Here is a 72,089-nt window from a genome sequence, read left to right on the forward strand (position 1 = left end):
GTTAGATTTCTTTTAGGTTCTTCTTGGCATAGATGTTGGATTTTACTATTAGTATTGTAATTGTGTTTGGGTCTTCAGACTATCTCTTCAGTGTAGTGGGAGTGGACCATTTAGGTTCCATGAGGTTAGGTGATAGTGCATTTTACTTTTATCTTTGAGATCTGACAGTTAGATGTCATGGTTGGAGTTCCATGTTTTGTATTTCCTTTCATTCTATTATTTTGTCTATGATGAATGGTTATACCTATTGTATTGTATTTTATTTGATGGATTTTAATGGATGATGTAATCAATATTATGATGTATATTCTTTTAGCCTTTCATAACCTATGACCTGTACAGTGCATGATTGTGCATTCTAATTATTTCCAAGTGGCATTTGAGATAATTATATATTATTTAAATGGATTAGTACTTGTATTTATTCTTTAATGTGGATGTTTTATATATTGGTTTTAGTATTAATTAAACTTAAATGTGACTCAACATCATGAGACCCTTAAGAAATGTAATTTATTTTATGATATGTGTTTATGTATATGTTATTGCTTCTGCTATATTATATATGTTGTTGTTAAGTTATTATCTTTCAAAAAAAAAAATTGGTAAACTTAGTGAAAAAATTAGGTTAATTCCTTTTGGGTTACCTAGTAGGGTGTTACATCTCGTATTAGAGCTTGATTTTCTACATTGGGAGCTCTAGGTATATTGGAACACCACTAGTTGATAACTAGTTAACTAAAACAAAATTTAAACTATGATATGTATATTCTCAAGCTTGAACACTTGAACTTCAAAACTAAAATATACTTAAACCTAAAATAGGAAAAAGTGAAATTGGAATCTTGTATTGTATTCAAAACATATTTCTTATGTCCATGCTTATGTTAGTATGTTCTTATGGTTATTATAGCATCTCGTTCTTCTTGGATATTATTGTAAGATGGTATCTAGGACAAGATCTTCAGTTAGAGATAATAGCTCAGGTTGTGGTAGAGGTTGTGGGTGAGGTAGGGATTTTAGTGTGCATGAGTCTGCCCATGAAGGTGATGTTCAAGAGGAGAATAGAGAAGAGAACCATAGTGAGCATCAGGCCGACTTAGAGGAGGTTGACCTAAAGGAGTTGATGAGGACCATTATTGAGCATCTACCTCTTCCTCAGGGTGCAGATCATGAGGGGTCACCCCATGCAAGGAATGAGGAGAGGCATAGGTCAAGGAGTCCTCAAAGAGACCATCACAATGACAAACATAGGTCAGTTTAGGATGCTCAGATGAAGAACCTTCATGTTAGAATCTGATAAGATTAATAACCTAGAAAACTAGTGAAAAGAGTAAATATCTAAACTATGAATGCAAATGATACAAAATCAAAATAGCATCATAGAGTTAGTCTCCAAGAGAGTAATGCAAATGCTGGAAGCAAAATAGCATTAAGAGGATGCAAAAACAAGAGATACAAATACAAGCCAGGTAGTATGATTATATAGGCTAGGAAGAGGGAGGAGGTGGCAACACCAACCAATGAGGAGCAACCATCTATCGGACTAAAGATAGCAAAGTATCTTCCCAAGATAGCTAATGGATGCTCACATGTAGGAAGGTGACACCTCACAACCATTCACCTAATAAGACATGCTTTATTAACCTAAGCGAGATTATTAAAAGTGTAGAAAAAAACTAGCAAAATAGGAAAAATAAAAAACTACACTAACACTTCAGAGGTCCAAAATCAAACCCTTCAATGGGTTGGGTTCATGATATGTGTCTGAGTAGTGGCTAATTGCTCTAGATAGGTATTTTTCAATTCAGGACTTTGACTTTAAAGTCAAAGTGAGGTTTTCCATCACCCACCTAGAACTCTTTGGGGCAACATGGTGGAACATCAAAGAGAAGAAGTTGGGAGTAGATATAATTACTATCACATGTGAATTATTTTTGGAGAACTTATATAATGCTTCCTACTAGAGGAATGACAGCAACAGAGAGCAGATGAATTTCACAACCTGAGACAATACACTATGATTGTAGCAAAGTACGAGTGGAAATTCTATGAGCTTATACCTTATGTAGGGATTAGTGATAGCTTGCCACTAATGGTACAACATTTTATTTGAGGCCTTAATAACTATCTCATTAGGGGTGTTAAGGTATTTCAACCAAAAACCCTCAAGGAAGCAGTACATCAGGCCATGTTGGTCGAGTAGAGTGTCACCTTAGGACATGGTGGATTTGTGGGAGCACCCATAACATTAGGGTCCAAAGTTAATCATGGAGTGGGTAGTAGCAAGAAGCCTCCTTGTTCTAAAGGTAATCAATAGTAGGGAGGATCTTGCCCTCTAGTTCAGCGTGGTGGCAGTGGATCACACTCTAGGGATTTTTAGTACTCTCAGCACAATAAGTGCAAATAGTATGACCAATCATCATAGAGTACTCAGTCTTTTACTAGTGGGGGCAGTGTTCAGCAGTTTGACACACCTAGAGTGTAGAGGAGTTTCATGGAAAGTGTTTCTCATGCAGACAATGTGGACACATGTCATCCCATTGTCCTCAATAGAAATCAAAGATCTCAAATCAGAGACCTATAGCTTTAGAACCTACATTTGGAGATATGGGTAGGTCGTAGAGGGTGTTCTTAGTGGAGTCTTATCCTTCTACAAGGGGAAAGGGTCCAATGGGACCCGCACAGTGAGTGCTTTAGTGTTATCTTTCTTGTAGGCTTCTAGGAGTAAGCCTAAGTCTAGGGGGAGTGGATGTAATGCCTAACCTTGGTTGATTTTTCTATTTTATTGCTGAATTCTTTTAGGTCAGCTTGATGGTTATGTTTTATGATTATCAATACTTGGTTTCTAGATTGGATTAAATTTTATTTCATACTCAGTTGATTCTATGATGAGATTACTTTGGTACTAGTTATTTCATGTATGCATAATTATTCTTTGATGATGAGGACTATATAAATTGATTTCAATTATTTCATGATGTTAGGTAGATGGATTATTTAAATGTATTTTTTATGGATACTTAACCCATACTTACATGTTTATGGTGTACATATATGTTTCACTTTATGTATGATGATTTTGATATGGTTGAGGGAGGGAGTCGCAGTCACTTGCTAGTTAGGATCTACATGGTGTACCACTTCCCACCATTGTCTATTTAGTTTAGATTATATGTGTATACATGTGTAGATTTTATGTAGATTGCAGGTACCGAGTATCAACTTCCTTGAATTGTCAGGATGGGTGTAGCCTATAATAGGATCTCAGTGGTAAAAGAGGGGAGATAAATTCTTGAGTCTTAATCCTAACCTAAGCCAATTTTCCTAGAAAGTAACACAAATATCTGATTTTTTTACCCATCTGAATACCTCAAGTGACATGAATTTGTGATTTTGACCCTCGAATGTGATTATGTTCTTTGTCTTCAATTGAGTTGTCATATCTGGTTTTGTGGGTCTATGATGATTTTCTATTATAATTAAATCAAATTAAAATAGTATTTAATGATTTAATTTAATAGAAATTTTATAAAGAAAATTTGATATTTTATTATATTTAATTGATTGAGAAATTAATTAAATAAACTAATTAAATTTAAAAGATTTGACTAAAGTTACAATTTTGGTGTATTTATATTTATTTAATTTAATAACTCATTTATTTAGGAGTTTTATTTTAATTAACAAACTCTAAATAATATTATTAGTTAAATTAACAAATATTTTATTTAAACGTCTCATAGTTTAATAAGAGAGAGAAAGCTTAAATTTAATAAATTTTATTTTAATTTAATTGCAAAAAGCTTGTCCATGAAAATTAAAATATAATAAAATAATAAAGGATAAAGGATTTTATTGTGACAAAAGTTTACACCCTTGTCCAAACTTTTTACCTAAGGACAACCTTGTGAAACATGGAAACAACCTCCAAGCTATAGGACTTGAACTATGAGGTTGAGTATCTAGAGAAAGTCGGCTTCCTTTGTCTTATTAGGGTGTACCTAACTACACTTGGAGAGGAAAAGGGAGAAGGAGATGCAAGAAATAAAATCTACATATTCTAACCTAAAGGGTGATCCATCAAAATAGAGTGTTCAAACCAATCTCTGCCCATACATGCACTTTTAAACCATCATGACACCAAAATATATACACATCCAAACTTGGTTTAATCCAACAATCACATGCAAATCAAACAACCAAAATGAATAACACAAGGAAAAGAGAGTTCACTTATATATCATTCATAGGTCAAAGGAGCTATAATCATGCAAATTGTAGATAGCCACAAAACACTAAAGAGAGGCAAATAGGTCTTGCGCTATCTTCAATGGTTAAAGGAGATAAGGCAGAAAACCATGAATAGCTTAGAGGAAAAGGGAATTTATACTGAGCTTGTAGATCAATATTAGAGAAAATAAATAAGAGTCAACCTTTACAAAATTTACAAAATTTACCTTTATAGCTTAGGCATAACTGAGATATTTTCTGCCCTAACCAAACTCAACTACTGCACTTAGCAATTACTAAAAATCTAAAAGAAATTTGATCATGGAACAATCCTAGATGCAGCATAATCATCATAACCCTAGTTGGTAGGACCTTGGAAGTGATAGAAACGATGCCATTCAATGCAAAAAAAAAAACCCAAAATGGGCAATCAAATAGTGGGAGAAGTTTTCATGTCATTTTTGGCCTCACATTCATTTGGAAGTAGTTAGGATCAATCAAGAAGATCAGGTTGTACAAGAAAACTTGATTCCCTTCATCTTTTGTTCATGAATCAACAAAGTTAGTAGGTCAAATAGGGTCCTGCAACCAGAATGAGCCACATGGATGAATAGCTTTATTTCCTTCCACCACCCTACAAAGTCTTCATGGTTTTGACCTTCTTATTACCTTATTGCCATCTTTAAAACCCTAACTATGACTGCCTTATGAAACTACCAACCGAACCGTCGTTGCGAATTGTAAAAGTAATGACTATTGTTATCATCCAGGCCTACAAGGACATGTATCCATTAGGCACTTCCTTGCATTGCTTAATTTCCTCACATATTCAAAATGTACAAAAGTGATGATCATTGATCTCCACAAGATCGACGATCATGAAATACCTTAGTATTACTGTGCTTGCCCTTCTAAACTTTCAAGAACACTTGACATCCACCTCAGCAAGCATGTCAACTTCTAGAATAATCAGTATAAATCAACTGGCACATATTCTACCTTAGTACCTACTTGGCACCCTTCAAAATAGCTAACCCACATGTCCATTTGTCAAAAAAATTCTTCCCCGTATTGTCAAAAACTCTAAAAAAATATAGAATGCGAGAAAGCAATGGCTAATCAAAATGCCAACAAACACCAACTCTGCCAACATGTCAATTAAAAGAAGGCCCACTAAAGAACCTTGGACCCACATATCACATGGTAGTGAGGCACTTGCCTACATTGCTTTAAAGACCTGCAATTTCATAATGCAGAAAAGCACCCATTGTTGATCCTCTTTGATCTGATGGTGAATGGAAAAATATGGCCCACTGACAACTTGTGTCAGTATTCTGATCAACCAAAAGCCTTTCGTTTGCCAATTCATCGGACAACTTTACTTTTTCTGTAGCCCACAAAGAGAAAATAGACCCACATACCACATGGTAGTGAGTAACTTTCCCGCATTGCTTAAAGTTTGAGCAATTCCATAATGCAGGAAAGCACTCACCGTGGATCTTAGAAGATTTGACGGTCTGGAATGTTATGAGGGCTGGGAAATAAACTTAGGAGAATATGGAAATACATAGGGTTTTAATTTCATTTATTTCATATTTCTATTGGCATTTGAATATTTAAATATGGAAAATGACTGTTGGGTTGGCTGAGGCATCTAATTCAATTTTTTGATGGGGGGGCATTTTTGGTTAATAGGTTTTCACGTGATTGCATGATCAAATCCCTAAATTGGGAAAAAACTTTATTAGAGATTTAGAGTTCATTTTTTATTACCTAGAATTGGAGGAGCAATTTTTGAGAAGAATGGTTTCAAAAGAAAAGGGAATACTTGCATACTCAATACGTTATTGTATTAGCATCAAATTTAGGTAGAATCTTGTGGGTTATTTGCATAGTAGTTTTTCATTCTTCAAATTCTTGTCTTCTTCTTGTCTAGATAAATATGTGTTTGAAATTTTTTAATTGGTTGAAACCCTTGTGTTGAATTTTATTGTTCTCTATTCTTGAATACATTTGTGAATGAATTAATTAAATTAAAACCCTTTTTGTAAATTTTAATTGTTCTTTGTTCTAAGATTATCTGTATATGAATATTTAGAATTGGAAACCCTCGTTCTATTAATTTATAGAATGGTATTTTAATCAAATAGGGTTTGGAAAAGAAATTGATTTATAAAAATGCCAAAAAAAAAAATTATTTAGGTTTTCCCTATCAGATCTAATCCGTAGTTTTATAGAAAAAAAAATTAAAATTAAAATATGTTACTAAAAATTACCATAGTAAAATATTTACTATAATAATTTTTATCACATATAATATATTCTTGAAAATTGTGAAATTGAAGTCTAAGGGGAGCAAATTTATTTGTTTGTTTAAATAAAAAATAAAAATGAAAAAAAATATAAATTGGAGGGAGGCGGGCCACCACATCCCACCTCCCCTCCCCATTTCTTCCTTACCCCTGATGGCAATCCCAACGCTGATGTGCAGTAATACTATTGGAACAACAAAAGGTACTGCATAGCAGTTCTCTACTGCTACAGCACCCCGTGGGCAGCTCGGTAGGCCTTTGAAAAATGCTTTGCCCTTTTTATTTTTGTTTATGTTGTTTTTAATAGTATTTTAAATTATTTTTAAAAAATTAATTTAAAAAATTTTAAATATAGTTTTTAAATGGTTAGTAAAATAATTCAGTTTTATTTAATTAAGTTAATAGGTTTAATATTATTAATTAGCTAATTTGGTTACTATGAATTCAAATTTTTATGTTAGTTTTAAATGAAGAGTTTTGGAAAGGGTTTCTATTTTTAAACCAATAAGATTATCTTTGAATTGTTTAATGTAAATCCAATGTTGATTTAAGTAAATAATTATTGTTTTGTAAAAATGGGAAAATTGTGAATCTAGTTGTGATTGAAACCCTGTTTGTATACTGAACTCTTATGCATGAAAACTTGAAAACTAATAGTGAAGATTAAACATTGGTATTTTCAAATCTATTGAGTTATGAAGGTGGCATTGTTATGTATTTTTTGAATGATGTGTGGTATTTTCATATTGGGTTTTGGGTCTTGTCTTAGTTCTTTGACTGAACCAAGATGTTTATCAAAGGCTTGGGGATTTTGTTATGCGATAATGTTATGTATATGATCTTTTATACCTAACCAAGATAATGTGTCACGTGTTGTCTATGATGATTTTTGATCATTGGTTTGTTACTGCTTTCCAGTTTTCTTATGTAGAATTGAGGTGAATAGTGTGATTTTTCTAGTGTAACCTTTGAGTCTTCGATCAGTTATCTTTTGGATGTTTTCCAATTGCTTGTTTAGGACTGAGGTGATATTTTGATTTGTCTTGTGGTGTTTTCTAGTTGCTTTCATAAGACTAAGGTCATTGTTATGATTGGTTTGTAAGTGCTTTCTAGTTGCTTGTAAAGGACTGAGGTAATTATTATGTTTTGTCTTTAGGTTCTTTCCAATCACTTGTAAAGGGTTGAGGTGAAAATTGAAATTTTATGATTTGTACTTTTTATGAGACTAGAGTAGGTAATCTATGTATACGTTGGGAAGTAGCTTGCAATGGAGGTTGGAGCCCCAAGTGGCTACCTGGGTAACCCATTATAAGTTATTTTATTAAGTGATAACATTACATTAAATGAGAGCAAAATGATTTAATAAGAGTCATTGTTTTTCCTCACCCATGCCTCGAGTGCTAGTACAAGCTAGGATGGGAGTAGAAAGGATGCTTGGTTGCAACCTTGCTTTGTTAGTATGCCTTTGTCAGTATGAAAGGATACTAGTGTTGCATAGAGCCACTAGGTGGCTGGAGTCAAGTGAGGCTACCAAGGTAACCTTAGATTTGACTCGTGCGATGACACTTGCCCACTTACATAGTAGATATCCTATGTGTCATTGTTGCCTCTAGGTTTAGATGTTATTTGTGTCTTGATATCTTGAGTTGGATTTCTATCATGTTCTTTTGAACTAGAATTTGGATTTGACTTTTAGTATTGTTATCTTGTTTGGGATTTGAGACTATCTCCTCAGCACAATGGGAATGGACCATTTAGGTTCCACGAGGTTGGGTGATAGTGCTTTTTACTTTTACCATTGAGATCTTACAATTCAATGTTGTGGCTAGAGTTCCCTATTCTATATTTCCTTTCATTCTATTCTTTTGTACTATGATGGATGGTTATACCTATTGTATTGTATTTTATTTCATGGATCTTAAGAGATGATGTAATCAATAATATGATGTATATTGTTTTAGCCTTTCATACCCTATGACCTATACAGTGCATGATTGTGCATTCTGATTATTGCCAATTGGCATTCAAGATAATTGTATATTATTTAAATGGATTCATACTTGCAATTATTCTTTCATGTAGATGTATTATATATTGGTTTTAGTATTAATTAAACTTAAATGTGATTCAACATCATAGAACCCTTAAGAAATGTAATATGTTTTATGGTATGTGTTTATGTGTATGTTATTGCTTTCGCTATATTATATATGTTGTTGTTAAGTTATAATCTTTCAAAAAAAAAAAGTTTTGCAAACTTAGTGAAAAATTTGGCTTAATTTCTTTTGGGTTCCCTAGCGAAGCATTACAACATGGTGTCACTCAATCTTGTATTGGAAGCACACATTTATCCAAACCATTTACATATATGTGTTTATTATGTGAACAACTCTATTTGTTCTTCATTTTTGTTGTTCTTCCTTGAAACTTACTATTACAAGGAACTCTAAAATGTTCTAAATTTAATGTATTTGAGAATGTTACAATGGAGAAAGGACATTAATAATTTGATGATGCTTATTAAAAACACCATAATATGCAATTAACTTCCTATATAAACTTGATAACTACAATCACCCATGTTGTACTTTCCAATTCTAGATGATGATAATATGATATATATTTTTGGTTTGTAGGCTCGATACTCCCTCTCTCGCAGTCAAATTATGACTCTTGAAACATGGAAGATATAATCCATACTCGTGCTCTTTCCAGTTCTCAAGAGTATCAGGTGTCTTGGGTTGTCTCAACTTTGAAGAGAAGAGAATGTATGTTAGAAATATTAATTTCTACTTAGATTAATTTTCTAATGTCCATCATTAGATTTTTCTAGATTTTTAGGTTTAGGTATTTTGGTTGTGCCAGTTGTAGTACTTTCCATAACTATGTAGATATTTTGTCTTGTCAGCTAATGCTAGATATTTCTAGAATAATGTACACTTGCATATAAAAGAGAAAAATAATGATGAATGAAATACAATCTATTTATATCGTGCCATAGCACATTGTGTTTAGTGTTTTCCATTTTTCTTGTGCCTCTGCCCATCCATCAATCCATACCACTGGGTAAGTGCACCAAGTTGTGGTGCCAAAAGGGGGGTATAAGTGGACACCTTTTTCCTAAAATCACCAATTTCTGGACTTCAACAAGAATTTGAAGATAGTTGCGCTCAAAATTTTAAGATATGACAAAAACAAAAGTCATAGTCCTCTGAATCTAGTTTCTAAACTACTAATTTTTTTTCAAAATGGTTTAGTTTTAGGTCCTCAAAAAAGGGGGGCACAAAAAGTGGTACTGTTTATTCCAAAAAAACATAACATAGTACAAAGTGTGGCCCCCCTAAAATTTTAACTTTTTTTTTGAAAATCTTTAATCGCTCGAGTCAAAAGTTACCTAACACTATGTAGTTTATCCCAAATTTTTTGGGTAATTTTATAATGTGTATTTTTTTTTTTAATGAATTTTTTAATTAGACACATCCCAAAAACGTGAAATATTTGTGTGCTCCCCTTAGAAATGATTGAAAACTAATCTAAAATCAAAACTTCTTTTTTTCAAAGTGTGTAGAATGGATTCTAGTTTCTAAAAAACTAAGTTTTTAAAAAATTCGATGAATGAGCTAAAATCTACATCCCAATTAGTACATGTTGGTTTTTGACAAAAAATGGATATACATTCAAAAGAAATTATAGATGAAAGGCTTGAAATAGTTCAAATAAAAAACAAATTATATGGTTGTGTAGCTAACACAGAGACCTACAATGTCATGTAACCTGATTTTATCGATGCTCAACCACGAGGAAACTGGAAGGAGAGCACACAAGAAAAATCAATCAGTTTTTGTATGTTTGTAGCAAAACACGTCTCAGACCAGTTTATAGACTCCAAAGCTTTGGGTTGGATCCCCAAGGCAAAGCCAAACATTAGGCTTGGTAGAATGTAAAGCTTTAAATAGCGCGTACGCCCTATAGGTCATGCGCACTATAGTGCGCACGCGCTATTTAAAGCTTTTTAAATTTACTTTTAAATAGCGCGTACACGCTTTGTAAAAAAAAAATTTTGAAAAGTGCGCACGCGCTTTAATGCATACACACTATAGTGCGTACGTGCTATGGCTTGGCACACCCAAGCCATAGTGCGTACGCACTATAGCACGTGCGCGCTTTGCAAAACTAGAATGAGAAAAAAAGGTGTCATCTTTTTGGCACCACAACTTGGTGCACTTAGCCCACTCTTAAATCTTCTACCTCACAAATACAAAGGACATTGGCTTAGCATTTAGCTTTAAAGATGTTGTTATTTTCATTTTAATAAAATGATTTGGGTGGACTCATCTTTTGACACATAACTTGCAAGCATTGTTATCGCAAACTCCATCTTGTAGACCACCACAAGTTTTATTATCTCCCTTTCTACTAGAGCTCCAAGGGCATAGTGGAATGGAATGTGCATGCAATTTTTCCCCATTTGAGTTTCACTTAAGATGTTGAATGTTATATTATATGAAGAAGAGAAAATTCATTGAGTTTGGTAGAATATCCAGTGGGACAACAATTGGTGATGCAATTTTGAACAATGATAATTTTTCCTATAGTAGGATGACAAGGTTCGAGTCCCTCCAAGATCCTCATCATTATTAGATTGCGTGATGTGAGCCCAAAAAAAACATTGAATTTAAGTACTCAATTATGTTTAGGATTATGTTCAATTATAGTTATGATTTAGATTTCAATTCAAAAGGTTGTAATAGGATTTCAATAGGGCAAGGAATAGGCTAATAATTCAATAAGAGTTAGTTTTATATCAAAATTATCTAATAGAAAACTTTGAGTTATGATTCAATTATGATTAAAGTTTAAATATAGATTAGAGTTCCATAGTGAATTATATTCTCTAATATCTAAAATGAAAGAAGTATGTGTACACATATGTACATTTAATAAATTGTATTTAGTTAGGTCATTCATTAGGATTAGCTTCAATTATATGTAGTGCCTGCCCCTAGTCTACATTTTCGAGCTATATTTCTGATATCATTGCCAAACTCTTTTAGGCCAATTTATGTTTGATGATTAGTATTATTATTTTAGAGATTATCAAATGTTGTTTTACACTCAGTTTATTATATGATGAGATTACTTGGTACTCTATATTTCATGCATGTATGATGATTATTCAATATTTTTAGTTAACAATGATGTTTAGTTAGATGGTTTATTATTCCATGTGTTTCTTATGGATACTTACCCCATACTGCATGTGTATGGTGTGCGTGTTTGTTTTATTTATGTATGGTGTTTCTGATGTGGTTAAGGAAGGGAGTCGTAGTCACCTGCTAGTCGAGATCTACACGATGCACCACTTCCTGCCATTGTCTGTTTAGCTTAGAATATTGTGTTTTTACATGCATGGATTTTTATGCAGGTTGCAGGTACCAGGTATCGACTTCCCTGAATTGCCAGGATGAGTGTACCCTATCGCATTGTCTCAATGGTAAGAGAGGGGAGATAACTTTTAAGTCCAATTCCTAAACCCTTTAGCCAATTGTCCTAATTAATAATTAGGAAAAGTATCTGAGTTAAGTACCCTCGGAATGCATCAAATGATGTAATTTCGTGATTATAACCCTTTTGTTTGATTTGGTATGTATTTTTCTATGATGGGTTTTCGTATGTTGCTTTATGAGTCCTTGGTGTATTTTCTATTAATTAAGTCTAATTAAAAAGATTAATTAATGATTTAATTCAATAGAGAATTATTATGATATCTTTATATTTAATTAATTAATTAATTAATTAAAAGAATTAAATTTGGAGATTAAAGTTCAAAGATAAATCTAGAACAAGATAATACTTATTTAATTTAATAATAATATAATTGGAGTTCATTTTTAAATAAATGCTAATTATTATTGTTAATTAAATTAATTAAATATGTTATCAATTAAGTTTCTAAAATAAATTTAAAAAATTTGAAAGACATTAAATTTATTAAAGGTTCTTAGATCGCATGATCTAAGCATGAGTTTAAATTTGAGTAATAAATTTAAAAGATTAAATTATAGAAATTAATAATGTTATTTTAATTTCATAAAGTGCACATGAGATTAAACTAATAAATTAATTTAAAATAGAAGTCAAGTAGAATTTTAAATAAAGTTATTTAATAAATCAACTTAATGTGCATAAAAGATGAATGCAAATTAAAATAAAAGATAAGGAAGGTTAATTGGAGTTAACTGAGTTGTGCAAAGAGTCTTCTCGGGTGAACGCACAATTAGTGCCCTAGTTTGAGAAAAAAATTTGTTTATCACAACGTTGGGGGTTCATTCTTGGGGAGACAGGAATTGGGACACGAAAAAGGACAAGGTATTTTGGGAGACAACTTTTGGAAGCAAATTTCAGAAGGCGAATTCTAAAGAAGACTTTCAGAAGAAGGTTATTAAAGAGGAGCGAATTCTCTTACAGTTTTTGGAGATTGCTTAATAGCATCAGATTGAGGTAGGGTCTTGTGTTTGATCATGGGTTGAATTATGCAATTCAATAATCTTGTCTTCTTCGTGCTTGTGGATTATCAATCCGAATTGTCTGATTTTCACTGTTGATACTATATCATATTTCATCTACATAATGAATTTGGAAGAATAAATCAATTTGAAACCCTCGTTCTAGATGATAGATTTTTACAAATTAAACTAGGGGGAGCTTTTGAAAGAAAAGAATACTCTTGATTGGAAAATTCTATTAAAATGAGAGAGAAGAAATTATATATATATATATATATATATAAAATTTATACGATATTCTTTTAAAGAATATTTTTAATTTAGAAATCTGAGTGGTTCGTTCTATCACATTTAAATTTCAATCATTTATATATACATATATATACATATATATATACATATATATATACATATATACATATACATATACATATATACATATACATATATATATATGTATATACATATATATATATATGTATATACATATATATATATATACATATACATATATATATATATACATATATATATATATATATATATACACATATATATATATATATATATGTATATATATATGTATATGTATATGTATATATGTATATACATATATATATATGTATATATATATATATATATATATATATATTGGGAAAAAGAAAATCGTTTAAAAATGATGAAAAAAAAAAATATCATAAAGTTTTTTTTTAACAAAAATAATTGTGCTTATATTAATAAGGGAGGGGGGCGGGAGTACCCACACCCCCCCGTACCTGTAAAGGCTGCCGCCGGCAGTTTGCTGGCGCAGGTACTACGTCAACTAGGCTGCCGCAGGCCCTGCGTCAGCAGGCCTGCCGTGCCGGCTCTTTAAAAGGCCGACGACCTATATTAAAGTTATAAAGTTTTTATTATTTTTTTAAATATTTTATTATTATTTTTAATAATATTAATTGTTATTAATTATTATTTTAATTAATAATATTTATTAAAAAAATGTTTTAATGATATTGTTAATTATTATTAAATAAATAAAATTATTAATAAGATTATTAATAATTCTTAATTATTATTTAAATGAAAGTATTAACAAAGTTTTTTTTTTAATTATTATTTATTTAAATAATAATGTATTTAAAATAAGTTTATTTTTAATTAATGAAATTATTAGTAATTATATTAATTATTAATAATTGATAATTCTAGAGTGGATAATATAAGAATAGGTTAAGGGATATATTGTAAATCATAAGTACCTAAATTATACACTAGAAACGAGAATAGAAACTCGTACATTTGAATTAACATTATATAATTAAGATTAAATCAAATTGTGAGACTATTCTATATTTCTATGTGTTATCTGTATTATGGGGTGTTTTGGGTTTTGTTCTAGCATTGACCAGTCCTAGGTTGTTACCAGAGGTTCGGGGATTATGTGAATGTGATGTTATGTTGTTTTGATCTTGATCTTTTAAGCCAACCCTGGCGATGTGTTGATATGCTCTGACATGTTTGTGATTACTGGTTGTTATTGCTTTCTAGTTTCTTGGTGTGAAGCTAAAGTGTATGTATTTGAGATACCTGACTTAACCATTTTTGAGTCTCGATCAGTTATATTTGATAACCATTTTGGAGTCTTCGATCAGTGTTGTAATTTACTATTGGGATACTTTCTAGTTGCTCATTGGAGAACCATTGGATTTTGTGATTTATTATTGATGCCTTCATTTGCTGATAGAGAACTGTCGTGATCATATGATTGTTATTGGATGCTTATCTGTTGCTCATGAAGAACTGATGTAATTTTGTGGCTTATCTTTTATGATGTTTTTCAGTTGCTTGTATAGGACTATGGTGATTTTATTATGATTCTTTGATTTGTAATTTCATGAGCCTAGGGTAGGTTATCTATGTGTAGAGTTGGGAGTGGCTTGCAATGGGGGTCGGAGCCCTAAGAGGCTGCCTTGAGAAACCCATTGTAAGTTGTTGTTTAATAAGTGAAAACATTTACACTAAATGAGAGAAAATAAACCTAACAAGATAATTGTATGTTCTCTCCCATACCATGAGTGCTAGTACAGACTAGGATGGGGTAGAGAGGATGCTTGGTTACGACCTTGCACTCCATAGTATGCCTCATCAGTATGAGAGGATACTAGTGGCCGCAGGATCAGTAGGGACCCGGGATTCCTAAGGGATTGCTCGGGTAACTTCTACGTGACTTTTGCGATGACACTTTCACGTTTGCATATTAGGTTTCCTACATGTCTTGTGGTACCTCTGGGTTTTAGATGTCGATCTTTTTAGGAACCCTTGAGTTAGCATACTTATAGGATTTCCTGGACTTAGAGAGTATTTATGATTATAGGTTTTGTTATCCTATTTGGGACTTGAGACTATCTCCTCAGCGCGGTGGGAGTGGACCATTTAGGTTCCACGCGGTCGGGTGGTAGTGCTTTTACTCTTACCATTGAGATCCGTTTCGTGGTCACCGTGGCTGGAGTTTTCGTGATTGGCATTTATCTTCACTATGTTCTTGGATTATTATGATGGATGGTTAGATTTTATGATAGATGTTTTATCATTATAGATGTATGGATGTATCATGTATGGTGAATAGATTCATATATTTTTTACTGTACTTTGTATCATGGATTTGAGGATGTTGTATCTTTATCTTTACATATGTATATTCTTTTAAGCCTTTCATACCCTGTGACTTGTACAGAGGATGATTGAGCATTCCGAATTAATTTGCCAAGAGGCATTCAGAACAAATGTATATTATGGACATGGGATTTTCTGATTATTCTTTCATATTTATGTGATAGTTGTTAGACTTAGAATTGATTAAATTTAAACATGACTCAACGTCTTGGGATCCTTAGGAAAGGTAACTTGCAATGTATGTTGTCGATGATTACATGTTGTTGCTTCCACTACTATGTGTTGATGTGTATGTTATACATTCTTACTTTAAAAAAAAAAAAAAAAAAAAATGTTTAGCAAACTTAGTGAAACTTTAGGTTAATTCTTTTGGATCCCTTGGCAGGGCGTTACATTATATAGTTATGGTGGATTACAATTCAAAAAGGTCTACAGTTAGGATTTGTAAGAATCTGGTACAACTCTAATACCATGTAAGAATCTACCTCAGGCTTTCGTACCATGTAAGATTTTGACTAAGGAAAGAACGAAATGCTAAGATCTAGAAGCTCAAGATATAACACAAGAGACAAGCTATGATCAAATGAGAATGGATTAATAAGATAATTGGATAAATGCATCATAGAGGGTGTTTGTATATAAGGGAAACTGATATGTCTAGGAGTCATAAAAGAAATAAGCATAACAACTAAGTACATGTTCACCAAGAGTGGATTATCCTTCATTGTGCATGAATGTATGTGCAACAATGAGAGGATAAGAATAGAAATGTGTATCTCATAAAGAGATGTACTAGACAACATTTGCTCAATTGGAGTGCAAACTACTATTTGTCAACATGACAACTCGTATGAATATACAAACTCTTAAGTGTCTAGATGACAACTAATATGGATATGCATTAGCCTAAGTACACTTAAGTAAAGTGTAAATAGTAAATACTTATTTACACCAATAGGGTTCAAAAAGAGAAGCATCATGTTCTAATTTGGAGTAGGAATTAACATGGACAAGGAACGGGGCTATATTTAAAAAGGTGAAGAGATTGATTAAAGGAAGGTTAATGTTTCATTATAGTTAAATATTTAATGTTGCATTATTTTAAATTATTATTATAATTTAAGACATCAAGATATCTAGGAATTATCATTGGTGTCAACCAACAATTCTAAGCATCAACTAGGGAATTACAAAATAAATATTCAAGACCTTGCATGTATGTCAACCATTGCAAAACAAAGATGTAAAAGAAGTAGGAGGAGGAGAAAAAATAGTAGTAGAAGTGAGAGAAGGAGAAGGAGAAGAATAACGAGCAACAAAAGAACTAGAAAAAGGAGGAGGTGAAAGAGGGGAAGGAATAGGAAATGTAGCTATATTTTGCATATAGAAAAGTAAAGGTGTCATTATTTCATCAAGTATCATTTTATGCAAGAAAATTATTACTACAATCCTTTTATTTTAGTATATTTATATTGCACATATGAAACATTAAAAATAAAATTATTCTGCGAAATATTTTGGTATTTATTTCTTATAATATAACTACAATATCCTTTTAATTTTAATGTAACCATTACACCCGTCAAAGATACAAATACTGATTTTAACAAGAGCTCTAAGGAGCTAGAGTCCTACCTAATGTCAAAAAAATATGTAAGGTTAAGAATAAATTAGCTTTGAAGTATTTGGGAAGATGTTTGTGTAAACCTTTATTCTTAATATACTTTATTGTAGACTATGAGTTTTTGACAATAAGAGAGAACTCTAGTTTAGAAATCAATAATTTCCTTTCATGGTAACAATTTGTTAGGTATATTTTTTGACTAATTAGTGATGGGACATGATATATTGGAGTCGTGATATATATTTTTAGTTTGATTATACGTGATATTATGTTGTAAAACTTATTTCTCTTATTTAGGAAGATTTTAAAAAGTTTGAGAAGTTCATTTTTCTATTTTTCATGTATGAGCAACACCTTAAAAAAGGTTAAAGTATTGTAGTAAGACTATAAAAGAGTATCACTAAAATACTAGAGAATCATGAAAATCAAAACCAAAACAATTACTTAAAAGAAATTATGTTTGGTAAAATTCAATAGCAATAGAAAAGTTTTAGCTAAAATTTGAGATGTAAAGTTAGTTTCTATGTGAAGAGAAAATTAAACTTGAATTATGTAGATACACCAATTTATATCAGCTTATATTCCATCTTATTGCATTTTTCTTTGGACTACCACCTCCAACATACCATGTGAACTAGATACATATCTAAATTTTACATGTTCTACTATTTTTTTGTCAATTTTTTAAAGTTGTAGTTCCATTAAATTTTTCGAGTGAAAACTAATAAATGGCTCTTTCGATTAAATAGAAAAAGATAACACATTTCAAATTATAGGTGAGCTAAAATATTCAAATCAAACTTAATATTTCATCACAATACAAATCTAATAGAAAGACCAAACTTTATATTAATCTCTAATTACTAATTTTTCATTTATTTACTTAACATAGGAAAATTTATTATGCAAGGAGCCGCTTTGATTTCTTTACAATTATAGCACCAAGTGGTTTAGATAATTCACATTAATTTAAATAGAGATGGTGCTTAAAAATAGACTATATTATTCAACTAACGATTTGATATTCCAACTAATATCTAGTTATCCACAACGTAAAGTAACTTGAAAGAATGTGTCTCATTACCACCAATGAAAATGTTGATTGCCTTCTCTTTATGTTAAGTTATTTCCAAATGATGGAAACTCATAATACTCGTTTACAATTGGAAAATTTAGTCATCCTTATCTTCAATCACTAGCCCCAAAAAAATGAGTGTCTTTCTTAATCAATATGTAATTATATTAGATTAAATTTAGTGGGGGTTTTGAGAAATTATTTCCTTCATTTTAAATCCTCAAAAGATTTTTTCAATGATAAATATTAATATTGAAGCTAGTTTAAGGTAGTTGCACAAAGTGGAAGACTAGTTCCAATACAAGGGACGATATTGCTAGTGAGGGTTAAACTATGTGAAATATTCCTTGCAACAACTAAAAATAATTTGATATTTTGAGTTAATTGGATTTATGAGAAAAATTTAGACCAAATTTTAACCTTTAGTAGTGATTAAATATTTTATCTCCCTTCTAATCTAGCACCATCAAATTCTCTAAAAATATCTAGATCATCAGACGAATAGCTCTAATTTTTTGAAGAGTTTAAATCTTGCTCATCATTTTAAAGGATAAGAGATCTGTTGATACTAGAAGCACAGGAGTTTTCATAACATGAATCAGAAACAAAACAAAACAAAACAAAACAAAACAAAAAAATCAATCCAAAATTAATTCAAATAATAAGTTTATATAAACCATAGGAATTTGAAGAATAGAACCTTAATTTGTACATCACTATAACCCTAACTTTATCAGAAGAAGGAAGCTTCAGAATTGTAATAGTGAGAACTCCATTCTCAAGATTGGCTTCCTAAGGAAGTCAAATTGCCACTGCAACACCTCATTTCTATGCTAGCAAGTGTTGCTATGTTCTTTCACACACTAATCCACACATAAAATAGGGGAAAAAATCATCGAATTGTTGAAATTTGGGATTTCTTGATGCTAAAGATTTGAAATATTACTTGTAAAATGATGAAGCCCCTACAACTGTTGCTAGATTTGAAGCAACAGTGACAACGATAAGTTACATAATAAAACAAGAAACTCTATGTTTTGTTAAACTTCAGAAACACAATCATAATTTTAATTTTAATTCAGAGAGAAAATCATTAATTTTATTCTAATTAGGGGAAAAAATTGTCTTCTTTGATGAAAATGAGAAGTAAAGACACAAGAAACTACGACCATCCCCAACGATGTTGCAGAAAGAACAATAGACCTAAGTGACCAGGCCTAATTTCTTCTCGTGACTTTGTTCTTAAGGGAAAAATAATTTTCTATTTGTCTTGGGTGGAAGCTTCCAAATGGCCAAATGTTGGTTCTTTTGTTGCTGTCAAATCAAATCTCATCCCACAATCCACATTATTTCTGACGGATAAGGAAAGGAAATATGTGATTAAAAAAATTCTTAATTTTTTAATGAAAAATTTAAATAAAATTCTAGCAAAAAAATGAGTAACCAACATTGTTAAACATTAGAAATCATACAAAGTATTTTATATTGCATCATTTTCTAGACAAACTAATGCAAAATACTTCAACAAAAACATTAGTTCCAGCCTATATATAGGGAGGACTAATAAAATATTGAACAAACATTATTATTATTGAATTTAATGAATTGTTTCAAACAAATGAAACCTTCATAATCAAAATCTCATTTGAAATGAAATAGGAACTTTCAGGAGCATGTGGAATGAACTTAGGGTCCGTTTGGTTGATGGAATAGGAATAGAAAAATTGGTATACGATTTTTATTTGCTGTTTGGTTGATGGAATAGGAATGGAAAATTTTGGAATACGATTTTTGTATTCCCATTTTGCCTCTAAAATGAGCTTATACCCATTCCAAAAAATACCTGTTATTGGAATAGCCATTCCTATTCCCAATATTACATGCCTATTCTCCATTCTTATGCCCGTGGCCAAACGGGCCCTTATATATGTAGTGAAATGGTATTGTTATGCACGGATGAACCAATAAATGAAGGATCTAGGAGTAAAAATGAAGCCATTCTTGAGCGTCGATGAATTGGGGGTTGACATATGGTTTGATTTGGTCGTCAGAAATACAGATTGTCACATTTTCCATTGCTGCTCTACTGCAATTCTTCTTCTTGTATGCGCCCGGCCCAACGCATTCATACTCCCCAAACATAGCTGAACTGCGTGGAGTACATGACGCTCATTTTCTCAGTCTCGCTATTCAGTTGATCATAAAAGAAGAAGCTGAGAAACAACAAAATGGGGATATCTATTACCTTCTCCTGGATGCGTTGTTCATGTCATCCCATCGTTCAGTACGTATTATGTTGTCGAAATGGCAAGAATAATATATGATGGTAGAATTCTCACTCCATGCTCGTCCCAAATACACACTTCCCGACCCCGTCACGTTACAATTCTCAAACAAGAATCCCGTTTTCTGGTCTGGCAGGCTATGGGACACTGCAACGGCTCCCCACGACTCCGCATTTGAAATCAAAGAGCAATTCTGTCATGAAATTCAAACATCATACATTAAGACTTGATTTTTAGGCTAAAAGTATTAAATAGTCAAAATTCACTTATTTTTCTAAACTTAATTTTTCCCTTAATATGTGATGTTTAAGGATGATTCTGCTCTCTAAAATTAATATTTAGATACAATCCTACCAATATACTTGCTCAAACCAAGACTAAAAGTTCAAAAATTAAAATTAAAAAAACTACTTAGATTCTCAAGTGTTAAGAAAAGTTTGGACCTTGTAGAGAGATCGTGCATTCCCGCAGATGAAATCAATGGAACCCTGGATGGAACACCTGAAGAAAAAGTGTGTGCCGGTGTGGTCATAAAGAGTGTCTTGATGTCCCACCATTCCACACTCAATAAAAACAGCTTTGTCTCCGACCACGCGCAGTGCCACCGCTTGCAATTCTTTCGCTCCTGGTGGAGCAGCAGGAGCGGTGTTCTGCTCTCAAACAAGTCAAACCAAGATTAATTATTATTTGTTGCAGCTGTAGTACCACAGTTTTCATATCATTCTTTTTGGCAGTGCTACAAGAATCATTACCTATTATTATTATTATTGATTAAGTTCAAATAGACTTGAACACAGCACTTTGAAGACTCTTATCTATCTAATCATTTTCTAAGGTTGTTGACTGAATGCTATTTATTAACAACCAAAATCGAACGTTAATTACCTGAAAGGTGATGCCTCTGGCACAGAAATAATCAGATTCGATGGTAGTAGAAGCAGAACCAGATGTGCCGAGCGTTTGGCCGTTGGGGCCTACTGTTGCAGCGTTGTCGTGCCACGTCAGATTTGTTTTTCCGATCCCTTCGCCGATGAAGGAAACGAATGACTTATTCGACGGAATTATCACCTTCTCCCTGCAAGTCATGCACAGTCACACCATTAATGATTTAGAGAAATAATGGCAGAAACCCGGTTATTCCTTTTAATGAACGCGGTGTTAAGTTGCGGACGCACATATAGTTTCCGGCCCGTATGAAAATCGTGACACGCTGGGTGTTCCCCGGGGGAATGGAGTCCACGGCGCTCTGGACGGTGGAGAAGTCGCCGTCAGCATCCTGAGACACGTGTTTATTGTAGGGATGAAGAGGATGGTAGTCACAGTCATAGTTGGACATGATGTACTTCCCATCATTTGGAACAGCTGAAGATGGGCTTATTCGGAGGAGGAGGCTCACGATGAACAGGGCCCATGCTACAGCCTTCCCCATCTTATCCCTATACCAATTCTGCTCTACTACACCTATTTATATGGGTTGAGGGTGATAAAACAATTGAAATCGCGAGGGCTGTTAAGTCTGACATGTGAAAAATCAATTATTGCAGTCATTGATTATTAATCTCCTATCATAAACGATTATTAAACTGCTGAAAATAAATTCTCAGCTAATATCGAAAAATAACACAACTGCAACTTCATTTATAAAATACGGAAAGAAATGCGCAACACAATGAACACAATATTTTCAAACAAATTGTCCCTGGAAAAACCCCGAAGGGAAAACTAGTTCTACAGATGAGAAATTATATTAAACTTCAGCAAATCAAGAGATACAAAATTCCTTGCCTCTTACTGGCAGAACTTCGATAACCTCCTAATTTCTCCCGCTAATATTCCCCACTACTATCCCCACGCTAATAGTGCGCCCTTGCTAAGACTGCAAGACTGTTTGCTAACACTGCAAATGTTTCTCCAAAACTTCATGTTCTCCAAATGCCCTCCTGACCTCCTTTTATACTACTCCTATTGGTAAACCAACGACCGAGATTGATTTACAATCGACGGTTGAGATTAAGACAACTCGACAGCCAACAATAGAATTGGTTGCAAGGTGTCCAAAAGGGAATCACTAAAATTAGTAAATAATTATCTTTGCAATAACTATTTACTAATTCTTGGCAAGTGGACAAACAGCTGTCCAAACCACCCATAACTAATGTTGCTATACATAGATAAGGATGAATAGCTGTCCAAGCTACCCATAAATACTATTGCTATTTTCGGATCAGAAATAACAGTTGTCCAACTAACAATAATTAACACTCCCTCTTAGCGAGGAAGCTATTTTGCAGGACACCTAACTTATCTCTGAAGAAGATAAATTTTGCCTTCCCCAATGCCTTAGTCAAAATGTCTGCTACCTACTCCTCTGTAGGTATGTATTGTAGTCGAACAATACTTCGTTGTACACAATCCTTGATGAAGTGATATCTGATATCTATATGTTTAGACCTATCATGAAACATTGGATTCTTAGACAACTTGATGCAACTCTGATTGTCACAATGTATCACAGTAGTCTCAACCTTCTGACCAAACAAGGCTACTAACAACTTCTGAAGCCATATAGCTTCACATGTCGCCATGTTAGTTGCTATGTATTCTACTTCTACTAAACTTAGAGCCACAGACTTCTGCTTCCTGTTGAACCAAGATACAACTCCTGATCCCAAGCTGAAACAACACCCTGAAGTGCTCTTTTTGTCTGTTGTACTTTCTACCCAATCTGCATCAATATAGCCTATCAACCTGATACCTTCACCTCGAACATATCTGATCCCATACTCAATTGTACCATGCAAGTAACGTAACACATGCTTAGCCGCTATTCAATGCATTCTCTTTGGTTCAACCATGAACTGACTAAGAGAGTTAACTGCAAATGTTATATCTAGCCTAGTGTTGACCAAATACATAAGCGAACCAGTCAACTATCTATATAAAGTGGGATCTACATCTTTCTCCTTAGTTGTATCTACCTTCCTCCAATTCATGATCATGGGTGTAGACATGGCTTTGCAATCCTCCATCCCAAATTTATTCAAGATTTCAATGCAATATTTCTCTTGACCAAGGAAAATCTCCCCATCTATCTGCCACACTTCCATGCCTAGAAAGTAGTGCATAAGTCCTAAATCTTTCATCTCGAACTCTTCTGCAAGGTTCCTCTTGCAATCCACTATGAGCCCTAGTGAACCTGTAAGAAATAGGTCATCCACATAAAGAACAAGAATGAGAATCTCACCCCCAACCATTAAGTAGTAGAGGTTAGCATCTGCTTCACTCTTCACAAAGCCCATTTTTTGCAAGTATGTATCAATGCGCTCATACCACGCTCTAGGGGCCTGTTTGAGTCCGTACAATGCTTTCTTCAATCTACACACGTGGGTCTCTTTGCTGTGTGCTACAAAGTCTTCTGGTTGATCTATGTATACCTCCTCCTTCAACTCACCATTAAGGAATGTTGTCTTGACATCCATTTGATGGATTTGCCATCCCATCTGTGCTGCAAGTGAGATTACAACTAGTATAGAAGTATACCTGGCAATAGGAGCAAATGTCTCCTCATAGTGTATTCCCTCCTTCTGAGAGAACCCCTTTGCCACAAACCTTGCCTTGTATTTCTCGATGCTACCATCTGCACCATGCTTTATCTTATAGATCCAGCATGATCCAACTACAACCCTATTTGTTGGTCTAGGTACTACCTCCCACACATCATTCTACATTATTGAAGAATATTCCTCAACCATAGCATCTCGCCATACCTGATGTTCTACAGCTTCCTGATAGCTAGAAGGCTCACTATCTACCAACTAACTAACTAATGCCACATAGTCATTGAACTTGGTTGGTTGTCTTCGATGTCTAGTACTCTTCCTAGGAGCTCCCACAAACTCCTGAGTATCCCTTTATGTATCTGAAACCACATGGTTCTCGCTGCCAACTGTAGAGGATGAAATGTCAACCTCTAAGTCTTCTAGATGCATTTCCTATTGCACCTATTGCTCCATACTCTGTGAATCTTCACTAACTAAGTCTACACTCGTACTGGTAACTGTACTTGAGCTTTGTTGCTCTTGACTTGGTCTTGGAGCTTCTGTTGGCTGCTCACTCTGATCATCTGCTAGCAAATCTCTGGATCTCTTGAATGCCTTGTCCTCCATGAACTTGACATCCCGTCTAACAATAATTCTTTTAGTCCCCAGAATGAAAATCATGTATGCCTTTGAGGTCTCACTGTACCCAACAAAGCACCCCCTCTCTGCAGTTTGATCTAACTTAGTACATGTATCTCCAGGAATATGGCAATATGCCAAACTCCCGAATATCCTAAATTGACTAACATCTAGCTTCTTCCCTGTGAAAGCCTCCTCTAGTGTCATCTTCCCTAACACCTTGTGTGGAACTCTATTCTGAATGTATACTGTTGTATTACATGCCTCTGCCCATAAGTAACGGGGCATGTCCTGGTCATGTAGCATAGCTCTTGCTGCCTCCGATATAGAATGATTCTTCCTCTCAGCAACTCCATTCTGTTGTGGATTGTAAGGAACAGTCCATTCTCTCTTGATTCCTTCTCTGGTGCAGAACTCCTGGAAGACATTTCCTTTGTACTCGCCTCCATTGTCTGACCGAAGAACCTTTATCTTCTTTCCTATCGAGTTCTCCACAAGAGCCTTGAACTCTTGGAATTGACTGAAAACTTCATCCTTAGTCTTCAAGAAGTATATCCAGGTCTTTCTAGAGAAATCATCAATAAAAGTAACATAGTACTCATATCCTCTGAGAGATTTCGTTGACATCGGTCTACAAACATCTGAATGTACTAGATCAAGAACACCCTTAGATCTGGTGTCACTCCTTGGAAAAGATGTTTTTGCAAACTTCCCCAACACACATCTCTTACATACATCGTCATGCTCTGTGCTCAACTCTGGAACACTTGTCACTGTCTCACGAAGCAATCTAAGTGCTCCATGATGAATATGGCCCATCCTCCTATGCCATAGCTCTCCAAGATCTCTAGGATTATTGTTGCTCATAAGTTCCTTAGGAGTATCAAACTACAATCTATAAAGGCAACCACTCCTAACTCCAATAGTTATGGGTGATTTCCAATCCTTGTGCTTAATCAACACATGTGTCCCTCTAAAGAGTACATTATACCCCCTATCCTGAAGAATAGATACAGAAATCAAATTCATACCTAAGCCTAGCACATATAACACATCATGAAGTGGAATTATTTGTCCATTCTCCCTCTGAAATTGAACAGTCCCTTTCCCAACAGGGTTGAGTTTGGACAAGTTTCCCATAGAAATCTGGATGTTGGTGTTCTCCTTCTTGTAACTGGAGAAGTACTCTCTAACTCCTGTCATATGAAATGACACCCCACTATCTATATACCAAACACACTGTGAGGTTGAGCTAACCATACAAGCTATGAGTGCAAACTCATCGTCCATTCTACTGGAGAGTTCTTCCACACTTGCTGAAGCTGCCACCTGCTTCTTACCCTTCTTCCTCTCTGGGCAATCACTAACATAGTGGCCAAACTCATGACATCCAAAGCACTTGACCTTAGAAATGTCCTTCTTCTTCTTTTCACTTTGTGAATTTGATCCTTGGCTAGATCCCTTCTTTGCTTTCCCTTTAGCCGCTAGGGCAACGTTCTCTTGTTCCACCTCATTTTTTTGACTCTTGTTGGCCCCATTGACAAGACTTAGTCTAAACTCCTCCTGAGTGAAATCAGTCCATAGTCGATCCCAACTCGGTAAAGTATCTCGTCCACTAACAACTTGAACAAAGACACTCCATTGTTTAGTAAACCCATTTAGTGCTATTCTCACTAGCTCGTCATCACTAGGGCTATCTCCAACAGCTGCTAACTCATCCTTGACAAGTCTGAGCGTGGTGAGGTAACTTGTGATGTCTTCTCCCTGATTCATCCAGGTATTCTTTAGCTTCTCTCTAAGAATCAACTTCCTGTTGGTGGTAGCATTCTGGTACAGATTCAGAATGGCGTCCCACATCTTCTTCGCTATATCTAGCTCTAAGATATGTGGAACAATATGATCCTTAACACCATCAAGGATTATCCTCCTTGCCTTGGCATCGTCCTTTCTATATGCTGCAAGCTGTGTTGCATCCATTGGTACAGGTACAACACTGGTAGCATAATCCTTGATACCATTCTCTTCCAACAATAAAGAAATTCTGGCCTTCCAGACACCAAAATTTGAGGCACCATCTAATCTATCCTGATCTCTCAAACCAGCTGAAGCCATCTCAAGGGTTTAAAGCAATAATAAATCTAAAGAGATCAAAATTTCTTTCCTAGGGAAAAACTCTTCTACCCTTAACAACGCTCTGATACCATGTGAAAAATCAACTATTGCAATCACTGATTATTAATCTCCTATCATAAACGATTATTAAACTATTGAAAATAAATTCTCAGCTAATATCAAAAAATAACACAATTGCAACTTCACTTATAAAATACGGAAAGAAATGCGCAACACAATGAACACAATATTTTCAAACAAATTGTCCCTGGAAAAACCCCTAAGGGAAAACCAGTTCTACAGATGAGAAATTATATTAAACTTTAGCAAATCAAGAGATACAAAATTCCTTGCCTCTTACTGGCAGAACTTCGACAACCTCCTAATTTCTCCCGCTCATATTCCCCACTGCTATCCCCACGCTAACACTGCACCCTTGCTAACACTGCAAACGTTTCTCCAAAACTTCATGTTCTCCAAATGCCCCCCTGACCTCCTTTTATACTACTCCTGTTGGTAAACCAACGGCCGAGATTGATTTACAATCGACAGTTGAGATTAAGACAACTCGACAACCAACAATAGAATTGGTTGCAAGGTGTCCAAAAGGGAATCACTAAAATTAGTAAATAATTATCTTTGCAATAACTATTTACTAATTCTTGCAAGTGGACAAACAGTTGTCCAAACCACCCATAACTAATGCTGCTATACATAGATAAGGACGAACAGTTGTCCAAGCTACCCATAAATACTACTACTATTTTCGAGTCAGAAATAACAGTTGTCCAACTAACAATAATTAACATGATGCTCTGTGTTTTGACTTCCCTCGTTTGTTTGGGATGAGAAGCCGAAAAGTTTTGGGCACATCAGTTGCTCATGGTCCCTTGTCCCTCAGTCTAAGAATAAACTACTTAACACTTTTACTCTTCTACTCTAGGAATGACTAAAAGTTTAGTGTGTGATGTTTAAGCCCCTTATTTTAATGTAGGTACTGCTATGATTTTATACTCGTCCAATTTATATTTTATACCAAAATTGACTTGTCCAACATCATGATCACAGCCCCATAGAGCTCTCAATGCAACACATTCCACTCTTGTGTGGCCAATTGAAATGGGAGCTAGATAAGCAAAGTGATCAGGTCTAGTTAAAGTGTGCAAACTACCAACAATGAGTCTAGTACAAGTATGATTTCCAAGCATGGTGGTGGTTGTGCAACAACAAAATTGGTTTTTTAATGACTTTTTTTGACTTGAAAAAAAAAAAAACAAAACAAAACAAAAAAATTCTCCTTTATAAGAGAAACCAATTTGGGGGTTGGGTGTTGGCTATCTTGGCAATAGAATCATGACCATCCATGCTATGCCCATCTACATATCTTTGACACATACATTTATCCTTGTTTCATCAATCTGTACAATAGTTCTATCTATCTCCAATACAATGATCAATGGTGCATTCATATTTTAAGGTTTGTCCAGCTGGATGAGCTTTTTTTCCTATATCTATATCTAAGGCAAGGACTCCAACTATATGCAACCCTTGTTAAAACTAGTGTTTGACTTTTTAAATCTGGAGCATATTCAAACCTTGGTCTATGGAAAACTATCCACAATCTCAGGTCAAATTTGCTATACATACGAACTTATTATTATTGTATTTTTTTAATTTTTACTATCTTATTAAAAGTAAAAATAATTAAAGACTAAACTAAAAAGTAAAAATAATTAAAGACTAAACTATTATTATATCATGATATTTTTATTTGACTCATTCTTGTTCTTATTTTTAAGGATAAATAAATCTTATATGAATATATTTTAAAACCCTATATTATCATCGTATCACATCTTTCAACATAATTAGTATCTGTGCAAAAAGAAATTGTCGATAATTATGTACATCACTATTCATATAGTGTTTTATAAACTATTAATATTTATATATAAATAGTAATAGATAGATAGATAGATAGATAAATAGACATTGTTATTTGCTTCTATAATAGGTTGCCAAGTGCTATCTAAAATATCAATTCTAAAAACATATATGGTTGATTCCAAAAAGTCAAAAATATTATTGTATCATTTATAACTTAAGATTCTCATGTAAAAAAAACTCATTTTCAATCATTTCCATTTGAGAATAAAATATAAAAACTTTGGCATGTAAATGCAACCAACCAATTGAGTAAAGAAGAAATGTATGTTTGTATTATGTCCATCCATTCTGTATTTGAAAAAGAAAAAGCTTCACAATAGTTATGGGTTTATTCTTCTTTTGTTATGCTAATATTCTAAAAGTAGAATATAATGCACTTACTAACATATACAATATTAAAGTAATAACATAGCATTAGAGTAGTAACAAAATGTTAATGAAGTGTCCTTTTAAAGGATATTTGTAATAACTTTATAAGGTTTATATTCTTCAAAATGATTCTATTATGAGCAACAACATTGTCATTTAAATATTAGAGTACAAATTATTTCTAGTTGTCTTGCTATGCATACATGAGGGTTATGCAACTAATACATTATAAAAAATTAAGCTAGATGAAAAAATAGATTTAAGATTAAAAGCAATACAAATCGCTCTCATTTTTTTAAATGGAAAAAGGATAAAAATGAAATAAAGGATAAAAACTCTTCAAAATGAAAATTCAAAGGAAGCAAAATCTAATTCAGAATCTATCTTAGATTTTAAAGAATATTGATTTTGGAAGCAATAGTGGTAGATACATTTAGATTTTTGTATAGGTGAAATGCAAGTGATGCAACACTAACTCTCCAAGAAAATGCTTTTAGCAACCCTTTTCTATGTGTTATCTTCAATTTAAACATCAACGAATGCTTGGCTAGTCACATAACTAGTTTGCTTGAATACCACTCTAAAATTGGTGATAGCTAATGGAAAGTTGATTGTTGCATTTTACATAATTGCATTAAATGACATAGATGGCCAATTCTATGCTTTCATTAAAATTATATCTAATCCCTATTCACAAGGAGATTAATGAAGTTGACTTCCTTTTAAGTATCATTTTTTTATAGCTCATAGGTTTACTCTATAATCGAGTGCATCAATTTGTAAGAATGTATGCTCAATAGTATCACTGTAATCCCAATTTGTTTCTTCCACTATCAAAATTTGACATACACGTCAAACTTAAGTTTTAGTGATGTTACATGAATTCTAATTTGATTATTTTATTTTAAAAAATTATCCATTCATTCTTATCTTAAAAATACACAAATAAATGCATTAATTTTTATCTCACAAATAATTCATAAATAAATTACATATATTTTAGATTACTTTCTATGTGATTAAAGTTTTGATTATAGAAAATCTATGTAACCCCACATATAAGAACATCAATTACACTACCCACATTATTCTTTTCAAACTCAATTAGAGCTCTTCCTTCCTTTTACAATTTGTTTCTATCATATTCTTATAAGCTCAATTGTGTTGTAGAAAAAGATTAAAATAAATAATAGACCAGAGCTGGTATCAAATCTTCTTCCATAGAGCTTAAAAACACACAATAAATAATAACTTTTTGCATGAAAGTTTAAGTATGAGTTCCATTGTGGATATAGATCTAAAAAGAAAGGCTTACTATTGATAAATAAATGATTCAATCTTAAATTTCGAGTAGTGAAGTCAATTACAAAAATATTTCTAAAACTTTGATTGTGCATTCATGTATTTCATCTACTTTTAGATTGAAAATGATAACAATTATGTGGTATCTTCCAATCATAATATGACCTATATCAAATTAAATAAAATATATTTTCCATTTCTCTACTTAATTGTAACCTAGATATTTAGGTGTCAATTGTGGGTAAGTAATGCTCTTTCTTATCACATCCAACTTGGTGATCTGAATATCGATAGTTGGAATGAACCTAGAGCTCAATCTAAAATGATATGTACGAAAAATAATGATGGTTGCATATAAATTAGTAAACAACCTAGATTATTATTATCAAATTAATAGATGTTATTAATCAAATAAAGCTATAAAAAACACTAGTCTTGTATGAAGTGTGCCAACTAGCATAATACTAAGTACACAGATGACCTTATTAAGAAAATTGATCCCTTTAAACACAAATCTTTAAAGAAATAAGATATTGCTTTTAATATACTTTTAAAATTGAGGATCATAATTTTCGTCAAGATTAAGCGAGATTAAGTGAGCATGCCATTAAACTTATGAGTCCAATTTATCGCACATGAAGTTTAAAATGTAGACACTAAAGCTCAAGTCAATCTTGACCGTTGAGAAAATGGAGACCAAGATGTAGATGCTAAAGCTCAAGCCAATCTTGACCATCGAGAATATGGAGACCAAGATGTGAATGTTAAAGCTGAAGTCAATCTTGACCATGGAGAAAATGACGGCCAAAATATGGATGCTAAAGCTCAAGCCAATCTTGACCATCGATAAATTGGCGACCAAGATATGGTTTGACCTCTTTGAATGAAAGGGAGGTTACCCATGGCACTCTCCCTCTCCTATCTGCACCCGCTCCACTGCATTTGTACTCCCCAAATAAAACTGTCCTGCATCCCAAATCAAACCAACATCTTCTCGCCATTCAATTGGGTGCTATTGTGTATAGAACAAATAACAAATAACAAAAGATAATAAGTAATTACCTCCTCCTGGAGGCGTCACCCCAGTCATACCACCCTTGCGGATTAATAATGCGGTCGAAATGGCAGAGGGAATAAACAATGGTAGCATACCTCCCCCACGCTCGTCCCAGATACACGGTTCCCGACCCCTTCACTCTGCATCTCACAAACGAGAATCCCGTTCTCTCCTCCTCCGACCTCCTCTGCGATGCTGCAATTGCTCCATAGCTCTCCGTATTCGCACTCAGCAAGCAATTCTGCCATTACATTCAACCTTATACAATAATCTATTACTGTCAAAACAGAGCAAACACTTTAAAAATTCAATCTTGATTTTGATCTTGAAGTTGTAATTGACTGTGTTGTTTTTAGTCGAATTCATTGATCTATGTTTCATGATTCAAATGAGAATAAATCGAACACTTAGCACGCATTAGATCTAAATGATGTTCACAGAAGTGAACCGCCGGAAAATATCACAATTTGATTTACTGTAGAAATATCTCCTACTTAGTATCAAAAGAGCTGACCTGGTAGAGAGATCTGGCATTCCCAAAGATGAAATCAATGGAGCCCTGGATGGAGCACTTCCAGAAGAAATGCCTCCCCTTGTCATCGAAGAGGGTGTCTTGATTTCCCACCATCCGGCACTCCATGAAGAAAGCTCTGTCTCCCGCCACGCGCAGAGCAACTGCTTGCATTCCCTGCGCCCCTGGCGCCGCCGATGGAGCCCTGTTCTGCTCTGCTTCATCAAACGTTATAACACGCCCTCTTTTCTTCTTCTTCTTCTATTGCCAATTTAACAACAAAAATAAGTACCTCAAAACTGATGCCCTTTGCGCAGAAATAATCAGATTCGACGGTAGTAGAAGCGGAGCCGGATGTGCCCAGAGACCGCCCATCAGCGCCTCTATTTGACGCGCTGTCGTTCCATGACAGAATTGTTTTTCCGCTCCCTTCGCCGATCAAGGAAATGAACGGTTTTGTCGCCGGAATCCTCACCTTTTCCCTGCACATCAACCATTCATCCATCCAAACCAGACCCAATTTGTCAGTAAAACCCTAATCTTGTACTAAAAATCAATTTTTAAAAGTTTAATAATACAGAGAGTGGGCTTATTCTTCTATGTAAGTTCATTTTTTTGTTCAATCTTATTAGATTTCCACAATCCATTAGAATATAATTTTTGCTTTTGGATTTGATTGTGTCAGTTTTTTTAGCATCAACGTTTCGGATCACATTCTGTGATCCATCATCAGGATGAGAGAATGCAAGAATGAAAAAGTGGATCACAGAGTGTGATCCGAAACGTTGATGCTAAAAAAAAATTGACACAATCAAATCCAGAAGCAAAAATTATATTCATTTTTTGTTGTTTAACAATTACAGATGGAGTTTTATCTTTTTTATCAAAGTTCAATTTTGGTTTGACAAACACAAAGTTGACTTTTCTTACAAGAAAGTTTAATTTATTTGTTCAACACATATTTTTCTATAAAATACCTTTTTTTGGTTTAATAACTTACATTTTTTAATAAAAGATCAAGTTTTTGTTTGACAAATATAGAATGACTGTTAACAGAGATTTCTGAATTTGATTGTGTGTGTTTTTAGCATCAAAATTTGATATCTCAAATATAGAATGAGCTTATTTTTCTATCAGAGATCTTTTCTTTTTAGATTTAACAACGCAAAGTGAGCTTATCTTATTATAAAAACACAATTTTTTGGTTAATAAACAATTTTATTACTATAAAAGTTCATTTTTTGGTAAAAGATCAATTGTTTTGTTTAACAAACACAGAGGGCTTATTTTTCAATAAAAGATCGACTTTTTGTTTAATAAACATAGAGTGAGTTTAATATTAGCAGATATTTACAATCCATTAGTAAAAATAAGTTTGTTTCTGTATTGAATTGTGTGTATTTTTAGCACCAATGTTTCTGATCACAATCTCCCTCCTTGATGACTCTGTGTGTTTTTAGCATCAATGTTTGGGATCACACTCTCTTCGTGATAATGGATCAGGGAGTACAATCAGAAACATTATACTAAAAACACACACAATAGAATTCAAAAATAAACTTATATTTACAGAATGAACTTATTTTCTTATAAAAGATCAAATTCTTTTGTTTAACAAACACAGAATTAGCTTATTTTCCAACAAAAGATCAATTTTTTTTGGTTTAACAAAAACAGAATGAGCAAATTTTTTAAAAAGAAATATTTTTTTAGATTAACAAACATAAAAGGAACTTATTTTTCTATAAGAGATTAATATTATATTTAAGAGTTACACTGAGATTCCCCACGCACCTGTATATTCCAGCCCGTATGAGGATCTTCACCCGCCGGCGATTCCCGTCTGCAATGGAATCCACAGCTTGCTGAACTTTTCTGCAATGGCCGCTGCCGTCCTTAGCCACGACTATGAAGCGGGCAGCCGGGTCATAGTTGGATAAGTAGTCTCCTGCATTCACATCATCCCATGAGATCATGTAATTTGTTGCAGCTGAAACTGGGTATGTTTGGATGATGAGGAAGAGGATGAACACAGAAATGCCCATTGTCTGTGGCTCAAGAAATGAAGTCCCCTGTTTGTGGGTAATTAAATGGAGGAGGAGTGGAGTAAAGGTGAGGGAATAATGAAGATGGCGAGAGAGATGTGGGGGGCAGAGCACGAGGAAGATGAGATATGGAGAAGTTGCACTTCCCGTGAAGGAAAGGGAATGCACGCCATGGCTCATTACTGAATTATCGGAACACTGCCCATTGTTGCCACGTCATTGGAGTTCCTCAGCTCTGTTCAAAGTGCAAAAACTGCCATTTCATTTCAAAACCAGACTCGTTTCAAGATTGTGTGGCCGTAGAACAAGCAAAGTGATTTACAAGCTTCCCCATGACAGCCGGATCTATCTCTATAGGCTCAGCCATTTGAATTTAAGAAAGGAAAATATTTGAAGCAGAGGAATGTGCTCTACTATTGTTATGGTAAGTGCCTTTGAGAAAGTGAAGCATCACTTAGATCAAATGAGTATTAAGTGTTCCATTTATTTGTCATGAGAGATAGATTCGTGTGAATCATTACTAATGAAACATGGACGCATTTATCCTCCATACAAACTGTAGAGTTGACCAATTTTCAAAAAATTATCTTGGTGAAATATTGCAAAAGGCACCTTGATAATACCAAAAAAATTGAAAAATAAATACAAAAATATGAAAAATAAAAGAAAAAATGAAAAGAGAACAAAAAAATTGAAAAGAAAAAAAAGGTGCCTTGGTGAAAATCTAGCAAATAGGCATCATGGTAGAACAAATAAAATCTTTATCAATAAGGTAAAATTTTGGTAAACATGTTCCTCTTGTTCAAAAATGTTCCATCGAGCAATTCACCTCCTTTCTTTTGTACAACTGTTCTTTTCTTTTATTTTCCTTATTTGAATGCTTTACTTTCTACAATTTCTTGCTTTAGTTTGTTGTTCTCTCTTGTGTATAGCTCTTAGTCATCTTTGAGACACTTCTTGTACTTAAGTGGAAAACTAGTCATACTCTAGGGGAAACCTATTAGAAATAGGAATTATAGAGGGGGGGGGGGGCTAGGGGGCGGGGGCTGAATTAGTAATCTACAAACTTTAGTTGCCAAGTGGATATTATTTGTTACTTTAAACCATACATAACAAAGTAATAATGTAATGTTGAACAGTAATAGTAACCATGCACAAAGATAACTCATAACACCATATTTTGCTAACTAGGGAAACCCTGGTGGGGATGATACCCACTAGATAATATATTGATATATAAGTTCCTTGTTAGAGGATGGACCCTATTAGGAGTCAATGAGAAAATTTAGTATAGAGAGTCCCTGTTAGGAGACTTTGAATCCCTATTAGGAGTTGTGCCAACCCTGTTAAGAGTTGTAGTACAATAAATGCAAGATGAGCCCACTACCCAAACATGCACTTCTAGTTATAAGAAGAGTTCACTACCCAAACAAGTAATCAGACTTTTGGAATATGGGTATTGTAACTTATTTCTCAACTAATCTCTGATCTTCAACATGATCTCAAATCACAAAATCAACTTCACATATATTGCTCTTACAAAAGTTTGCATATCACAACATATCACAAAGTTACACCACAATTACACTTCTCATCGCAAGATGTCCTTTACATAAATACCATGTCTTTACACAAATTATTTCTAGGTCCACTAAGACCATAATACACCTTTCCAACTTAGAGTAAACATCTAGGATGTCTGCCCTAATTGGTCAAGTAATTATTTTGTAAACAAAATAATTCCTTTCCTTTAATTTTATTGTCGTGTTACATTGCTAAAACATGAATATCTCTTTTTTGTACAATCTGTACTAACTTTCAAGGTTGTACACATCATCATCAACATGTATACTATCTTGATCTAACTTCACTAGTCATAGTATGATGTTACTAACAAGTTACAAAAAAAACAATCCATTATTGTATACCAAATTCATACTTAGACAATTTCTGAGTACCAAAAGCTAAGTATCTTTATTTCTGAGGTTTCCTATAAGCATGTACATCATGTGTTTACATAAATGAAAACAATTACATATCTTCATTAGCCAATTGTCAACAATCTCCCCCTTTGGCATTGATGGCAAAAAATTAGGAAAATTTGTCTAAGTATCAAAAACTTAAAATAACACATTAACATTACATCTATTACAATTTTTCTATCTTACATATGCTCCCCCTTACAATATGATTTCATACTCTATAATATCATTTTCTCCTCTTTACCTGATTTACAATTTTCTTATGTACTTCTCTCCCTTTGACATCAATGACAAAGGTTACAATTTCCAAATATGTCTAAAAATGTTGTTCTTCTGCCTTAAGCTGATAGTATCTTCATGCAATCATCAAAACTTACCTTAAGATTATTCATACCTTTTGTCCATATATCCTTGGTTGATTCAATAGAGATGAGAATTGCACATAAGGCATATGATGCAATCTCAACTACATTAAGGTTAGAGTATAAAAATTTAGAATAAGTGTCCTTAGCCTTGACACATTCCTCCAACTATTTCTCAATAATAGATATTTTCAGAGCAATAGACTCTTTGAAATCTTATACTCTTCAAATTTTGTTCCTTCTGAAGTTCCAGTTTCCTGATATCATTATGAATATTGGCCACTTGTCCTTCAAAATCATCAATTTTACTAGCAGGATGTTGTATCTGGCTAGATAGAGCCTCTAGCTCATTCATTTTTCCTCCAATCTGACTGTCAATATCCTTAGTCAGCTTGTGAGATAGAGTACACTTGATGTACAATATCTTGCCATCCTATTGACACTTCTAAAATTCCTTGATACAAGTATCAAGACTTATCAAATCGTTCTTGATATTTTGACAAATGGTGCTAAACAAGTTAGCATCATGTGAGATTTGTGCGTTTGTTTCTACAACATTCAACAAATTTGAAAATTCTTCACCAAAAGATTTTAGCACTGCATGTGCCCTCTGTTCAGGATCTACCTCTATATGTTGTACTACCAGAGTACTATATAATCTATCAGTAACCTCCATCAAGGTTCTTTGTAGGATTTTCATTGTCCTATTCTTCTCAATAATTTTTGACAAGGACAAGATCAAGTTAGTTTGATCATCATCAGTTGTAGAGTAGATGAACTAAAGGCTAGCAAGCAAAAGTAGAGTAGATGAACTAGAAGGTTTAGTGTCATCTTCCCTTTGGTTCTTTTTAGTTGCCTCTTTGACTCTTCTTCCTTCTTTCTTCTTCCTCTTTCTTTTCTCTTTCCTTTCTTTCTTTTTCTCTCTTCTCTTCCTCTTCTAATCTTTTCTTCTTACCTTTCTCTATTTTCTTTTTCATTTCTTCTTCAACTAATCTTTTATTTTCTTCCTCTTCTTTTCTTTTCATCTCATCTTTATGTAATTTCTACTTGGTCTCTTCTATTTTCCTTTTCTCTTCCCTTAATAACCTATTTTCCTCTTTAATTTGCTTCAATTGTTCTTCAATATCCTTGGTGTGAGGTTCATTCTATTTGGAACCTTCGAATGGGTTAATATCATCAATGTTAATGGTAACATTGATCTGATCTATCTACATTGTGTCACCACTCATTAATACTTCTAAGGTTCTAGGTGTTGGTGAAGATGTCGCCTTAGACTCTGTCAACATCTAACTTATGGCTGTCGCTATTTCACTTCTTATCTTATCCTTCTCACTGACCATAAATAGAAATGGTCTCACCTTGTTTCTCAAGTAAGGTGCAAGATTGTTCAATAATCTCTTGACTTCTTCCTCATCAGTCTTGCATATTGTTCTTAACATAAACTTCTAAAGTTCTATGTCCTCTTCTCAAGTTGGTGTCTTCTTTTCAATGAGTCTATTATAGACCTTTTGGTTTACTGTGCCTTCAATATCTTTAAGTTTCAAATTTTTGAATATTATGTATCTCATAGTAGAGATATCAATCTGATATTTCTCAAAATTATTATACAAATCATTAAATTTGTTCATCTTAACAAAGTTGCCTTCACTAGCAATAGCTGAATTCATCTTCCCTATCTTCAACTTCTAGGGTTGCCAAGCTTTTCCTGCTAACTACTTAGAAGTAGTTACCTTTTATGTATGTTTAACTTCTTGTTCTTGTTCTTGTTCTTCACTAGACTCAACAATTGTCAAAAATGTCTTTTGCTTCTTTCCTATTCTAGTGGCTTGTTGTTTGACCCTTTTAGTCTTTGTGGTCATAGTTTCCACTAATCTCTCAGATTTTCTCTTCGGCTCACTTGTTTGAACATCTGATATTGTTGCATAAGGAATGCTCTATTCCAAAGATGTCTCTATAATAAACACTGACAAAGGTTGAACATTCAGTATACCTTGCTTTATAGTTTGTCTAACTACTTGTGACTCACTCTCATTCATACTGGCCTCTGATAAGGATTTCTTCATTATAGTTTCTATCTTCTTGTGAGATGCTTTCTCCAAAGATGCCTAATGAGTTGATTGGGTAATCTCATCATAAGTTTCAAATCTATATTCAGCTTGGTCCTTCTTTGATTTCAATAATAAATCAATGTATCCAACTATTGTTTCATCACTCAATTCATAACCTAAGGGGTCAAGAAATGTTTCCTGAGATTCTATTGCTTGAATATAAGTAAAATTTGTATCAACCATAACAAAAATGTCTTCTTTAAATCTGTCTACAACTATAGGTGCAATTCTAAATCTTTGCCTCATTTTATTCTAAAATGTTTTCATTATCAAGTTTCCATTAGCTAATATTTTATATTAGATGTCTTCTACATACATATGTGATTTTCTCCATTATACACCTCTCACTACTCATAATCTTTGTGACTAAAAAATATGGAAATCTCTTAAGCACATGGAAAAATAAATGATTGATCAGTGACTGAAATCAATACACACCATTCTTAGTCCTTTTAATTTTCTCTAGGTTCTCAAGAAGTTGCATTCTTAGAATTTCACTAACTTGTTCTTTCTCAACACATATCTTGTAGATTGCATAGATGAATTTGGCTGACTATTCGTCAATCTTTGAACTTGCACATATAGAGTAGGAAATGATTCTACTCAGAAATCTTACATCATTTTTTTTAATGGTGCTGATCATAATGGCCTTTCCATTATAGACTACTTTGGTGTAGCTCTCAAATTTCTTATTAACCAATTTCTCACCTATAGGTACATTTCCTTGTTTACAAAAACTAGTTGACTCATGAATAAGGTTGGTTGAAATATCAACTACACTATCTTCTGATGTAGAGCCACACCTTGGAAAACTCAGGAGGAATCAATCACTCAACTGAGTTGCTTCAAGGGGCATCTACAACCTTCAGGAACACACACTAAAATCAAATTCAATAAACAAAACTTTGAAAATAAACTCCCCCAAAATATCTTCTTGCTACCTTCGGATAGACCCGCACTCAGACATGAATAACTTTCGAACTAGAAAATATTTACTCAATCCAACCATTGATATTTGGCATAACTAGGTTTCAAACAACATATAAAAATTTGAGAGAAATCCAACACTTCAAACCCGAGATATTGACCCCGCATCAGAGTACATTTTTTCTGAAAATAAATCCCCCAAAATATCTTTTTGCTTCCTTCAGATAGACCCGCACTCAGACATGAATAACTTTCAAACCAAAAAATATTTACTCAATCCAACCATTGATATTTGGCGTAACTAGGCTTCAAACAACATATAAAAATTTGAGAGAAATCCACCGGTTCAAACCGAAGATATTGACCCCGCATCAGAATACATTTTTTTGCAATTGTTATTCCCTAAACTGATTGCCATGAGAAATATATGAAGCATAACAGTAGAACCATAATCTTGGAAAAAGAACACAGGAGACCAAAGGAGACATAAAACTTCCCATTCCTCCCCAAGTTCGAATCCTTTTTTACATAAAAGATTGGCTTTTTAGTAATCAAAGTCTGACTGGCCTTGCTGTCCAGTAGTAATAAAAACGTTTTCTTTTCCATCTAAGAATAGGAATCTAAAAGACTTTTTACCATCAATACCATGCAACAATCATGGATATTCTTGTAACTGCTAAGAATAGGAATCTAAAAGATGCTTTACCATCAATACCATGCAACAATCATGGGTATTCTTGTAACTGCTAAGAATAGGAATCTGAAAGATGCTTTACCATCAATACCATGCAGCAATCATGGGTATTCTTGTAACTGCTAAGAATAGGAATCTGAAAGATGCTTTACCATCAATACCATGCAACAATCATGGGTATTCTTGTAACTGCCTATTATTTGTCATCAGTATTTGATGGAATTCTCTTTAATTATTTAGTACAACTACGAATTAAAACAACTATTCTAATTTTAAAATCCACACACCTGGTCCTAGGTGGCTATATCTGGAGAGCTCATCGAATTGCTACTCTAGGTATGCCACCACATGTAGGACATTATTGAAAATATTTAAATTTAAAACACACACAAAACGTAAAACATTACTTATCATATTTTTCGCTCTGCTACTGCAGCATACTCCCCTGTAGAAAGAATCTCAAGTCCACTTGAGATGAGATCTTGAACGGATGAACCATACTTGTTGATTTGTTTCTCATCCATCCAGATAGCCTTTGTCACTGGTTTGTTCTTCCATTTGACTAAATACTGATTGTATTGTCGTCTGCGAGTCTTCTTTATTTTTGTATCTAGGATTTTCTCCAATTGAGGTGGTGTTGGTTTAGGTACTTGTTGCAAATCTTTTGTTATTGAATCTTCATGTACGGCTTGTGTTTCAGAACCTTTGTATCGTGTGAGATCACAAACATTGAATATGGGTAAAATACCAATGTCTATAGGTAACTGAATTTTGTATGCATTATGTCCATATTTTTCCAGAATTTGACAAGGACCAACCTTCTTAGGTAGTAACTTTGTATTCTTCGTTTGGGGTAACCTTTCTTTCTTCAAATATGCCCATACTAAATCACCAACTTCGAATTGTACTTCTCTTCTTTTCTGATCAGCAACTTCTTTGTACTTCTGATTTGAATTCTGTAGCTGCAACTTGACTTGATCTTGGACCTCTTTAATAGCTTCAACAAAATCTTCAATTTGTCTTGCCATTTCTTCATTTTGTTGTGGTGTTAGCTTATATGCCGCCTTGTTGGGTAATGTTGATCCTGGTATGAGATCAATACAATGATTGATTTCTCGCACTGGTGGGAGACTTCTTGGTATTCCATCAGCTATAATTTCTTTGTACTTGTCCAGAATTGGTTCCACTTCTTCAGGCACATTTTCCTTCTTCTTTTCTGTCACTTCCACCTTCAAGTTTGAAGACTCCATCTTTGAATTTTCTTCCTCAGTCTGATTTTCAGCATCATTCTGTAATTTATTTTTGAGTACAGGAACCAGTGCAAAGAGTGGACACTTCTTTCCTTTCACCTCTTTTAGAAATTCTTTCTTACTCATCACCATAACTTTGGCTTCTGTGGCTTTTGATTCTTCTTGACTTGGCTCAACTAAAGGTATCAATTCAATGACCTTTCCATTTTTTGTAATGGTATACGTATTCTTCACTCCATCGTGATGTGCCTTGAGATCATATTGCCATGGTCTGCCAAAAAGTAAATGGCATGCATCCATATTAACAATATCAAACAATAATCTATCTTTATAGGCTCCAATCTGAAATTCCACCCAAGCTTGCTCTTCTACTATAGTCTGTTGTCCTTTATTTAACCAAGATACTTTGTAAGGATACAGGTGTTGTATTCTTGGTAGCTTTAACTTTTCCACCATTTCAAGAGACACAAAATTTTCTGTAGAACCGGAGTCTACCAGTACCTTACAAACTTTTCCTCTAGATTTACAGGTAGTTCTGAAAATGGACTTCCTTTGTGGTGGTTCTTCTTTGATAGGCATTTTCAATAGTGTTCTTCTCATCATAAGTGCTTCCCCCTTTTCTGGATAACCATAACTTTCTGAATCTTCTTGTAAATTCACTTCTTGTGCCAGGTGTATTCTCTTTTTGCCATGAGTACTAGAGCTTGCTTTTGTTGGACATTTGTGTGCCATATGACCTTCCTGATTACATTTGTAGCATCTTATTGGTCCATTCGTCCTTCCTGGTGATCTTTCTCTGAAATTTGGCCTTCTACCTCTGAAACTTCCTCTGAAATTATCAAACTTGTTAACTTCATTATGCAGCTCTGTTTGTGGTTGAAATTTTGGACTTCTTCCTGTAAATGTACCTCTTCCTTTGAATGGCTGCCTTCCTCTACCTCTGTTGTTATTTTCTTGTCTCCTTTTGATTTTCTCTTCCACCTTCAAAGCTAGCTGATAGCACTTAGCTACGGTGTTAGGACTCAACAACTGCAACTCTTCTTGTATGTTCATCCTCAAACCATTTAGGTATCTTGCTACCTTGATACTCTCAGGTTCTAAAAATTTTGACCTTAGACTTAACTTCTGAAATTCTTCTGTATAAGTACAGACATCCATATCCCTTTGTCTGAGATTCTGCCTCTTCTGATGCAACTGTACCTCATAGTCTTCAGGGAGATACGTCTCTCTTATCATTGACACCATCTTCTTCCATGAAGAAATCTTCCTTTTATCCTCTTTTACCCTTTCTTCTTGCACAAAATTCCACCATGTAAGGGCTGCTCCCTTCATTCTAGATTTAGCTAATTTAACTTGCTGTGATTCTAAAACTTTCTCACATTGAAAATGATTCTCTAGAGCTTCAATCCATTCTAATACTAATTCAGCATCCATCTTTCCTGTAAACATCGGTAACTCAACAGATTTTCCTCCCAAAGCTTTTAAAGCTTTAAAAAATGGCTTCTCGTTCTCAGATATTTTACCTTCTTCACTGTCGGGTACGTCTTCCATTTCTTCTTTCATTTCTTTCTTCTCAACTACATTCTGCATATATTCCAACTTACTGGCTAATTCTGCCACTATCCCCTTCAACTCTCTATTCTCTTTCTGGAGAAGTTCTTCTTGCTCCTCGACTTTCTTTGCTAACTCTGCATTGGTCACCATCTTGTTTGACCCTATTGAAGAATCTTGATCAGGGGCGTTCAACATATAACTTCACAACCTGCAACTCTCAAGCTCTGATAGCAAAAATGATGCAGAGCCACACCTTGGAAAACTTAGGAGGAATCAGTCACTCAACTGAGTTGCTTCAAGGGGCATCTACAACCTTCAGGAACACACACTAAAATCAGATTCAATAAACAAAACTTTGAAAATAAACTCCCCCAAAATATCTTCTTTTTGCCTTTGAATAGACCCATACTCAGACATGAATAACTTTCGAACCAAAAAAGATTTACTCATTCCAACCGTTGATATTTGGCGTAACTAGGTTTCAAACAACATATAAAAATTTGAGAGAAATCCAACAGTTCAAACCTAAAATATTGACCCTGCATCAGAGTACATTTTTTTCTGAAAATAAATCCCCCAAAATATCTTCTTGCTGCCTTCGGATAGACCCGCACTCAGACATGAATAACTTTCGAACCAAATAAAATTTACTCAATCCAACCATTGATATTTGGCGTCACTAGGTTTCAAACAACATATAAAAATTTGAGAAAAATCCAACGGTTCAAACCCGAGATATAGACCCTGCATCAGAGTACATTTTTCTGCAATTGTTATTCCCTAAACTAATTGCCATGAGAAATATATGAAGCATAACAGTAGAACCATAATCTTGGAAAAAAAAACACAGGAGACCAAAGGAGACATAAAACTTTCCATTCCTCCCCAAGTTCGAATCCTTTTTTACATAAAAGATTGGCTTTTTAATAACCAAAGTCTGACTGGCCTTGCTGTCCAGTAGTAATAAAAACGTTTCCTTTTCCATCTAAAAATAGGGATCTGAAAGATGTTTTACCATCAATACCATGCAACAATCATGGATAATCTTGTAATTGCTAAGAATAGGAATCTGAAAGATGCTTTACCATCAATACGATGCAGCAATCATGGGTATTCTTGTAACTGCTAAGAATCTAAGAATCTGAAAGATGCTTTACCATCAATACCATGCAGCAATCATGGGTATTCTTGTAACTGCTAAGAATAGGAATCTGAAAGATGCTTTACCATCAATACCATGCATCAATCATGGGTATTCTTGTAACTGCCTATTATCTGTCATCAATATTTGATGGAATTCTCTTTAATTATTTAGCACAACTACGAATTAAAACAACTATTCTAATTTTAAAATCCACACACCTGGTCCTAGGTGGCTATATCTGGAGAGCTCATCGAATTGCTACTCTAGGTATGCCACCACATGTAGGACATTATTGAAAACATTTAAATTTAAAACACACACAAAACGTAAAACATTACTTATCATATTTTCTGCTCTGCTATTGCAGCATCTTCCATCCATAGTTTTCCATCATGTATTCTACTTAGTATGGTCTGTGTCCAATTCTTGGTAGAAATGATATTTGAATAGGTCTAGTTCCTTCAAGTGCTCAAATTCAAGTTTCATAGTCATATCATGATTAAAGACTAATTGTAGTGCCTGCCCCTAGTTCGCATTTCTGTTATCATTGTCAAATTCTTTTAGGTTGATTTTATGCATTGATTAGTTTAGAGATATTGGATTTACAATATTATGATATTATTTCATGTTTTGGATTACATATATACTTGTTGATTTCATTTCACATGACGTTAATGATGTCTTAATGATTCCTAATTAGTAAATGTGGTTTCTTTTGTAACAATGTTAGCGTGATGTCTTTAATGATGATTATGTTGTATTGATAGAGATGCATTATTATATGTACGCATTTGATATTAAACTTGTGATTTCTACGATACTTACCCCATACTTGCATGTGTATGGTGCGCGTGTTTATTTTATCTTTCTGTCTGAAGTGTTTGATTGGTTAAGGGAGGGAGTCGTAGTCACCTGCTAGTCGGGATCTACACGATGCACCACTCCCTGCCATTGCTTGTTTAGTTTAGATATATTATATACATGTACATGCTCGTCTTTATTGCAGGATGTAGGTACCGGGCATCGACTTCCCTGAATTGCCAGGATGAGTGTGCCCTATTACATATACTCAAATGGTGAGAATGGGAAGATAATGATCAGGTCCAATCCTAGCCATAGCCTATAATACTTGTCCTGCAAGGAGGACTCGTAACAGACTGTCTACCCTTTTTAAACCCGTGAGTATTTTTTGCGTATGTTGTTTTGTGAGTCTTTGATGTATTTTCTATTAAATTAAGTCTAATTAAAAGATTAAATTAATGATTTAATTTAATGAAAAATTATTATGATATTATGAATATTTAATTATATTTAATTAATTGAGAAATTAATTAAATATAAAGAATTAAATTGAAGATAAAAGTTTTAAGATTAAATTTAGAACATGATAATATTTATTTAATTTAATAATAATATATTTAGAGTTCATTTTTAAATAAATGCTAAATATTATTGTTATTTAAGTTAATAAATATTTATCAAATTAAACGTTCTAAATATATTAAAAAGTTAAATAAAGTTTAAATTTAGAACGTGATTATATTTATTTAATTTAATAATAATATATTTAGAGTGAATTTTTAAATAAATGCTAAATATTATTGTTATTTAAGTTAATAAATATTTTATCAATTAAGTTTCTAAAAAAATGAAATTAAAAGTGAAAAGATATTTAATTATCATAAAGATTATAGTTCACATGATTTATGCATGAGTTTAAAATATAAGACATTAATTTAAAAGATAAAATATGTGAACTTGATTAAGATATTTTATTGCGCATGAGATTAAAGTTAATAAATTAATTTAGAGTGAAGTAAAGTGGAAAGTTCAATAAAGTAATTTAACAATTCACTTAAAGTGCATGAAGGAATAATAAAAGAATATTTTAATTTAAAAAGAAAATTAATTGTGCATGAATGAATTAATTAAATAAAATAATTATAATTTTAGAGTGGTGGTGACAGAAACCCTAAAGGGTAATTAGATTCTTTATTAGAGGGTTTTCGGGTCATTATTGGGGAAAAAGTTTTCAGACACAGGTTTTCAAGACACACACAAGTGTCAAGGGCACACACAGGTTTGGAGAGCAATTCAGAGGGTTTGGAAAAGAAGGAATTTTTCGTAGCTTGAAGGACATTGCTTGCAGTAGAAATTTTCATCTAGCTGTTAGAGTTTTAGCATCAGTACGAGGTAGGGTTTTGAAATCCCGTGAATGCAATTTTAATTGGAAATATCTGTTTGCTTCATGATTGTTGGGTGATTGAAATTATGTTTATCATCTCGATTGTTTCAAGATCTGATTGGTTAAAATTAGTTTCTCATTGTTTATACAGAAGAAATCGTAGAAAAAATTAATTTAAATCACGTAGGGTTTGAAAGAAAGGAAAATTCTAATATGGAAAAATTCGATCATTGCCCATATTTGTCCTATCAGAATAAGATGGCAATTGTTTAAAAAAAAAAAAAACTTGAAGTAAAATAAAAATGATTTATTTGTTAAATATTAATTGTGATGGCTATTTTTATTAATTATAGAATTAATATAAAATAAATTAATATTAAAAAAAAAAAGAGAAAAACATTTTATAAATATTATCATATTAAAATTTATAAATAAAAAAATGGAATTGGGAAGTGGGGGCCACGACCTCCCCCAACTCCCCCCTAGCGTACAATCCGTTAGCAGTCCTGCTGATGCAGGTACTGCGCAGGCGAACTGCCGCAGGCCCTGCGTCAGCAGGCCTGCCACACGGCAGTAAAGCCTGTAAAGGCTTGCGCTTGCTTATAGCAAAGCGCCCTTTTTTTTTTACATGTATTTGATATCATTTTTTTAAAAAGTTTTTATTTATTAAAAAAGTTTTAAATGAAGTTAAATTTATATTATTAATAATTTTATTAATAAATTTATATTATTAATTATTAAAATTTTATTTTAATGAAGTTTAATATAATTTAAATTATTATTAATTATTATTAATAACTAAATTAATTATTAAATAATGAAATATGGTTTTAAAAGATTATTAATTAACTTTATTAGATTGGATTTAGCTAAGATTTACGAAGGTTATTTTAACGAAGTTGTAAATTTAATTGTTGTGGTTGTAATGAAGGATATTGATTTTAGTAAAATTGTAATAATTCTATTAAAATTAATAATTGTTACTTTTATAACTTAAATAAATAAATGATTATTTTTGGATTGTTTTAGGAAAACTGACTTAAAATCATTAAGGGTGGAGTTCGAACTCAGTATAGGTTAATATGTAAGAGATACCTTTATGACTTATTTACTTGAAATATACGTTGAAACAAAACTGAAAACTCTATCGTTTAACATGTTTTAAATCAAACCCAAACTATGAAACTATGATGTTGCTTGTATTATTTACGCTTTTGGATTTCAGAGTCGATTAGGTGTTGACCAATCTAGGATGTACACCAGAGGTTTTGTTTGAGATTTCTTTTACACCATTCATGTGGTTGGATGTCCTGATGTGTTTTGTAATTCAAATTGAGATTATATTTATGAGGTTACTTTGTGGAGCATTTATGTGCACTTGGATGTGAGAACCATCTTGTTATCAGGTTGCCTGTTAAGGAACCGAGTTTGATCTTTATGGGTGTTGTGGTATGGGACACAACTATGTTTTTATGTGCTTAGGAGAGGTTGTCTAGGTACGTGACTTGGGAGTGGCTTGCATAGGGGTCCGAGACCCAAAGTGGTCAGTGCCAGGGTAACCTAATGCAAGTTATGTAATAAGTGATAATCTAGTAATTAAAACTTTTGGGGGGAAAAAACACTAAAAAGATAAGTTAGAGATTTTTGATCTACCCATGCCTTGAGTGCTTGTATAGACTAAGGATGGGAATGAGATGAGTGCCTCGTCTTCTTGAGAGGGCTTTCTAGTTTCCATATGTGTGATGTTGAGGGTCCGAGGTTCAGAGTAACCAGTCCAGGGTAACTCAACGCTTGAGGGTCCGGGGTCTCTTAAGAGATCAGTCCAGGGTAACTCAAGCAGCCATGTGATGACACTCCCTAGTATGTAGTTTGAGTCTCCTCTGTAGATTTGTGTACCTCTGGTGGTGTACTTATTATTGATTGTGTTTATTGTGGTTATTTACTTTCATTGATGATGATTGGTGATTCGTGGATGTTGTACTTTTGACATGTGGCTTTTAACTTGAGGTGATTGTCTTTTGTTGACTTTATCTTGTGATCTTGGTATTTGGTTTATACTTGGTTCATGTATGATGTTTGATTATGTGGTGTCGGTATTGGATTGAGTGTTCTTACTTTTGGATTATTTCATCTTCTTGAGTAGCATGTGTTACCTTTGAGGTAGTTTTGGCTATTAGGGGTACCTTGCCTAGGAATATTTTATGTTTGATAGCTATATGTGGATCGTTCATTATCTTCCCTGCACGGTGGGAGTGGAAGCCTGGCTAGGTAACCACGCGGTCGGGAGGTAGTGCCTTCTTACCATTTGGGTTCCCCTCACATTGCCAGCTATTGGATGTTCGTTGCAGAAGATGTACCTTTATCATTCTTATTTCTTATCTCAGAGACTTCTTTTCAGATGATGTATATATGTTATCATGTATTCTGATGTATTGTATCTTTTCTCACATACCCTGCGACATGTGCAGTGGATGTTATTATTTGGATATACTTTCATTGTATTGTTTATACTTATGCAATTGCTTATGCGATTATGTATCTGGTATTTCTTTATGATCATGAGACATTGTACTTGGAACTTAAACTAATTAATTTAAAAATTATTAAATGTGACTCAACGTAAAGGAACTCTTGAGGAATTGAAACGGTATCTATATTTGCATATGTGTATTTGATGTGTATGTTCATATTGCTTCCGCATTAATGTTATCTTGATGTTGTTTAAACTTCAAAAAAAAAAAATAGTTCAGTAAACATTGTAACATGTTAGGTTTATTTCTCTTGGGTTCCCGAGCGGGGCATTACACTAATTCCATATCCTTGTTCATATACTCACTCCCAATAGATTCAAACTTACTAGAAAGATAACTTCCTATATCTTCCAAATACACTACATTGTTTGAAGTAATGGATAACATTAAATTAGGGTTTCCTTCTATGGGTTTTATGGAAAAAATCTTCAATATTGATCTCTCCTCATTCTCAACATTGTGAACTACTAACATATGCATGATTCTAACAAATATGAACTTTTATTGAATAAATTCTGCAAAAAAATGATCAAATACCTCTTTTCGAAAATAGGGTTTGCTTCGAAATCACCTTGTCAAGTCACTTCTGAGTGCTTTATGCTTCTGATGTAATCACAATGAAGTGGTAATAAAGTCTATACTCCATTTATTCCTTCAAATCGATCTTTCATTAATTGTGTACTTTGAAAACACAAAAAAGCTATCAATTACATTCTGAAATCAAATATCTACTCAAGATCTTCTATCCAATCTTTAGATGCTACCTGAGGTTTATTATAGCTTTCTCCCATCATGACAATGCTCCACAAAACCTTGCTCCACAAAATTCTCAGTAAGAACATAGTTTTCATCTTTTGCTATAGAATTAACTTCCTTTATAATAACAATAACTCTTAATTCCTTTCTAACTAGTTTAGATAAGCTCCAAATTACAAGCAAGCTTAGATACCATCTAAACTTATCTTGATACACCTTTTTCCAACTTCACTACCTCTAGTTCTATCTCTAGATGAATTTTTCAAATTCTGGTGTTGTAAAAAAAACTTAATTCAATTTAATTGAATCAAACTCAATAACTAACTTTGATCTTCCTATCTCATCATCTTCTAGCTTTTCTTTTGAAATGTCTAATCCTTTTATGAATGCCTCATTGAGTTCTTCTCAAAGTTCACTGACTACATTTCTTTATTCCTCATTGTCTTTCTTAGTTTTAGAGCTCCTCTCATGGTTCCTTATGTCATTTCCAATGTTTCTTCCATCATTCCTTCTATTTCCAAAGTTTCCTCCATTATTCCTTCTATCTCTGAGGATTTTGTCCATTTTGCAATACGTAGTTGTATGTCCAAAGTTGTTGCATAATAGATATACTAGTTTTTTGCTTCTAGGATTATGTTGATCATTAGGGGCATGAAAATTTTGAGTAATATGTCCAAAGTTGTTACACTTAGAACACACTATATGTCTTCTATCTTTATAAGGTCTTCCTTCTTTTGATGTCCTTTCACTGGATCTTCTTCTATCTGCATGGTTAGTATTTCTAGACATTCTACTATTCCTTCTATCATTATCATATTTAGGTTTCCTACAATCAATTTCTTTATGACCCATACCATGACAATTATGAAAATAAAAATCCTTAACATGATAAAATGATTTATTTGTACAATCTCTTTTCATATGACCTATTTCATTACATTGAAAACGCTTACCTCTAAATTCATACTTGGTTTCCTTAGGAGATTCCACTTGCTTTGGTTCATCCAATATTTCAACTTCCTTGTCTTGTCCAACTTCTTTAGGTTTATTAGAAGATTTATTAAATTCAATCTTATCATCAAATTTATCTTTTTCTTTTGGATCTGATCTAATCTCAAGTTTCTTTGTAAACATGTTAAATAGATAACCAAGACTAGTCTTATCATAAGTAGGTCTCTATATTGACATTGAATCATCAATCTTTTCTCTACTAGAATAAAGCTTCTCAAGTTTTTTATTGCATTGAGTTAACTCACCTTTCACAATAGTAATGTATTTATGAAGTTCTTCACGATCTTCTTTCAATGTTTCAAGCTCAGATGTCTTCTTTGCCAAGCTTGCTCTAAGATTTGCATTCTCAGTCTTTAAATTAGTTTCAATTTTTCTAAGATCACTCCTCAAAGTTAACTTCAGATTCGTAATCTTCAATTCATGCTTCAAGATCTTGTACTTTTTCTTTAGTTTTGAATAATCATCATCACTAGTTTCAAATTCAGTACATTCAAGCTTTTGTTTGAGATGCTCAATCTCTTCCTTCAATTGTCCAATGTATACTTTGGAGTCTTCATATCTATCCTTCAGCTTATCTCTTTCTTCAATAAGGAGATCAATTTGTTCAAGTTCCTCTTCAAGGTTCTTCATCAACTATTCCATATCCATAGGGATCTTACTCAAGTTGTTAAGCCTCTTCAAAGAAACTAGGCTCTGATACCAATTGTTAGAAATAGAAATTACTGAGAGAGGGGGTGAATCAATAATCTACAAACTTTAGTCACCAATTAGATATTATTTTTTACTTTAAACCATCCATAACAAAGTAATAAAGTAATGTTGAATAGTAATAGTAACCATGTACAAAGATAACTCATAACACCACATTTTGTTAACTAGGGAAACCCTGGCCAAGAGAAAACCCTGGTGGGGATGATACCCACTAGATAATATACTAATATATAAGTTCCTTGTTAGAGGATGAACCCTATTAGGAGTCAATGAGAAAATTTAGTATAGGGAATCCCTGTTAGGAGACTTTGAATCACTATTAGGAGATTCCAACCCTGTTAGGAGTTGTGCCAACACGATTAAGAGTTGTAGTACAGTAAATGCAAGATGAGCCCACTACCCAAACATGCACATCCAATTACAAGAAGAGCTTACTATCCAAACAAGCAATTAGACTTCTAGAATATAGGTATTGTAACTTCTTTCTTGACCGATCTCTAATCTTCAGCACGATCTCGGATCACAAAATCAATTTCACATATATCGCTCTTACAAAAGTTTGCATATCACAACATATCACAAAGTTACACCACAATTACACTTCTCATTGCAAGATGTCATTTGCATAAATAAAATTCCTTTACAAAAATTGTTACTAGGTCACCTATAACCATAATACATTTTTTCAACTTAGAGTAAACATCTAGGATGTCGGCCCTAATTGGTCAAGTAATTATTTTGTAAATAAAATAATTCTTTTCCTTTAATTCCATTGTGCTATTACATTTCTAAAACATGAATATCTCATTTTTGTATAGTCTATAATAAATTTTGAGGTTATACATGTCATCATCAACATGTATACTATCTCCATCTAACTTTGCTAGTCGTAATATGGCATCACTAATAAGTTATAAACACAACAATACACTATTGTATACCAAATTCATACTTAGACAATTTTTGAGTACCAAAAGCTAAGTATCTTTATTTTTGAGGTTTTATGTAAGCATGTACATCATGTGATTTCATAAATGAAAACAATTACATATCTTCATTAGCCAATTGTCTACGAAACCTACCTAGTCTAGGAGAAAATGTCCTAAGATCTTAGAGAGTCGCTTGTGCGTTAGTCACCAGTTTTCCTAACTAAGTTTGTCCATTGTCACCCTACTACTGAAGTGATTTCTCACAAACACTTCAAACATAAAACATGACATCAATCCACTAAAATTGAAAATGACACAAAAACTAAAAACTAAAACTATTTAAAAGCTATGCTAAGCTTTTATTTGTGTGCTTTTATTTTTGTTTTGTCATTCCCCTTTAAGCAACTCCAAGATGTCTATCTCAACTAGAGGAGCAAGGACTTGGAGAATAATATTTTCTTTGTTTTCTACTAGCTTTAGTTCCAATGATCCAAAGGATCCAAACAAAAGAGATGTACACTATAGGTGCTTCTATCTATCATGCCCAGAATTTGAACAAGACACACACAATCCATACTATAAATTTTATTAAACATTAAAGAATTCACACTAATTCATTTTTAGATTATTTCTAGATCATAAGTAAATATTTAAAACATTTTCAATTATCATTTGAATATAAGAAAAGAAACTTTTAATAACTTTTAAGTCAATTTTTCAGGAAATCATTCATCGAGAAAATGCATATACAATATTAAATTTTACTTCTAATATTACAATTTCCTTTGAAAACATCTCATCAATTCACAATTACAACAATAAGGATTAACATATTATCTTTAAAAATATAATAGCTTTACAAGGACACATTATATTTCATCTAGAAAACATCAACATAGTATGCAATCTTCCAAGTTTTTTCTTCAACACAAATCCATCCTAAAACCTATAGAAACAAAAAATGGAACTATGGAGAGCTCAGCTCCCAACTTAGGTATCTATGAGACCACCCACTAAGCTTGGAGAACCAAGACCAAGTGGTTAACAATCAAGCACAAACACACAATACAACAATTACATGATACAACATTTAACCCCCATTTTTAGCTTACACAACAGGTTGCCATAGCAACCAATAAGATGGATGGAAGTGTGCCTAAACTATAAGGAGAAGCCAAATACATTGAAAAAAAATTATTCACAAGGCATACAAAAAAATACCATATCTCACATAAATTATCCCCTTATCTCCCCCAAAGTGCAAAATATTTTATTGGAACATGAAGCCCATACTTTCACACTTGTCCCTCTTCTCTCTAGGGAAGAGACTCTACACTCAAGGAAAGGTCCAACTAACCCCTTCACTTAAAGGCCACTATGAGGGTAGATGATGTCCTATCACACCCATGAACATCATTCTCTCCAAAATCAAAATAGAAAAAGAGCAAAGAAAATCAAGCATACCCATTACCACATAACATGAATAGATTTTACAATACATATAAACATTCACATAGATCCCATTGCTACAGTCGCATAATGAAAAAAACCATATACATGAGATTTCTTCCATGGAAAAATCCACCAACCTCGATCCAAAGCTATGGAAAATGAACAACTTGAGAAGAGTTATCCCCTCCTTGCTTGACAAACTCTTGATTCCACAAGATCCCCAAAACTAGAGTGTGGGTGAAAAACCACTCTTATTTCAAATTCCACTCTAATAGGCATCGAAACTCCTACATTTACTCCACTCATGACTCCTTCTTTGAATGAGACTCCAATTTTCGCAACACTCGGTAAATAGAATTTTAAGAGGGTCATAAAAGTGAATTTTACATTAATAAGGTCAAAATTAGAGCCCTAACTTATAGTACTAATATATACGTAACTTAATTTCACTAAAAGAACACCCTAGGACTCTAATAAAGGCCTCTAAAGTCAACCTTAACTTTGTTAGTGTAAATAATTATTATTTACACTTTACTTAAGTTTACTAGGATAAATGCATTATTTTATTATTTATTAGGTTAGACACCTAGGAGTTTGCATACTCATATGAGTTGTCATGTTAACAACACGGGAGTAAGCAACTCTATTTTAGCACATGGTGTCTACAACACTAGAGTTTGCATAATTAATTGAGTTGTCATGTTGAAAACATAGTTGTTTGCACTCTTAATTAAGCACATGATGTCTACAACATAATTTTATGTGACACACCTTTGCAGACTTATCCTCTGATCATCGCAATAACTCCTGTGCTTAATGGAGGATAATCTACACTTGGTGGACATGTGCTTAGTTGTGAGGCTTATCATATTGCTAACTCTTAGAAATTCTAGAAGCATTCTAGAGACCTTTATATTTAGGCACTCCTAGTGTACTTGTACATCAATTGAATTTCATATTGTTATTCTAATCATACTCTATTGGTCTATTTTGTGCTAGTTATTGAGCTTCTTGGTCTTGGGTGATTTTGACCTAAGGCAAATTCTTATATGGTATCAGAGCCTCAGAAGTGTCATTTCATAGCCATTGGAGACCATTCTTGCTTCACCTCTTTGAGGACACCTTGATTCAAATCCAAAGTATCCATAGCTATTGGGAGCATCTAGAGCCAAAGAAAACCTCACCATTGCATCCAAAGTGTCGATTCGATAAAATTTGACTATAAATTTTCCTATCCTAGGCCATAGTCAAATTTGAGAAAAAAAATTTTGCAAACTAGCACTTGAAGGCCCGATTTACAGTATTTGGTATGGTCATTTTTTAGATATGTGAAAAAAAATTTAGATCTGTATTTATTTTCTCTATAATTTTTGTCAGAAATTTCCTGCAATTTTTCATAATATTTTTCCTATAGAGAAATTTTTTTTGTAGGAACTAGTGGTCAAATCCCAACCACTGTAGGATATTTGGAGGAATATTCTATATTCTAGTAACCACAGTCAAACCAATGGTTTACCAAACTGTGACTAAATATTCCATCGACATCACACATCGATTGGCATGTCAAAAATTTACGGCGGCTCAAAAGGCCCCGACAGCTTAAACTTCATATTTCTCACCATGGCTTTGTATTTATAAACACTTGCTGCTCTTTCCCACAATGAATGTGGGATTATTAATCCTCCACAAGCACTAGATTTTGCACTTTTGAACCACTGCAGCAATGCCCTCCCGTTGGCCCATTCAATTCTCACTATCGGCCAAAGCTTTTACACCACCGAATAGGACCTTCGATGACCTTAGCTCCTCCCATCTCCATTTGTTACTCTCGACCATTGGCATCAAATTATTTTTTTGGTGTCATGGTTTTCTCCACTAGGAAACGATCCCAACCACGGGGCACGAGGATGGGACAATCAGCGGTGCCAGCTCACACAGTCAAAGGGCATATTTATTGTCAGCTTAGTTGTCCACTCATCGCCAAGTCCATAGTCCATGTTAGTAGACATGTAGGTGAGACGTCAAATCCATGCAAGCACTACCACATGTACAGTCCATACATCTGTATGTTGCCCAGTCAACAATCTGTACTGCCACATCATCCAGGGGACTTTTTTTGCTGACATCATCCAGTCACACGATTAAATTTGATAGTCATTTGATCATCACTAGTAGGCCAAATTACATTGCCAAGATAGTTGTTTGGATGTCAAATTTAACCTCATAGTTTGCTGATTAGACCACTCTCTAGATTCAGTTTTAATTTGACAGTGCTACTTTGGGAGGCCATATCTCAGTCATTCAAGCTCCAACTCAGGTGCAATCTTTTTTGATTTTGGATAGAATTTCCTAAACTTTTTAGTGGTCTATTATTTTCTTCTTTTGGTGCATGGATTTGTTAGAAATTGTAGTTTTTGGTCACTGTACCTATCTTATCCTCCATTTTGCAACTTCAATTGCTCCATATGGGCTCATTTGGACTCCAAATTAGATTCCATTTTTTTGAAAGTGAATTATTTTTTGTCTATTTTCCAAATCTACAATTATATTATAGGCTTGTGTGGACAAAATTACCAATTTTAGAAGTAGGTCCTTTTTTGCATTGTAATGCTTTGATAAAACTTCAGAATTGTTGTATATCTGAGATACATTGTAAAATTCTAGTTTTGAACTCCAAAAGGAGGTTGTAAATAGAAAAATTAGAAGTCCACTAAGGCCAAAATTGGCAAGTGGCTATTGTAAATGCATTAAGTATAAAGTGTTAAAATCTTTCATTTGGGGGGTGTCTCTTGGTGTTGTGTTCCTCTTTTCTTGTTGTTATCTTTCATTTCTTACATCATGGTAAATCTTAAGATTCCAAAATTAACACCACATAACTATTCCACATGGTCTATTAAAAGATTGTGTGAATTGATGCACGATGAAGTTTCTCAATATGTAGATGGTTCATTTCCTAAACCAATAGGTATAAAGTATCTCAAAGTGATATCAAAGCTTGGGTAAAGGCAAATAGGAAAGCCCTAAGTGATATTAGGTTAGGGGTTGAAGACAAGATCCTCTATCAGATCATGAAGTATGATACATCAGAGAAAACTTGGGATGCCCTCAATAACCTATATGGTAAAGTGACTGAGGAGGATGTTTACAAAATTGAAGATGAGCTTGTCTCTGTAGATCCTAAGACCTTTGATTCTATTCAAGATTTTATCATTAAGGTGAATGAATTAAGAACAAAACTTGATGATTGTGGTAGTCCTATTAAAGATGACAGGTTGATCTATCTCATTCATAATAAGTTGCCATCTGAGTACTCCACATTTGTCTCTTCTTTCAACACCACAAAGACTACCTTAGGAGCTTCCTATAATAAAATAATGTTTGATGATTATCCTCAACTATTAGAGGATGAACAGACTAAGTTGCAAATAATGGGGATTCTCAAGTCTTCAAAGTCTAAGGCATTGGTGGCTAATAATGAGGGTTCTCAAAATTCAGTTGGTTAAAGTTCAAATAAAGGAAAGGGAAAAAAAAAGAAGTAGAAGAATAACAAACAAGAAGATATAGAAAAATCAACACCAAAATCAAATCAACAACAAGGTAGGTCTACTCCTAATACAAACAAATGGGGGACACTAATCAAGAGAAGAAAAAGTGTGCCTATTGTAAGAAGATGGGTCATGATGAACATCAATTTTATCATAAATAGATTGATGAGTTGAAGAACATCATGAAGAAACACAATGTTCCTCTACCTAATGCTTATAAGGAGAAAGGATCTTCTTCCTTAGATTATAAGGACAAAGGGCATGCTTTACTCACCAAAACTGTTAGTTTGGGAGAATGGATCATTGATTCAGGTCCCACACATCATATGGGTACATCAAAGAGAAATTTTTCTTCCATGACACATTCAGAGATATCACGCATCTTTGTAGGTGATGATACTAAAGTAGAAGTTGAAGGCAAAGGTGAAGTTGAGATGAATAATGGAGCATTCAAGGATGTTCTATATGTTCCTAATCTTACTTCCAATCTTATTTCACTCTACCAAATGACTCACTATGGAGGTGGAAATAAAGTTGAATTTCTTCTAGATTTAGTGGTAGTGAAAAGCATCAAAGATGACTCTATGATTGCAATAGGTGAAGCCAATCATGATTCAAGGCTTTACATTTTCTCTTCCTTTGTGCCAAAATCAAATGCACAAGCCTTGTTATTACATTAAAGGAAAAAATCAAACTATGGCATCAGAGATTTGGACATCTCATCTACAAATATCTCTAGTAGCTTAGCAGCAAAAAAATGGTTAATGGTCTACCTCAAGTCCAATTTTTAGAAGGTGTTTGTTCAAGTTGCTCACTTGGGAAACATCTTGGAAAAATGTTCAACAAAGGGAAGTCTTGGAGAGCATAATGTGTTCATAAATTGGTTCATAGTGATGCGGTGGACCCATTTCAAGTACCATCATTTAGCAAGTCTCACTATGCACTCACCTTTATAGATGACTACTCTCACTTTACTTGGGTTTTCTTCATGGCTCATAAGAGTGAAGTGTTTGAAAATTTTCTCAGCTTCAAGGCTCAAGTGGAAAAGTAGTCAGAAAAAGCCATCAAAGTTCTTCAAATAGATAATGGGGGGGAGTATATGAACTCAAGACTAATAGAATTTTGCACTCAAGAGGGAATTGACCTTTGGCATTTAGTACCATACATGCCATAGTAGAATAGTGTTTCTAAAAGGGAAAATAAAACTCTAAAAGAGATGACCATGTGCATGCTACAAAACAAGTCTCTTGATCAAGTCTTTTGGGCTGAAGCAATGAATTGTGCTAACTATATCCAGAACAGAAGTCCTCACAAAGCTTTGGATGGTATAACTCATTTTGAAGCATGGACTAGAAAGAAACCTATGATTAAGCACTTTAGAGTCTTTGGTTGTCCAATATGGGCATGAATACTGCCACAGAAACACAAGGCATTAGAAGCTCAAAGAAAACCTTGCATCTTTGTTGGATATGTGGACTCACATAAAGCCTACAATTTGATGGATCTAGAGACACATGATATTTTCTATGAGAGGAGTGTACATTTTGAAGAAATTTGTCCAAGCTTTACTTCTTCAACTCCTCCTTCTTCCTCTTTCATTGAAGAGAGTGATAGTGAAAATAGTGATTTGGAAGATGTTTGTCCCCAACCCAAATAGAGGCATCAACTAATTGAGATTGAGGATATTCCTTCTACATCTTCTTCCACTAGACCTAGATGGGCTAAGTAGACATTGGATGTGGCAGGACCATTGGCAAGGAATCCTTCACAACACAACTCACTCTCACTTGCTTATATTACAATTGCTTCAGATCCACAATCATTTAAAGAAGCATCAAGTATTCTAGAATGGGATAGAGCAATGGAGGAAGAATATAATTCTCTTATAAGAAATGATACATGGGACTTAGTCTCTCTTCCTAAGGGAAGAAAATTGGTTTAGTGCAAGTTGATCTATTGAACCAAATTCATAGTGGATGGAAGTGTTGATAAACATAAAGCTTGACTTGTTCCAAAAGGTTTTTCTTAGGTACATGGCATTGATTACACTTAAACCTTTGCACCAGTTGCAAAAATGAATTCCATTCATTTGACACTAGCTATAGCAGGAGCTCAGTGATGGGTTGTTTATTAGATGGATGTGAAATGTGCATTCTTGAATGGGGATCTTCATGAGGAGATATATATGGAGCAGCCACAGGGATTCATCTAGGATTCTACCATGGTTTACAAGTTAAAGAAATCTATCTATGGACTTAAACAAGCTCTAAGAGTGTGGTATGCCAAGATGGATTCTTTTCTTCTCTCAGTAGGGTTCACTACATGTCATTCTAATCTGAATGTCTACATTCTTCAGAGGAATGATTCACATTTTCTTCTTGTGCTTTATGTTGATGACTTGATCATAACAAAGAGAAAAACATCCATTATTGATAGTGTCAAGGCTACTTTGTAGGATAGGTTTTTGATGAGAGACTTCAGTCTACTACAGTATTTCCTTGATATTGAGATACATTAGTCTTCATTAGGGATCACCCTATCACAACCTAAGTATGCTCTTGATCTACTTGCTCAGTTTTGCATGAGTGACTACAAGGCTGCATCTACCCCATTCCTTTTAGGTATTAAGTTAGAAACAAAGTGTTCCACTCCACTTGTTGATGCAACTTTGTATGGATAGTTTGTTGGAAGTCTCATCTACTTGACACATACATGCCTTAACATCTCATTTATAGTTGACATGGTTTCTTGCTTCATGCAAGAGCCACATGAAATCCATTGGAAGGCAACCAAATGAATCTTGCACTATATCTAGGGTACACATATACATGGGATTCACTATGCAACCAGTACTAGACTTTAGTTAGTGGGTTATACAGACTCAAACTATGTAGCGGACCTTGATTCTCGTAAGTCTACTTCGACATATATGTTTCATCTTAGTTCTGGCCCCATTTGTTAGTAGAGTAAAAATAAAAACACTATTTCTCTTTCATCAACTGAGGTTGAGTATCAAGGAGCTACGACTATGGTGACAAAAGCTATTTGCTTGTAGTAGATTCTGACGGAGTTGGGTTTTGATCTACCCAGACCCACAATCATCCATTGTGATAACCAGAATGCTATTGAGATCTCAAAACATCCAGTGCAACATCAATGCACCAAACATATTGAGGTTCATATGCACTACATCAGAGAGTTGATTCATGAGTAGGTCATCACATTGCAGTATTGTCCTACTAAGTAGCAGGTAGCTAACATCTTCACCAAGCCCTTCACGGATGTCAAGTTTCTTCATTTGTGAGATTTCTTAGGGGTGAGGGATTTTTCACTAAGGGGATCACATGATCTATTGTACATATCTCTCTTTTTGGAGGAGGGTTTTTCCCATGAGGTTTTCCCTCTTTCTCTATTTGTAGAGAGATTTCATTACATTTCAACATTACATCTGTACTTGGGTACCTAACATGGCCTAGTAGCTAGAACCCATTATGCATTTCATCATAGCTTTTGTGAGCTTAAGTTAATTCCCCTAAGTTACACTTAAGGGGGGGTGTTAGTGTAAATGATTATTATTTACACTTTACTTAAGTTTACTTAAGATAAATGCATTATTTTATTATTTATTAGGTTAGACACCTAGGAGTTTGTGTACTCATATGAGTTGTCATGTTAACAACATAGGAGTAAGAAACTCTATTTTAGCACATGGTGTCTACAACACTAGAGTTTGCATAATTAACTAAGTTTTCATGCTGACAACATAGTTGTTTGCACTCTTAATTAAGCACATGGTGTCTACAATGTAATTTTATGTAACACACCTTTGTAGGCTTATCCTCTCATCATCGCACTAACTCCTATGCTTAATGGAGGATAATACACACTTGGTGGGCATGAGCTTAGTTGTGAGGCTTATCATATTGTTGACTCTTAGACATTCTAGAAGAATTCTAGCGCCTTTATATTCAAGCACTCCTAATGTACTTTTACATCAATCAAATTTTATATTGTTATTCTGATCATACTCTATTGATATATTTTGTTCTAGTTATTGAGCTTCTTGGTCTTGGGTGATTTTATCCTAAGGAAAATTCTCACAAACTTAGAATTCTAATTTCACCTAAAATAAGCCTTAACATGACAACATAATGCAACATGATATAACATAAATATTTCTAATTGGTTAACATTAAGGTTGGGTATCATTTTCCAATATCTCAATTTGACTTGCCACTTATACACATAACATCACAAGTGTCAAGTGACACTGTAAAATATACACTTTACATTACAAGTGGAAAATCAATTTTCACAAATGAATTTAATATAAAACACCCATTCATATTATGTTCACAAAGTAAAACACTTTACAATGAGGTTAAGATCTCTTCATTAGATCTAACCTTGGCATTCTCAGTTAAAACAAAGGTATAGTCCTTTTTCTCCATTTTTACCATGGTTATTTCTTGTACACTCAAAACTCATATCGTTAGTCCAAGATAGATAAATTACATACATATATACATTGTAAACCAATTCTAGATCCATAACTGCATTACCACAAAAACCTTTTCAATCAATTTAAAATAACATTTTCTATTTCTAAACCAATTTGCATCTTCAACTAAGCATGACATATTTCATCTACCATTTATTGTAAAACATGATTACATATCCATCAATAGAATAAGAAAAAAGAAGCATGAATATAATTTAATCATCAAGCATCATAATAAGTCATAATCATCATCTATAAGAATCATATAGTAATCATCACATGGTATCCAATAGTCTGAATAAATGTCCCAAATAAGTCTAAAGTATAACAAGGTCTCAAAGTATAAAGTTTCTAAAATGAAAATAAACTATTATTCTATGCTATGATGGGCCAGGGTGAGGCCTCACACTATCTTGTGTTGGATGGCCATGTGTACCTTGACTCATTTTATATGGAAACTAATGCAAGGGACTCCCCTTAATACCATAAACTCATAACAGAAACAAAGGAATAATAGCAAATGCTAGAACAAAATATGGACTTCTTATTTGCACCACAAATGCAGAATTATAGAATTCATAAATACAATATGCTAACCCACATGAGCACCTTCAGTACAATAATTTGCAAGAAAAGTTGTGAACTATCACCCAAAGGTATCCTAGACAATGTTTGGGCCTTTCTTAAATAGGTAGTTTTATGCTGCCCGAGAAGGTTCTAGATGCTAAAACTTAATACCTATGGCTGACAGTCCCTAACAATACACATAGAGTTGGCCAAATACATCTTTGACAAATTATTTTACAAAATTCGGTAGCCCAACTTCTGAAGGCCATAACTCATGAACCGTTCTCTAATTGGCTATTATAACCACTTTTTGAAAATGCCAACTCTTGATCTATAGGCGTGGAACCATGCTAGTGCCCTTTTGTTGAGTTTTCAGACCTCATCCAAGCACTCTAAGGCCTCCAACGGTGAGCCTAAAGATTTTTTTGCAAATTTTTCCACCAAAAATCTGCAATAACTTCTTTGATACTTAAGCTGGAGCAATGGGATTTTTATGGTAGGCTTATATCTCTAAAATGAACCTTCCTGTAGAAAATGAGAACATTCCAAGCTCATATGACAAACTTACTAAAAATATTAAGTTCCCATAAATAGTAACCACCTTGTCTACTAGTCCTTATTAAAATGGAAAAGCCTGAAAATAAAATATTTTTGGGTGATGCAAGATTGCCCTTGCACCCAAGATGCTCCTCCATCAGAAAATTTGGTGAGGTTGGTTCTTCTCGTTGTCTGTTTGAGTGAATTCTCTATGCTATTGTAACTATGAGTGCTTGTCTTGAGAAGTGAATGTATGGGTTATCGTGGGTATATTGAGCAAACTTATGTCCTAGGTAACAAATGATAAAGGGCCATTACAAAAAGAATACTTACTTTTACTTAGTGTGATAAGGATCTCTCAATGTCTAGTGTTCTTGTATGCAAGAAACATTTTGGTCATCTCAATGTTTATGCTTTGATGCTTATGTTCACTTGCTAAATCAATAAGAGAAGATGTTTTAGTCATTTTGGCTTAGTTTGTCTTAATTCTTGCATCTAATTTTAACAAAACTCTAACTAATGTCATATTAATATTTTCATGATAGCAATATCAATAAGGGTTGTATGAAATCCTGTAGCATTACCAAAATTGCTCAATGATGAAAACTATATTGTAATGGTTTGGTGAACAAGTCTTAGGATTGTATTCAAATTGTGTTTTCATTTTATTCTAGACTTGAAAGTTTTCATGGTTTTGGTAACTCATTTGATTGTATTTGACATGATGAGAGGTATAGGACCTCCCATACATGTCACATTTTCATCTTGACTGCAGAATTGTTTGATCCCGCACCCAATCTTCAAGAATGTGATTGAGTGTATGTCATGAACAAACCAACAAAATAAATTTCATGAGATGTTATTACACATACATTATACATATATATTCATCCATATAAACCTGTGCATAATAGAAACATTTACATATACATATGTATCTCATTTTGACAATGTATATACAATCAAAGTAAAACATCTCATTATGCATCCATCTCATAAGAAAGAAACATAAATCATACATCTATATCTCATGTACTACATCTACATACATATTCATCTCATAATATATATGCTATTGATCCATATATTATAACATTTTCATAATCAAAGTACATTGAATATGTAGAATACATCTCATGTAACACAAACACATGGCATATGCAATGATATCAGAAAATGAGCTTTCATGTGTGTGTGTGCATATATATATATATATATATATATATATATGTATGTATGTATGTATATATATATATGTATGTATATATATATATGTATGTATATATATATATATATGTATGTATATATATATATATGTATGTATATATATATATATGTATGTATATATATATATATATATGTATGTATATATATATATATATATGTATATATATATGTATGTATGTATATATATATGTATGTATATATATATATATGTATGTATGTATATATATATATATACATACATATATATATATATGTATATATATATATACATACATATATATATATGTATGTATATATATATATGTATGTATATACATATACACATATATGTATATATATATGTATGTATATATGTATACATGTACATATATACACACATAGATACACATATATATAAACATATACATATATACATACATACATACATATATATACATATAAACATGTGTGTGTGTGTATCAAATGTCAAAACATGGGGGTGATCCAAAAATGGGTGCTACTCAAGCACTACCAATGTCAAGATCTCAAAATGATACAAACAGTGATGTTGCTACATGAGATACAACTTGATATACATCAGGATATTAGAGAAAAGAGTGATCTAACTACATCCCTCCCCCCCATCTCTTGGAGGTGGAGGAGGAGGTAGCATTGTTATCGATGGTGGCGGTGCTGCCCCATCAGATGCTCTAATATAGTTAGAATATCAATCCATGTGCTTCTCTATAGGAATCTTCACTATGTACGCTACATAGTAGTAAGTTGCCTTCAATAGCTAGTGGTGACCCTCCTCTCTTGCCTTTGCTAGCTACCTTTGAAAATCTACTATCTCTCCCCTGACCTCTCCTATCTCTCGATCCCTCCTAACAAGTTGTGCATCTTTCACTGCCATAAGAATCATAAATCAACAACCTTCAACTATGTTGTCCTTAATCTCTCTTTGGCTTGTTAGAGTGCATCATTTTTCTGTGCAAGGAGGTCTTTTGTAGGTAGGTCTTGGGGTAGCTAGTTTGGTATATCCTCATCTCCTCCACCCCCCCTCATATTGCTCTCCCATCACTACCTACTATGGTGGATCCTCCACTCTCTTCCTATGAGTCTCTCCACCAACTAGACCTAAGGTTACCATCTCTCCTTTGGTCCATTGTTGCACTCATCCACCACTTCTACCTATATCTAGATCCATTCTCATCACATGAGTGGGGATTGAAACCTATAAATCCCTTTATCAAGGTTCCTACTATTGGAATAGTTGAACCACTAGGACCTGTCGTGGTGACACTACTAGAGGAACTACCTGTACTGATGCCTCCATCCCATAAGATCTATAAACTTTGGAAATGGATGGGTGTCAAATTACTCTTTGAACTCAAGAGTAACCCTAAAATCCATAATATAAGGAAGATACTCCCATCTATTGATGGTGAGGACTTGAAAATCTAGCATACATCTCCCAGGATCTAGTATGGGAGACCACCCCTTCTTCACCTCCTTGATAAAGCAAGCATATGCACAATACTCTTGTGAGATGTCCCATAGATGCCCAAACTATATCCATATGTGTGTCAAAGGGAATCTCTCAATCTATTGAATAGAATGACCAATCAATGTCAATTAAACCAACATGTATCCTAGTTATGCATGAGCATCATCCCATGGCTTAGTGCCTCACCATGTTCACAGTGTTATAGACATCAAATTATCAAATTGTCTCCTCTAATAATTAGTCTTACCCAGTGTGGATTGGGTCATATCTCCTCTACATCTGCAAATTAAGTGCTCAAGTGACTAATAAAAATAATCATGGAGAGGTCTCACAATGAGAAAATTTTCCCATGCCTATACTTAAAGCACAAAGACCCCTACAATCATGCTCTTCATATTTTGATACACAATCTCATGCATCTCATGGTACATGTTTTCTAGCATACATGGTCAAATACATTAAAAAAACCTTCAACAAAATTATACTATGAAATTCTTGGAACCATGTTTATAGGGTTTGGATCCAATTTCCTAATGTGATATGCACCTTATATTTCTAATCATGATTTAATGCGACTAGAGATTTGATTGAAAATCAAACCATATTATTGGATATTTATATACAAAATCAATGTAAAATACCTAAGATTTTTGTATCACATATACATGTTACAATGTTAGAAAAATTCTTCATTTAATGAATATCCTCAATGGAGAGATGTAGACATGAGTATCTAATTTCCCCTTAAATTAGCCTAAAATATTTTCATATATCAATATTTTCTAGGTGTGTACACAAAGATGGTGTACAAAAAAGTGGAAACCACCAAAAAAAACACAAAAAATGCCAATAACAAGATTTGGTTATGAATAACCCAATTGGGTTATACAAATTTCAAAAAGAGGCTAGGCTTTCTTACCAAGCTTGGCCAAAATATATATAAAACAAAATTTGATCAGGTTTAGGTTATAGAGAAGAGAAATAATAATCTTACTTCTTGAAAAATTGATCATTTTGAAGAAGTAAAAATAGGCTTTACTCTGGAGGCCATAACTTTCACATGTAGAGTCTGATTGACTCTATTCAAAATACTTTGGATAGATATTAAAAAGATATATAACATAATAGAACTAAAATAATCATAGGGCATCATGATTTTATGTTCCAATAATTTGAATCAAACATAGTCTAAGATAGGTAGTCATTATTTCCCAAACATGGAACAAGTAGGTAGATAAGAGTTCTAACATGTTTTTTGTCTTTCTCTCACCTCTCTCTCTCTCTCACACACACACACACACACATACACATACTCATTCACTCACTAAATCCTAATCTTTTTCTCTTACTAACTCCTAACCTCCCTCATTCTCTCACTTACTCTTAATGTCTCTCTATCTAAATCATAATCCTTAACCTCTCCCTCTCTCTCTAAGTAACCCCTAAGATCTCTCTCTCTCTCACACACACAAAAAAAGATCCTAAGAACTCTCTCTTACTATTGAGAATGGATTGAAGAAGCTAAAAAGAAGGAAATTGTTGAGATCATTGTTAAGAGAGATTGTTGAACAAGACTACATGTTTCAATCATTGTTTTGTCACTAATGTCAAACCTACTATTTGCTGGTAAGATAATTGCTTATAAGATTCAAGTACTATCACTTAGTTGATTGATGAAGAGAATTTGATCAAAAAATGTAACAATAGCACCTAGAGGAAAGGTTGAGTTATCATTATGCAATGAAGGACAAGAATCAGTTAAGACAATGATAACATGATGTATTGATAATCTACTTAAGGTTACAAATGTTGGATACACTAAGAAAGATTAGAAGAATAAGTTATAAAAAGTTTTTCTGCTAAGCTTGACTAAGTAAATAGTAGGTGCCAAGAAAAGTCAATGCAAGCCGAGTAAAAAATCAGTTGGAGCTGAGTAAAAGAAAATTCTAGTGGATGTCAAGCAAGATAGTTGATGTCGAGTAAAGTTTAGTTGATGTTGAGCACCAGTAAACTTTAGGGGATGCTGAGTAACATAGTACGTACCAAGCATCAGAATGTTGATAATGTCAAGCTATTGCATTAGTTTAAAGATCATGGATTCGATGAATCTGAGTTGACAAGTTTATTTTCTTGGATTGTGTGAACCAAATGGAAGATAAGATTGATGAGCTAGTGGCACAAAATTCAAGGTAAATTGTTTTGAGGCTAATTCAAATTGGATTCTAGAAGAAGTTTCTAGAAGACATATGGAATATGTGGTAGATATATTATATCCTACCTAATCCATCCAAACCCTAAATTGGATGATGGAGAATGAGAGATAAAAGATCTTAATTTCCTATTAATAGGAATGGTTGGTCATGAAGCAAGGTTCTCATGTGCAAGAACCTAAGAGAGACAAGGATTCATAGGGTTTTGCTTCATCAAGTAACCTAAGAGAAGAGTGTACAATGGCATGTTAAGAAAAAAGGCTTAAGGAGATGAATGCTTGAAGGGTGAACAAGCTATTAGAGCTACAATGAGTGAAAGCCAAGAAGAATGGATAACTAAATAGAGATATGTAATCTACAAATGAAGTTCTAACTTGTATTGGATCAAGCCTTACTATTACTCTCTAACAATTGTATCATTCTAGGGTAAATCCTTTGGATTAAGGTTGACCTAACAGTCATTTGTAAATCCTTTAACTAGGTGACATTTCAAGTGAATGGTCTAAAGTCCTCTAACAAGGCTCACTCCTAATATAGTCACATTTAATAGTGTGTATTGTAACCTTTAACAGGATTGGTCTTTCACAGGGCATCACTTTTGAAGAGTGAAAAGAGTAGCATGTTACTGGTGGTTTTTCTCAAATTGTGTTTCCATGTAAATCATTGTGTCATGTTTGTTGATGAATCTATTATCTTTCATGCTTTACATTTCTACAAGTAGATTTGATAGTAACCTACAAGTTTTAAGTGATTGCATAATCTTATGGATGCATGTATGAGTATAAATGTTTTATGGGTTCACTAAGCTAGGAAAAGTTTTATTTATACATCTAGACCTTGGATAATTGATTCAACCCCCCCTAGTTATTTTAAAGAATTCCAAAAATTGATATTAGAGCCATCTACTTAAGAGGACTAGTTTGAAGGTACTAGAAGCACAAAGATCAAAATGTCAAAAAGAGATATACCCAAGCTCAATATGAAACTACACCTTGGAGGGCTTGGAGATCATGCACAAACTACCATTTCAGTGGAACATGTTGATCCAGTAGGAGCCCTAACTACTGAGGATATAAAGAAAAAGAAAGAACACAATCAAGAAATGTTTGAGATTGCCTTTGCCCTAAGCTATGCCAAATTTGATGATATCGAAGGTCTTGACAGTGCAAATAAAATATGGGATGCCCTACACACTATCTATGGAGGAGACAAAAAATTTCAAAGAGCCAAATCTAAGAGTCTCAGAGGTAAGTTTGATGATATAAGAATGGAAGAAGGTGAGAATATTTCTCAATATGTTTCTAGGATAAAAGAAGTTGTTAGTGCAATATAAGGTGCTACTCATCTAGTATAGATGACTATATTGTACTAAGCAAAGTCTTGAGAACACTACTACCTATTTATGCTATTAGAATTTCTACAATTCAAGAACTAAGATGTATTCTAGGAAATAATCTAACTCTTGAAGGTCTGGTAGGTAGACTCATTTCTTTTGAACTATCTAACATTGATAATTACAAACTTGAAAGTCTTGAATCTACTTTCAAAGCTAAGTTGTTATTAAAGGACTCTAAAGAGCCCAAGTAAAAGAAGAGGAGAAAGATAAAATATGTGTCTAGTGATACTGATATAGATGAGGAAGATGTTGAACAATTGGAGGCACTACTGACAAGAAGATTTCACAGAGGTAAAGGTAAGTTACCTATCATGTGTTTCAATTGCAATGAGGTGGGTCATATTGTTACAAGATGTACATAGAAGAAGAACTACAGAGGTGGTGAAAAGTACAAAAATAGAAGAGAAGATGAAAACAAAGATTGCAAAGATAAAGGAAAGAAGTCATGCTACATTGCTGAAGAGGAAATAAAAGGTGAATTTGATGAACATGATGATGAAGTGGTATATGTTGCAATGAAGGACGAATCTGATGAAGATGAGGCAACTACTCTTGTGACCTGTGTAAACAGAAATGACAAATGGATCATTGATAGTGGATGTTCACATCATATGACTGGAGACAAAAGTAAGTTCATTACCTTAAATTTTTATGAAGGAAATATTGTAAGATTTGATAATGGTGCACCATGTTTGATAAAAGGAAAAGGTTTTGTCAAGCTCACAGACAAGATACTATGTGACAATACTTACTATGTTGAAGGAATAAACTATAATCTTTTGAGTGTGTCACAATTGAATAATTTAGGATGTAAGGTTAAGTTTGAAAACAAGATTGCTAAGATATATGAAACTGATGAGAAATTAATTGGAAAGGGTGATCAAACTAGAAGTAATCTATTCTATCTTGATATAGAGGATGCTACTTGTCTTGTTGTAAGATTTGATAATGTGTGGCTATGGCACAAGAGTTTATGTCATGTTAATTTTGATAACTTGGTTAGTATCAATAAAATGAAGAAAGTTAGAGGTTTTCCTAAGTTGAAGAAACCTGACAATACAATGTGCAAACAATGTCAATTAGGTAAAATGACAAGTCAAGCTTTAAGAGTAAAGCTTATACCTCTAAAGAAATACTAGAGATTGTTCATACTAACTTGTGTGGACCAATTGATGTGCAAAGATACAAAGGAGATAAGTACATTATGTTATTTATTAATGATTATTCTAGAATGATGACAGTTATATTTCTAAAATAGAAATTTGATGGTTTTCAAATGTTTAAGTGGTACTTAGCAAGAGTTGAGAAGGAAATAGGTAAGAGTCTGAAATGCTTGAGATCAAATAGAGGAGGAGAATTCACATTAAATGAGTTTGAGATGTTCTATAATTGCAGATGAATCAAAAGATAGACAGTTGCACCTAGAACCCCTCAAAAAAATGGGATTGCTAAAAGAAGAAACATGTCTATAATGGATTGTACTAGAACACTCATGATGGAGAATAATGTTTCTTTGAAGTATTTGAGAGAAGTTGTAAATACATCTATCTATACTTTGAATTGTGTGCAAGTCAAGAAAGGTACTCACTCTACACCTTTTGAACTATGGTATGGACATTCACCCAATGTAAAATATTTTAAGGTATTTGGACATAAATGTTACATTCTTAAAGATTTTAGGAATGGTAAACTTGATGCAAAAAGTGAAGAAGGTGTATTCCTTGGATATTTCACAAGAAGTAAAGCTTATAAGTGTTTGAATTCTAAAACTAACAAAGTTGTGGAAAGTGCAAATGTGAAATTTGATAAATATACAAAAGTACACAAAGCTGAACCAATGAAAGAACCAGAAGAATACAAATCATTTGTATACTTTTATGAAGGTATGCCTACTAAAGAAAATGCTACAAATCAGGGTACAAATCAACAGAAAATTTCAGTGATTGTCAAGTCATATCTTATGAATGTCAAGTTGCATTCAGGAATTGAGCCACATTCAGATGCTGAGTTACACAATGGAGCTGGTGTATATTCTGATTTTGAAGTTGGTGGAAATGAAAGAGATGTTAAGATACCTGATAAAGATGCACATAGTGATTCTAAAGCTGAAAGACAAAATGAAGAAATAAGAGTTGAGCCAAGATTGGCTAAATATGTCAAAAGACGTCATCCTGTTGCTCAAATCATTGGAGATAAAGATGCTAGGCCAATGACAAGAAATAGATTGAGAAATGATACATGTTTTTTGATCATGAAGGAGCCTAAATCAGTAAGAGATGAATTAGAAGACGTGGACTAGAGTAAAGTCATGGAAGAAGAGATTGGACAAATTAAGAAGAACAAAACATGGAGTCTAGTTCTTAGACCAAGAGACAAAAATGTGATTGGCACCAAATGGATATTTAGAAATAAGCTAGATGAAATTGGTGAAGTCACAAGAAACAAAGAAAGATTAGTTTGCAAGGGATATGCACAAGAAGAAAGAATTGACTATGGGGAGACATTTGCCCCTGTTGCAAGAATAGGAGTAAGAACTCTACTTGCTTATTCTGCATACAAAGGTTTCAAAGTTTATCAAATGGATGTTAAAAAATTAAATCTACATTTCTGAATGGCATATTAGAGAAAGAAGTCTACATAGAATAGCCAGAAGGATTTTTTGATGATAACATTAAGAACATGGTATGCAGACTACACAAAGCTCTATATGGTTTGAAACAAGCACCAAGAGCATGGTATGAGAGACTTCATAATTATCTTGTGAAAATTTTTTTTTTTATCTGAAATTTTTGTTGATG

General features: G+C 33.5%; 2 protein-coding genes across 2 annotated transcripts; both read right to left on the bottom strand.

Moving 5' to 3' along the window:
- Positions 1–20,397: 20,397 nt before the first annotated feature.
- LOC149534821 (pectinesterase QRT1-like) lies at positions 20,398–22,134 on the bottom strand. Its single transcript, XM_089806074.1, has 5 exons — positions 21,881–22,134; positions 21,591–21,780; positions 21,149–21,355; positions 20,666–20,898; positions 20,398–20,569 (listed from the first exon to the last, which is right to left on the bottom strand). Exons 1-5 carry the CDS (start codon positions 22,132–22,134, stop codon positions 20,398–20,400), a joined length of 1,056 nt encoding a protein of 351 aa, XP_089662200.1.
- Positions 22,135–31,389: 9,255 nt separating this feature from the next.
- LOC149534822 (pectinesterase QRT1-like) lies at positions 31,390–34,226 on the bottom strand. The gene is made up of 5 exons (XM_089806075.1): positions 33,976–34,226; positions 32,474–32,663; positions 32,185–32,391; positions 31,676–31,911; positions 31,390–31,579 (listed from the first exon to the last, which is right to left on the bottom strand). The coding sequence occupies exons 1-5, from the start codon at positions 34,224–34,226 to the stop codon at positions 31,432–31,434; spliced, it is 1,032 nt and encodes a 343-aa protein (XP_089662201.1). The 3' UTR covers positions 31,390–31,431.
- Between the last annotated feature and the right edge of the window lie 37,863 nt (positions 34,227–72,089).

This window comes from Cupressus sempervirens, chromosome 10 (assembly GCF_028749045.1).
Source record: "Cupressus sempervirens isolate cs-2001-9-10 chromosome 10, ASM2874904v1, whole genome shotgun sequence".
NCBI classification, from domain to species: Eukaryota; Viridiplantae; Streptophyta; class Pinopsida; order Cupressales; family Cupressaceae; genus Cupressus; species Cupressus sempervirens.

Coding starts and splice junctions, on each gene's coding strand:
- LOC149534821 (XM_089806074.1), bottom strand. CDS start 22,134: ATGGGGAAGGCTGTAGCATGGGCCCTGTTCATCGTGAGCCTCCTCCTC. Junction 21,356..21,590: donor CCAGAGGCATCACCTTTCAG/GTAATTAACGTT, acceptor GTTTGAGAGCAG/AACACCGCTCCTGCTGCTCC. Junction 20,570..20,665: donor AACAACGCATCCAGGAGAAG/GTAATAGATATC, acceptor TACTCCACGCAG/TTCAGCTATGTTTGGGGAGT.
- LOC149534822 (XM_089806075.1), bottom strand. CDS start 34,226: ATGGGCATTTCTGTGTTCATCCTCTTCCTCATCATCCAAACATACCCA. Junction 31,912..32,184: donor ATGCCAGATCTCTCTACCAG/GTCAGCTCTTTT, acceptor ATGTAATGGCAG/AATTGCTTGCTGAGTGCGAA. Junction 31,580..31,675: donor GGTGACGCCTCCAGGAGGAG/GTAATTACTTAT, acceptor TTTGGGATGCAG/GACAGTTTTATTTGGGGAGT.